Source organism: Cryptomeria japonica, chromosome 6 (genome assembly GCF_030272615.1).
Source record: "Cryptomeria japonica chromosome 6, Sugi_1.0, whole genome shotgun sequence".
NCBI lineage: Eukaryota > Viridiplantae > Streptophyta > Pinopsida > Cupressales > Cupressaceae > Cryptomeria > Cryptomeria japonica.
In genome coordinates this window covers 641410738-641482826 of record NC_081410.1, presented here as the reverse complement: position 1 = coordinate 641482826, position 72089 = coordinate 641410738, and the positions used below count along the sequence as shown (strand labels likewise).

The following is a 72089-nucleotide window of genomic DNA, read 5'->3' as shown; positions in this document are numbered from 1 at the left end:
TACAAATGTGAAAGTATGTGAAGAGTGGAATCAGATTGAACCTAATACTAAAACCGAGGTGGAGATTGTTCCAACAATTATAGAGAAGAAAAGTGATCCGAAGGAGAGCAAGGAGAAAGAAACAAATGAAGAAGAAGAAGACGAAGACACAAAAAAAGTTCCTGCTATGTATATCCAGAAGCATCATTTAGAAAATTGGATAATTGGAGATAAGGCAAAAGGTGTTTGAAGTCAAGAAGGAAAATTGCAAAAGCATGTAAGAACAAGCCAACTACTATTTTCTATCAATGACTAAGCTGAAGAATTATGAGGAAGCAAGTAAAGATGAAAGATGGGTAATTAAAGCAATGGAAGAAGAATTAAACCAGATACAAAAGAACAAGACTTGGGAGATGGTACCCAGACTGGTGAACAAGAATGTCATAGTAACCAAATGGGTATTCAGGAACAAACTAAATGAGCAAGGCCAAATCACAATAAATAAAACAAGATTAGTATGTAAAGGTTATTCATAAGTGGAAGGCATATATTTTGAAGAAACTTTTTCTCTGGTAGCAAGGATGGAAGCTACACGTCTGTTTCTTTCACTTTCTGCTTGCAAGAATTTTAAAGTTTATCAGATGGATGTCAAGTTAGAATTTTTGAATAGAGAACTAGAAGAAGAAGTATACATTGAGCAACCATATGGGTTTAGACTGTCAAAAGATCTGGATATGGTGTGCAGACTGAAGCAAAAATTGTATGGGCTCAAACAAGCATCTAGGGCTTAGTATGCAAGATTAGATAGGTAATTGCTATGACAAAATTTCAGGACAGATACGACATATAGTAATATTTATTTCAAGATTAATGGAGATAAGTTACTAATTGTAATAGTTTATGTTGATGATATTATATTTGGAGGAAATGATCTTATGTAAAGAATTTTCTAAAGAGATTTAGAAAGGGTTTTAAAAGTCAATGATTGGCGAGTTATCTTTCTTTCTTAGATTACAAAATATTCAATCTGAAAATGGAATTTTTCTCACAAAGAAAATATGTGAAAGAAACGTTGAAGAAATTTGAGTTGGATGGCTATAAACCTGTTACGACTCCTTTGACTATTGGATGCAAGTTGAGAAAATATGATGAGTCTCTAGAGGTTGATCAAAAGAAGTACAAATCAATGGCTGGTGGATTACTATATTTGTCAACATCTAGACCAAATATCATGCAGATTGTTTATTTGGTGGCTAGATTTCAGGCTAATCCGAAAGTGACACATGAGCAAGTTGTGAAATACTTTAAAATTTTTGGAAGAAAATGTTATATCGGAAGAGATGAGGATAATCTGGGGAAGTTTGAAACTAGAGACGAAAAAGGGATCTTTCTAGGATATGCTAGAAATAGAAAGCCTTATCAGTGTTTCAACAAAAGGCTTAACATAATAGTAGAAAGTAAAAATATGAAAGTATGCGAAGAGTGGAATTAGATTGAACCTAATACTGAAAGCGAGGCAGATATTGTTCCAACAATTATGTAGAAGAAAAGTGATCCTAAAGAGAGCAAGGAGAAGGAAACAAATGAATAAGAAGAAGATGAAGACACAACAAAAATTCCTACTAAGTATGTTCAGAAGCATCATTTAGAAAAATAGATAATTGGATATAAGACAAAAGGTGTTTGAAGACAAGAAGGAAAATTGCAGAAGTGCAAGAACAAGCCAACTACTGTTTTCTATCAATGACTAAGCCGAAGAATTATGAGGAAGCAAGTAAAGATGAAAGTTGGGTAATTAAAGCAATGGAAGAAGAACTAAACTAGATACATAAGAACAAGACTTGGGAGATGGTACCCAGACTGTTGGACAAGGATGTGATAGGAACCAAATGGGTATTCAGGAACAAACTAAATGAGTAAGGACAAATCACAAGAAATAAATCAAGATTAGTATGTAAAGGTTATTCACAAGTGGAAGGCATATATTTTGAAGAAACGTTTTCTCTAGTAGCAAGGATGGAAGCTACACGTATGTTTCTTTCACTTTTTGCTTATAAGAATTTTAAAGTTTTTCAGATGGATGTCAAGTCAACATTTTTTAATAGAGAACTAGCAGAAGAAGAAGTATACATTGAGCAACCAGATGGGTTCAGACTATCAGAAGATTCAGATATGGTGTGCAGAATGAAGAAAGATTTGTATGAGATCAAACAAGAATCCAAGGCATAGTATGCAAGATTAGACAAGTAATTGCTATGAAAAAATTCAGGAAAGATACGACAGATTGTAATCTTTATTTCAATATTGATAGAGATAAGTTACTGATTGTTATAGTTTATGTTGATGATATTATATTTGGAGGAAATGATAACTTATGTAAAGAATTTTCTAAAGAGATGTAGAAAGGGTTTTAAATTTCAATGATTGGTGAGTTATCTTTCTTTCTTGGATTACAAGTTATTTAATGTAAAAATGGATTTTTTCTCACAAAGAAAATATGTGAAAGAAATGTTGAAGAAATTTGAGTTGGATGGTTGTAAACCTGTTACAAATCCTTTGACTGTTGGATGTAAGTTGAGAAAATATGATGAGTCTCTAGAGGTTGATCAAAAGAAGTACAAATCAATGGTTGGTGGATTACTATATTTAACAACATCTAGACCAAATATCATGCAGATTGTTTACTTGGTGGCTAGATTTCAGGATAATCTGAAAGCATGAGCAGGTTGTGAAAATAATTTTTAGATATTTGAAAGGGATTGTAGATTTAGGAATCTGGTACAAAAACGGAAAAGATTTCATGTTATTTAGGCTTATACTGATGCATCTTGGGCTGGAAGTGTCGATGACTAGAAGAGTACTAGTGTTGGTGCTTTCTTTTTAGGAGACAAATTGGTCTCTTGGTTCAGTAAGAAATAGGATTTAGTTTCTCTATCTATTGTTGAATCATAATACATTTCAATAACATCTTATTGTACTCACGTAATATGGATGAGACAGACACTTAGAGATATCAAAGTAACATATGATAAAGAAATTCCTATTGTGTTTCAATACAAGTGCAATAAACATTTCAAAAAATCTGCTTATGCATTCACGAACAAAACAAATTTCAATTAGATATTATTTCTTAAGGGAGATGGTTGTTGAGAAGGAAGTTCAGTTGGATTATATTTCTACAAAATAATAGGATGTAGATATTTTCATTAAGGCATTGGCAAAGGATACATTTGAGTTTCTTCGGGAGAAGCTTGCAGTTATTGTCCCTCCTTCTAACAAGGTGCATTATGGAGGTGCATCTTTCCAGGGGGAGCCTTCATGACTAGTTGTTTTCTTGGATTGATGTTGTGCCTGCTCTCAGTAGTAGCAGTTGAGTGTGTGTTGGTGTTGTGGCCTTTGTCTTTGATGGAAAAGGGGGAGATAAAGATGAAATTTACTTTAGAGTGAAAGAGAATGCATTTTTTGATAGAGCAGTATGCTTTGCGGTTTGGTCAAGTGTTGCCATCAATGACAAAGGGGGAGATTGTTGGAAGTGTGTGTTGCTATGGTTGTCATTGATGTTAAACTTCTTGTTCTAGATACATGCTGATTTGTAAGTCAATAGTGCAGAGATATCTTACTATTGAAGTTATCCTAATAGTTATTTTGGAAGTGTTCAAGTCTAGAAATTGTTATTGATGTTGTTATCTTCATTGCCCATATTTTGGTATTATGGATATGTGATTTTTGTGGTCCGAAAATATCTTTGTATTCTCTTGATATTGTAGTATGTTTCATTGTCGGATGTGATATATTATATGTTAATCCTACCTTTTGGTCCGAATATGATTTGTGGAAGGTAATTCGATTTGTTATGGGCCTCATTGTAGGGTGTGGAGATCCAGATGAGAGTTATTTGCATCAGAGAATATGTTTTGGCCCATTGATTGTATATATAGATATGTTACATTATGGGTAATATTATGGTGTTTTCAAGTTGATGGATTGGACATAGGAAGATGTGTTTTGGTCCCCTCTTTCTCTTGGAGTGGATCACTGTGTGTGCTTTTGGTCCAGAATAATTATTTTTTTCTTTTGACCAACTTGGTTCAAGCCTTGATGATCTATCTTGTATATAAAAGAATGTGTGTAATTGAGTCGAGGCATGACATAGAGTGTAATGTGGAGATAGTCAATGAAATTTAGTGAAGAGTAGAGAAGCAGAGTTGCGTTCGAATGATTGTTAGGACCCAGAGGCAACTGAGATGGCGGGGGGGGGGGGTTGAATTAGTTGTCTATTAATTTCAACCCAAATATAACGTAATCAAACTTGATGCATAATACCGGTAAACCAAACTTAATGCCGGTTGACAGTTTAACAGTTAATACCAATACCGGTAAAGTTTAATCCATGAAAAATAAAGACAAATAACATCCACAACACATAACACTGATATTTGTACGTGGAAACCATGTAAGGGGAAAAACCATGGTGGGAAACCTTACCCACAATCAGATGATACTACTATAGATAGTATGTGTGTACAAATGGGGTATGCACATGTAGAAAGGCCAACTGCCTAGAGCTCACTGCTCAATCACAAAATTAGAGTCACACTAACTACAATTGGATGGTTAAATCCAATGATAATGTACTGCTCAAAATAACATCTTCATATGTTGGATTCAGTACCAGTTAAGCTCTAATTATCTCCTTCATACCTTCCTTGAATCTTTAAATAATGTATGTGTGTATATCTCTTCTTATATTCGCATATACCGAATATCACAACCTTGTAATACCTTATTACATTCCCTATATCAATCTCACAAATGAGATCTTACATATATACTAAAACATAAGACCAAATGTGTAGGTCGGCTCACTAAGAATTTACAATTAAATCAATTACAAATGAATCAATAAGTGATGCATCATGTCAGCTTAATGCATTTACAATAATAACCAATCAGTAAATCATCTCCATAACATGTCGTGCTGATCTGGAATAGATAACACTTGCCAGTCCATAACTTAGACCAATTTGCCTGTACCAACAAATATGCAAACTCGATTAGAAAAATAACCAAATCACCAAAACCAAGTGTCCAAACTATGTCTTCTACATAACCAAGTGATCTCCAGATGATAACAAGTCATCCTCTGTGCCGGTGAACAATATAACCTGCCAGTGAACCAAATACCGGTGACTTTGCATAAGTCACTGAACATGCCGGTGAGCATAACCAAAGATCTCTAGTGCTGATAAGTGTTGACAAGTGTTGACATCAATGACAAAACCAATGCAACACATCCATAATACCAACAATCTCCCCCTTTGGCATTAATGGCAACACAAGATGGAAAAACCATCTAAGTGCCAAAGCAAAAATACCAATAAACCAAAAACCAACAATCTCCCAAAGTGATCAATTATAAAAAATCAAAATACATAATATCTCTCCTCCAATGAATAATCTCTCCCCAAAAGATAATGTGTCTTTCCATAGATATCTCTCCCCCTTTGACATCAAATGCCAAAGCAATACAAAAACTAGATACAACCAGTTCATAGAACTAATTACAAATACCAATTGTTATAACCAACTACTCCCCTTGAGAAGTAGCTCTCCTTCATCAAAGTCGGAAAAAGATTTCTCTGTTAATTCCCGTCAATCTGATGCCATGCTCCAACTGTCTAAGTCTCTACTGGTGAGGGTATAATCCCAAGCTGCTCTTTGAGATATTCAAAAGTTTCTTTAGGCAAAGGCTTAGTAAAGATATCTGCAATCTTCTCTTTAGTATTCACATAAACCAATTTCACTTCTTTTGCTTCAACATTCTCTTTCAGAAAATTGAATTTGATAGAAACATGTTTAGTTTTAGAGTGAAATACCAAATTCTTGGATATATCTATTTTTGCCATATTATCATAGTAAATGATTATAAGTTCTTTGCATTTTACCTTTATGTCCTTCAACATTTGCTTAATCCATAATACTTGAGTACAATTAGTTGTTGTTGCAGCATATTTTGATTTTGTTGTTGATAATGATGTACAACTTTGTTTTTTGCTCAACCATGAAATCAATCTGCTACCAAGAAAGAATGCTCCACTGGTGGTGCTCTTTCTATCATCTACATCTTCTATCCAATTTGCATCTGTGTATGCACATAAATCAAAATTTTCATCTTTAGGATACCATAAACCAAGATTTGTTGTGCCTTGTAGATACCAGAAAATCCTTTTTACTGTTGATTCATGTTTTTCTTTAGGATTACTCTGAAATATTGAAACAATACATACTGCATTCATAATATCAGTTCTTGTTTGTGTCAAATACAGTAAACCTCCAATCATAGATTTATATCTTGTCGGATTAACTGGTGCTGATTCATCCTTCATTGATAATTTATCAGTTGTAGTCATAGGAGTACTTACCGGTTTAGAGTTTTCTGTACCAAATTTCTTTAGTAGTTCCTTCAAGTACTTAGATTGACATATGAATATACCTTTATTAGTCTGTGAAATCTGCAATCCTAAAAATATTTTTATCTCCCCAATCATAGACATTTCAAATTCTTCCTACATCTTATTAGAAAAGTCTTTACACAATCCATCTTCTCCTCCAAAAATGATATATCAACAAAAACTTCAATAACCAAGATGTCATCATTAGTCACTTTGAAATATAGGTTGTTGTCAGCATTACCGTTAGTGTAACCAAGCTTCAAAAGATATTTGTCCAATCTAGCATACCAAGCTCTAGGAGCTTGCTTCAATCCATATAAAGCTTTCCTTAACCTGCAAACCATATCTTTGCCATTTGTCAAAGAAAATCCGTTAGGTTGGTCAATTTAAACTTCCTCTTCAAGATCACCATTTTGAAATGTGCATTTAACATCCATTTGATATACTTTATAGTTCTTGTGTGCTGCAAATGCTAGAAATAGTCTGACTGCCACAAGTCTAGCTACCGGTGCAAAGGTTTCATTGTAATCAATTCCCTCTTTCTGTGAATATCCCTTACACACTAATCTTGCTTTGTTTCTGATTACCTTACCATCTTCATTAAGTTTATTTCTGAATACCCATTTAGTTCCAATTACATTTTTGTTTGTAGGCCGGGGAACCAATGTCCATGTGTTGTTCTTTTCAATTTCTTCCAGTTCATCTTCCATAGCTTTAATCCAATGTTTATCTTCACATGCCTCATTAATTGATGCTAGTTCAATTTGAGAAATTAGACATACCTCTTCATTTTCAAGTCTTCCTCTAGTCATTACACCTTGATACTTATTCCCAATTATCTGACTTTCAGAGTGATTCAATCTTACATACCTGGGTGTATTCACTTGCTGTTATTCTTCAGTCACTGTGAAATTCTCAGATGATGTCGGTGTGACTGGATCAACATTCTGTACCTATGCATTCTGTATAGGTTCATTTGTGATTATATCAATTGTCGGTTCAGAGTCCATAGACCTTGAATTACCTCTAATCTGATTACCGATTGCAATTTCCAAACCAGTTCTATTCATGATTTTGCATTTACCATTCTTGAATCGTAACTGAAATCCTTTCTCAACTAATTGACCAACACTCAAAAGATTATGCTTCAAACCTTCAACATAATAAACGTTGTCAGTATTATGCTTACCATCAAAAGGTATAGTGCCTTTTCCTATGATCAAACAAGCTTTATCATCCTGAAATCTTACTAGACCTCCATTGTATTCTTGAAAGGTTAAGAATTTACTTTTATCACCAGTCATATGATGTGAACATCTAGAATCAATGATCCATTCATCCTTTTCTTCAATTTTAGCTGCTAGGGCCTGCTCTACCAGTTGTATAGTAGGTTCTGGTTGATCTTCTGTTATTGCAATAAAATCCCATCCATTGTCTGTCGAGTCCTCATCAGAATCATCAGTAATTCCTTCATCAACATAGTAACATGATTTGTCTCTATTATTCTTAAATCCGTATCTCTAATATTCAGGATTAGGCTTATATGTTCTTTTAGCTTCTTCTTTCAATCTTGCATGTCTATCAAGACACCTAGATGCCATATGACCAATTTCATTGTAGTTAAAACACTTAAATGGTGCTTTACCTTCATACTTACTTCCAACTGGACCTTTAGGCATTTTCCTTGCGAATAGTGCTTCAAGCTCTTCCAATTCTTCATTCTCTCTTCTGATGTCTTCAAGTTCTCTTGCATAAAGTGCATTCCAATCAGATTTCTCAAATGATGATGATGGTGTTGTAGATGATGATGCTTTGAAGGCTAAATCTGTCTTAATTTTAGCTACATGACCAAATTCCTCAAGTTCAAAGGCTGAAAGTTTTCCAACCAAGGTATCTCTAGATACTAATGTATTAGGCATTGTTCTCAATTCATTAATAGAAGTTACTTTCATTTTGTATGTCGGTGGAAATGCTCTAAAAACTTTAGAAACAATTTCATTTTCACTTAAGGATCCTCGACAACATTGTATACCCAAAACAATTTCATTAACTCTTTCCATAAAAGTAGAAATTTTTTCATCTTCTTCCATTTTTAGATTTTCATACCTGACCCGAAAGCATTCCAGTTTTGCAATTTTGATAGTGGTATCACCTTCATTCAATGTCTCCAATTTGTCCCAAATAGATTTAGCAGTAGATTGATCTGATAATCCCATGATTTGCTGACCTGACAATGCGCTCAAAAGTGCTTCTCTTGCTTTGCAATCATTCTCCTGATCTTTAGCCAAAGTAGGTGGATTAGGTTGACTCTGTGTAGGACCAACATAGCCATTCTTTGTAACATCCCATATGTCTCTTCCAATACAATTCAGATGTGTCTCCATTCTGATCTTCCATATACTATAGTTAGTTCCATCAAGCTTTGGACTGTCCTTCCTGAAATAGTTAGTTGTCATAGAATCTCCTCAAGCTGTTAAACATTTGCAAAAAGAGGACTTGGCTTTGATACCAATTTTTAGGACCCGGAGGCAACTAAGAGGGGGGGGTGGGGGGGTGAATCAGTTGTCTATTAATTTCAACCCAAATATAACTTAATCAAACTTGATGCATAATACCGATAAACCAAACTTAATGTCAGTTGACAGTTTAACAGTTAATACCAATATCGGTAAAGTTTAATGCATGAAACAGAAAGACAAATAATATCCACAACACATAACACAAATATTTGTACGTGGAAACCTTGTAAATAGCATAAATATGAGACAATATATTGACAAATGAGGTCTAAGTTGTGTGTGTTGATGTTGGTTGCTTAATTCAGAGTTCAAAGACAACTTCATGATCAGGAGATCCTTCTTTTCAAATCAACTTGTTGTATCTTTCCTTGTAGTTAGCATCAGGTTTGCAAGTCATTTTTGTATTTTGCCCCAAGAGCAGTTAGCCTTAGTCAACAAGTCCAGCGTACAGAGCTCTTTCATTGTAATCTGATATACATACTGGATATATTTTGTGAGCAAGTGCTCACCATGGTTTTTCCCTGTTTTGGGTTTTCCACGTACAAAATATTGGTGTTGATGTGTTGATTATGTGTTGTTGTTTAAGTGTTGTGAGTTACAACATTAATTTTGGTTTAGACTAATTCACGCCCCCCCCACCCCCCTTAGTCCTGCCTTAGGTTCAACATCTACAAAGTGGAAACCTTATATGACCCTCCCACTTAGCCAATTTCCTATATAATTGAATTTGGTTAATTGAACAAGGTGAAGGGAAGGGATTTAATGATAGCCCAAAAGTATATTTGGCATGATTACACACATAGTTTTCTTAGATTAGTTGTAAGTAGTAGGTAATATAGGGGGTGCAAAGTGACAACAATAATAAATTATATAATATATTATATCTTATTTGGCTATGGATGAGGTTTCCCATAAGATCATGAGGAAAGTGGAATATTATTGGCATAAAAGGAATTGTGTAGCTTATATCCCCTACAACCAATGTTGATAATAATGAATTGGATACTAAAAGGTGATTAATAGATGAGGATGTCAAATTTCTCAAATTGACATAGGAGGAAGATGACCTATGGGTGTAGAATAAGTGGTGATATTAAGGACACAATAACAATGGGATTTTTAATAAGAGGCTTCTAACATTTTGTAGAATTAGAAGGGATGCAGATCAATAGGAACAGTGGCTTCCATTCCTTCATAGAGGAATGCGACAAACTAATGGTAAGTGGTGATGAAATATTGCATGATTTGGATCTATGGGCGATCAAGGATGGTGTTATAAGGTAAGCCAAGATCAACAACATACTATGTGCACAAGACCTATACATGAGAAGGCATATTATATACATTTTAATTCTCATTCTATGTTACATTAGGCATTGATGGTAATCTTGCTTCATTCTAAAATGTGTATATAATATCCTAATTACTTGGTGAGTTACCTCAATGTGCATGCATTTAAAATAGATCTATTGTCCAAGAGGACTCTTTTGAACTTGCATTAGGTGATGATGACCCCAATATATAGGGCTATATTATGTTATTGGTTGATGGGTGGCATATTATTTGGAATAAAGGCAAGTTGGTAGGAATTTGAAAGTTGACCCACCAAGGATTTGAATTGGATAGGATTGGTGTTATTGGGGACTCACACCTGTTACAATGTGCATTCCAATATTTTCTTATGAGCAATGGATCTTTTGAGAAGATTCAAGATAGATATTTGAGATGGAGCATTCCTAAGATGTTTTAGGAGGCTATAATGGGTTGCTTGTGTGGAGGATGAGGATTCCCATTGAATGGTAACCCTACCATACCTAGTTGTGATGACACAATTAAATTATTTTTATTTTAATAGTGGTGACTCATGTAGGAACTTCTTTGATATGAAAAATAATTGAGTTGTGGGAATTGGATGGTTTATAGAAGTGGACATTGTGGGTGTGGTTATGATGAGAATTACCTTGGTTGGATGGAAAAGTCTAGGATTGGTTGTGCTTAAGAAGGGGATTTTGATATATGCCTGGTTTCTCATTCGACAATAAGTATGAGTCCCCTTCAATTGGCATCTCTCCATGATCAATTAGATGTTATTTATAGTTCTTGAGCTTCTTGTACTTGGAAGTTGAATTCCTTTTGATGCGGTGGCATTCATAAGATCTATTATCTTCATACCATGTAGTTTGGGTCGATGAACTCTCTAAATGGTCTAGTGATATGAAATTTTACCTTATTTTCTTGGATGAGTTTTTGGAAGGCAACCTCCATGGGTACCTCCAAGGAGGTGTACTTTGATTTTTTATTAATGGGTTACTTTGGTTGTCCTTGAGGTTTGGAGACATTATTAGGCTTGTCAATAGTTTGTACTTTTTAGCTTCTTGTTGTTGGAATAGTTGCATGTTTTGGACATGCTTTAATTCAATGATCCATCACTAACTACATTTTTATTCTTTCTCTATAATTTAGGTTTGACATTTGTTTGATTGTCTTTGTCTTTGTTTTTTATTTTAATTAAACCTAATGTCATTAGGGCCACTTCATGGCGATCCCCTTTTTGATTATTTTATCAAATGTTGATACATAGCGGACTTGTAGATGGGAGACCATTTCTTGATTGAGGTTTGTTGTAAAATTATGAATGGTTTTATAAGGGATTGGCCAAAGAAAATGACTTGAGAGGCTCCTTCACTATTGTAGGAAGGTGATAAATATCTTTGAATCTACCATTATTGGCTCATGTTTGATATTGTACAAGTGTGTTAGAAACGTCTCAAAAAAGTAGTAATGAAGCTTGGAGCTAAATGCATGAACAACTCTATGTATTGAGCTCCCAAACTATAGGAGAAAAGTTTTGACAAGTACATGACAGTGCATGTGAGCTCTTGGAAAGCCATGAAAAGGCATTTGATGTGGTTTTAGGTGCCCTCCTTTCCCTTATATTTCTTAAATTTAGGCACTTCAAAATGAATGGGAAAGAGCACCATTGTGATTAGTGTGTAAGTTGAATAAATTAATATAAGGTATTTAGTTTCAGGTTCAACGAAGATATTATTATGACAGATGTAAGAAATTAATTTGTCAAAGTAGTATTTAGAAATTGGAGTTTGTTTGATGACTATTGCACAAATAAAGATTTTATTATAAATTTATGTAGCTTACTTATGTAAATATGGAAATGATCTTTGTGAATATAGATATAACTCTCTATATGAAAATATGACTTAAAATCATAAATATGAACTTCTTATTTTTAACTTGTTCAACATATTTTCATTGTGTCTATGATATATGTATACAGAAAAATGGAATCGACAAATTATAAAATCAAGAATTGCATACTACTCAATTTTCATCTTATATTATGTATTGATTTTGGTTTCCGTTTGCTGAAGATTTGCTTTGGATGCCTGACAGAGTTTCTCCCACGTCTATGGCGTCTTCTGCAGCACGGCTAGAAAGAGCAGTATGAAAAGACACAGATTTTGGACTGCCCCCATTTAACTCGGGTTTTCATTTATTTATTAATTTTTTGCCGGCCAAATAATTGGAATTTTGTACAAGTCACTTCTTGGATTGTCAAGTCAAGTCACATGGTGGAAAACAGCACCAAACATAAATATTTTATTATATCATTAATTTTTATTTCTTATAATCAATTAAATTAAATTAATTTTATTATTTTTTAAAAGGTTGATCGATTTAATCAACTTAATCTTAACCCCCACTCATTATATTATTTAAATCAGATCAATTAAAATTAATTAGTTAATCATCTATTTGTCAATCTCATGTTCTTTCCATGGGATACTCACACATGTGAGCACAAATCACTTTCTTCCCAATGCCACATGTCATTATCTCAAGCCTCTCCCTTGTGACACTTGTCACAAAAATAAGCTCTTCTCTATTTATACAATATTAGTGCTCCATCTTCTAATCCATCTCAACCATCCATTAAAATCACAAAAAATCTATAAATTGGAGTTTTCTCTTTTGCGATCATCCACCAACTTGTCCTAAAGTTATGTTGTCCCATTGCCATAAAAACATCCACTCATATGTTATGATTATGTTGAATTCGAGGGAAATCTACATACATAAGTTGTCATAGTATTCAAAAATTAAAATTTGTTGGATGACTATTGCACAAATGATAATTTTTATTAATTTTAATTATATTGACAAGAACTCCCATCATCTATCTCCCATGAGCACACCACGAGTGAGAACACTATCAGAGCACAGTACCCCCCAATCGCAAAGCATATATGCTTCCTCAAAATTCTTCATGACATGAATAACTACCGGCCCTACACATAGATGCCTAGCGACTCAAAACTGGTAGGGTGATGGCATCTAGAGCAAATTAGTGTATCTATAATCCAAGATGCTATTGTAATGACAATAATATATGGAAGAGAGTAAAAATATAATGATTCAATTACCAAGTATATACAAAGAGATCAACAAAAACTTTAGCCAAAGACCTTTTAGGACTGACTACCGACTAATTTAAAGAAAAGACTTAAACTTCTTTGGAAACTCATCCTTCTCTTTGCTCCATATTCGACACCTGTCTGACACACACATATAATATATACTTTTGAAACCACAACAATGTATAGCCCACAAAATCATACATGAGCATACAAAGTAATGCAAGATCACATAAGTAGATGTCTTGACATACTCACATCTACAAAAATACCCATTGGTTTATAGAGAATCTATCTATGCATGTGTTATTTGATAATAAGGTTCATAGACTATGAAGCCTAGTTCAAGAATTTTGTTCACAAGTAAAGCATGCAAAAGATTAGATAAGCAAACAAGAATATTACGAAAGTGTACAAGGGCATACAAGAGTACACAAGAGCATTCAAGATCATTCAACTTCATAGGTCAATACCTATCCACCTGACAACATAACATAGATTGAAATGCATCTTTAAATCACAACTAAACTAAGAGATCAAAACTATATGTCAAGAGACTATTAGGAAAATATTTCCTATAATGATCTCATTGTTAGTCCACACCTTATTTTCTACATTTTGGAATACAACTATGCCATTCAAAAGGTGTTCAATTATGAAGTTAAAACAAAGGTGATAATATCTTAAAATAAACCTTAAGTCATTAATATGAAAACAATGATCACAAATTAGAACTCTTTAGTTATCAAGGAACTAAGGTCATTTAAGTAGAAGTTTAGATGGATCAAACTTATCATTCCATGATTTCCTTTTTCTATGTTTATCTTACAAGTAATGACTTGCAATAATGCCTATGGAAACCTAATTCTAGCATAATTGTCAATCCACATCTAACATAACATTTATCAAGTTTGGTCCTTGTGTTACGCATTATATGCATTCAAGAAGTTAATTAATTGAAAATTATATTGTTCCAACCTTGTTTGTTTTTCCCATAGTAATGACCAAATGTTATCTATTTAATTTGTAATAAACCAAGTAGATTGATTTATTTACTTAACCAGTCCTACAAAATACTTGCAATACTAATTTAAATTTGTTACCTTTAAAAAAATACAATAAAATAGCATATTTGATAGGATTATAATTTATTACTAAGGATAGCATATTTAATATAGAATTTATTATGTCTATTCAAAATATAAGATTCTTCATTACTTATCCTTCTGTTCTTTCTCACCTAAAGATTATCCCGTTCATAAGTAATTTATTAAAGAAAACATGCTAACTAAAACTAGGGATTATATATGTCTGTCATTTATCTATAATCTGAATACTGTCTTAATAAATAAATGGCTGATTATAAGCTAAATGCTGTGCTGATATTTGGTTGTAACTTTCATTCAGATAACTAACAATAAGATAATATTGGCTGAAATAGTGAGTGAGTACAAGGAAAGCAAAATTCGAAGCTTAGAGGAGGCATAAGATCAGTTAGATATGATGTCTCTAGAGTCATGCACTCAAGGGAATGTGAAGGTAGCTGTATGAAACACCAACGTCCTCAAGATAAGAAGGGGGACCTATAACAGAGATGCGACTGGCACAGGAGATGCATTGTGTGACAAAATGTCTCGAGTGAATTTAAGGTTTGCAAAAATTTTAGAATATGCACAAAATTGATAAATTGATTATCCATTTGCTATTGGTTGGTGCATGTTAAAATTAAGTAATAAAAAAGAACATTACTAATCCATGCAACTATATGCGCAGACAGTTCCAAAGAGGTTTAAGATATAATTCCTAACCATATGGAGAGACTGGTAGGTTATGCCCATTTGAAATGTGTGGCCATTATAGACTCAAGCTTAATAACTAGGTTTACAAACAAATACAAATGACAGGTATAGAACCAAATTCTTTGCCGAAATACATCGATTCAAGGATATGTACAAAATAGTTTGCAGATATTTTTCACCAAAAACCTTTAGATTAAGTTCATAGACATTGAAGCATTCTACAATTAGTGCCTTAAAAATAAAGTATGGACATGTATAGTAGGTAATGGTAAAGTTTCATGAGGAGGGTTTTAGGATCTATTTTTATGAAGTAGGAGGTCTCATGAATCAAAAAATTTATACTGAAGTTTTCAAATCTTTTAATGAAAAATAGAAGCCCCTACATTTTAGGACTGCATATTTCAGCGGATGTAATTGGAGCGGGGCTATAAATTGCCCCACCAATGATGTAGAATAAGTGTTGATATCAAGGACACAATAACAATGGGATTTTCGATAAGAAGCTTCCAACACTTTGTAGCATTAGAAGGGATGGTATCAATAGGAACAATGACTTCCATACCTTCATAGAGGAATGTGATAGATTGATTGTAAGTGGTGATGAAAAATTGCATTATTTGGATCTATGGGCGGTCGATGATGATGTTATAAGGTAAGCCAATATCAACAACATGACATACCATGCGCATAGGACCTAAACATGAGAAGACATATTATACATTTTCATTCTCATTCTATGTTATTTTAGGTGTTGATGGTAATCTTTTGTCATTCTAAAATATGTATAGAATATCCTAATTACTTGGTGATTTATCTCAGTGTGCATGCATTTAAACTAGACCTATCATCCAGGAGGATTCAAGTTTGAACTTGCACAAGGTGATGATGACCCCAATATAGAGGGCTATATTATGGCATTGGTTGATGGGTGGCATATCATTTGGAATAAAGGCAACTTGGTAGGAATGTGAAAGTTGACCCACCAAGGCTTCAAAATGGATAGGATTGATGTAATTGGGGACACAACTATTATAATGTGCATTCCGATATTTTCCTATGAGCAATGGATGTTTTGAGAAGACTCAAGATAGATATTTGAGATGGAGTTTTCCTAAGATGTTTTAGGAGGCAATATTAGGTTTTTTGTGTAGAGGATGAGGATGCCCCTTGAATGGTAACCCTACCACACTTAGTGGTGATGAAACAATTAAATTATTTTGATTTTAATAGTGGTGATTAACACAGGAGCTTCTTTCATATGAAAACTAATTGAGTTGTGGGAATTGGGTGGTTTATATAAGTGGACATTATGGGAGTGGTTATGATGAGAATGACCTTGATTGGATGGACAATTCTGGGATTGATTGTGCTTAGGGATATATGCCTAGTTGCTCATTCGACAAGGGGTATAAGTCCCCTTTAGTTGCATCTCTCCATGATCAAATAGATGCTAGTTATAGTTATTGAGCTTCTTGTATTTGGAAGTTGAATGGATTTTGATGTGGTGGTATTCATAAGATCTATTATCTTCATACCATGTTGTTTGGATCAATGAACTCTCTAAATAGTCTAGTGATAAGAAATTTTACTATATTTTCTTGGATGAGTTTTTGGAAGACAACCTCCATGGGTTCCTCCAAAGAGGTTGACTTTTATTTTATATTAGTGGGTTACTTTGGTTGTCCTTAAGATTTGGAGACATTATTAGGCTTGTCAATAATTTGTAAATTTTAGCTTCTAGTTGTTGGCATGGTTGCATATTTTGGACATGTATTAATTCAATGATCCATCACTAATTACATTTCTATTATTTCCCTATAATTTAGGTTTGTCATTTGGTTGATTATCTTTTTCTTTGTTTTTAATTTTAATTAAACATTTTATTATTAGGGCCTCTTCATGGTGATCCCCTTTTTTAATTATTTTATCAAATGTTGATACAAAGTGGACTTGTAGATGGGAGACCATTACTTATTGAGGTTTGTTGTAAAATTCTGAATGGTTTTATAAGGGATTGGCCAAAGAAAATGACTTGAGAGGCTCCTTCACTATTGTAGGAAGGTGATAAATATCTTCCCATTATGTTTCCTTAGTATTGCACAAATCTACCATTGTTAGCTCATGTTTGATATTGTAGAAGTGTGTTACAATCCTCTCACTAAAAGTATAATGAATCTTGGAGCTAAATGCATGAACTAGTCTATGGATTGAGCTCCCAAAATATAGGAGAAGAGTTTTGACAAGTACATGTCACTACATGTGAGCTCTTGGAAAGCCATGAAAATGTATTTGATGTCATCTTAGGTGTCCCCCTTTCCCTTATATTTCTTAAATTTAGTCATTTCAAAATGAGGAGTAAAGAGCACCATTATGATTTGTGTGTAAGTTAAATAAAATAATACATGGTATTTAGTTTTAGATTCGATGAAGATATTATTATGATATATGTAAGCAATTAAATTATCAAACTAGTATTTAGAAATTAGAGTTTGTTCGATGGCTATTACACAAATAAAGATTTTATTGCAAATTTATTTGGTTCACTTATACGAATATGGAAATGATGCTTGTAAATGTAGATAGCCCGACCGTATTTTTATATTATATCTATGATATATGTATATAGAATCAACAGATTATAAGATAAAAAATTGCATTCTACTCAATTTTCATCTTATATTATGTATAGATTTTGGTTTCCATTCCTTAAAGATTCAACTCATTTCCTTAAGCTTTACACACATGAACAATGGCAACTTTGTATCACCAATACAACCCTAAAAGTTAGAATTCTCAACGTTGACCAATTCATCAAGCCAGTGGTTGCAAAGGGTGCCATCGTAAGCATACGCCGTGCAGGAGCAATTGCTAAGGCAACCACTCCGACAATCTTGTTCCGATGCCGACCAGGCCACAGCGACGGCGTCCGCAGGCAACGAATTGCCACTGACTTTCATGAAGCCGTCCGTGCTCGTCTCACTGCAGTCTAAACTGGTCCGTCTTTTGCACCCGCCAGACCACGCCTGGGCCTTCCAGGCTCTTTCATCTTGCGGCTGCAAAATTGAACACCAAGCCGTGTGCAGCCAAACATTAAGCCATCTACGTGTTCGACTATTTCAACAATGGATTGTTCAAGTATTTCACAGACAGCGTCAAGTCCGGGGTAACTTCTGTGGCCCGTTTGGTCATGTCCGAGTCATTAAGCTCTACGGCCATCTGTACAGTATAGATGTATGGACAATGTACAGATGTATGCTCTCTGTATAGACGGTACACAAAGCTATGTGCAGCCAAACATTAAGCGGTAACTGCTGCGTGGACAGGAACAATGAGCAGTGTAAGCAAAAGCCAGAGACACAGGCAAAGACACAGACACAGACAGAGACTGAGACTCAGCAGCTCTTGTTGAGAAGGATTTTTCAGGCTCAGATGCCATTGACCCAACTGCCACTCAGGTTGGTATTCCAAAACATACTTTCTTTCTCCTTATCACACTTTTCTCTTCTCTTTTCTTCTCTTTTCAATGGTCTATGTCTGTGTCTGTGTCTTTGCCTGTGTCTCTAGCTTTTGCTTACACTGCTCATCGTTCTTGTCCACGCAGCAGTTACCGCTTAATGTTTGGCTGCACATAGCTTTGTGTACCGTCTATACAGAGAGCATACATCTGTACATGGTCCATACATCTATACTGTACAGCTGGCCGTAGAGCTTAATGACTTGGACATGACCAAACGGACCACAGAAGTTACCCCGGGCTTGACGCTGTCTGTGAAATACTTGAACAATCCATTGTTGAAATATTCGAACAGGTACACGAATCTCAGGGACCTTGCTGAAGATTTGGCCGTTCCAGCCCCCGGATTCCCAGTACTTGACGGAATTTCTCCGTCTGGTTGAAGAATTGGGCGTACCAGATGCCTGCGTACCAGTTTGCTGTGCCGTCCAACTGAAATAAACCTAATTTGAAAATGCCGTTTGCTGAAGATTTTGTTTTGAAGCCTGTCAGAGTTTCCCCACGGCTATGGCGTCTTCTGCAGGATGGCTGGATTTTATTTGAGTGGCCCCGAGAAAGAGCAGAGTGAAAAGACACAGATTTTGGACTGCCCCCATTTTTGAGGTTGTGAAATTGAAGTAACCGAACTAGTTCTTTTATTACCTTGGGGTGGAACAGTGAGAATAAGTCATGGCTGGCGCAGACTTTGAATTCTGTTGGCCACTCTTGGTGGATTGCGTGTTTGTGTTTTGTTGATTACGTTTAAGCTTTCATTTAACTCGGGTTTTTATTTACTTATTATTTTTTGGCCGGCCAAACAATTGGAATTTTGTATAAGTCACTTCTTGGATTGGTCGAGTCAAGTCACATGGTGGAAAACAGCACCAAACATAAATATTTTATTATATCATTGATTTTTATTTCTTATAGTCAATCAAATTAAATTAAATTAAATATTTTTTTAAAAGTTGATTAATTTAATTAACTTAACTTTAACTCTCACTCATTAAATTATTAAAATCTGATTAATTAAAATTAAATTAATTAGTTAATCATCTACTTGTCAAATTTATGTTCTACCCATGCTCACACATGTGAGCACAACTTGCTTTCTTCCCCATGCCACATGTCACTATCTCAAGCCTCCACCTTATGACACTTGTCACAAAAATAAGCTTATGTCTCCTTATACAATCCTAGCCCTTCATCTTCTAATCAATCTCAACAATCCATTCAAATCACAAAAATCTATAAATTGGAGCTTTCCTTCCATGATTATCCATCAACTTGTGCTAAACTTAAGTTTGTCCCATTTCCATAAAAAACATCCACTCATATGTTGAATTTGAGGTCAATCTACATACATAAGTTGTCATAGTATTCAAAAATCAAAATTTGTTGGATGACTATTACAAAAATGATAATTTTATTATATTTTTTGTGCTTCACTTATGTGAGTATGGAAATGATCTTCATGAATGCAGATATGACTTTACATGAAACTAAACTTAGAATCATAGATACAAACTTCTAAAACATGTTTTCATTGTGTCTATGATATATGACTCTATAAAAATGGTAGTGACAAACTATAGGGTCAGTTAGCACATACTTCACACTTTTTAACTTACATTATGTATTCATCTTAGTGTTCATTCCTTAGAGATGTTTAGCAAGAATTCATCTCATTTTATTAACTTGAAACTATATCTAGTGAGGTTTACACACATGAACAACAATAATTTTCTATCACCAATTAATCCCGAGAAGTTAGAATTATCAATTCTCAATGACACAAATGCCTCCAAAGGTTAGTATCTAAAAATTAGCACCCCCAACATTGTTGTCCCTATTTAAATTTTATATTTAGCTTCTTCAATCTCTAAAACTTTAAGTGTTGCCCCAATAAAATTTTCAACAAATACACAACCAAAAAACACAATCTCTCCCCCCCCCCCCCCCTCTCTCTCTCTCTCTCTCTCACACACACACACACTTTTTCACTCGTTCTCTTTGGTAGTTTTTCAAATAATTTCTCTAAGGTCTCTCTCTCACACACACTCACTTGTTCGCTCATTCTCTCTAATAGTTTTAGAAATATTTTGTCTAAGTTATTGTACTAAGTTTTTAGATTTCATCTATCTCTCTACTAGCCTAAATTATCATATAATTTATTGTAATTATTCAAACAATTCTAATTCTTAGTTCAGTTAAGGACAAATTAAGGTCATATACCGAGAATGTTTTATGATTTTGGTTCTTGCGAGTCACTGGTCATTCTAGCTCTCCAATATCCTTCTCTCTCAACCTATGATCCTTTATCCTTTATCCAGTCTTGTCACTGATACCACCAAAATGTCTTTCTTGTTTTTTTGAGTCATTTTTAGACCAACTTACATAATAGAAATTCATGAAAAATTTGTGGAACCTCCAAAAATTCCCCGAGCATAGCCCCCCAAGAAGAGTAATTATGATTCCCTTAAAACATCATTGCAAGATGGTATGGTTCCTCAATTACCTCCTCCGATTGTATGGTTGTGTATACATGCGGTTGGTAAGTTTAGTTAAACAAGATTCTTCTATTGTTTTGACTGCCAAAGGGAGAATTTAATTTCTACTTAGAATCCTTATTAATGCCAATAAAAGAGAACAATTAATTCCTTTTATCATGCATTCCCCATTAACATGTTGTAATCGTTATCTTTATGAAAAATCTCATTTTTCATACCTCAAAAACAAGGAAATCTCTTCCTTGTAAATACAATATATATTAATATTTATTTATCCTTTTAAAATAATTAAAATTGTAATTATAATTATTAAATAAGATAAAATTAATTAAATTAAATATAGATATTTAAGGGTCGTGACGTCAATCCTCAAATACACCAATGTCTTCTAAAGTTATTGTCTAAATTGTTGTCCCTACTTAAATTTTAAATTTGACTTTTGAAACTTCAATCAAATTGTCTCAATAAATTTTCCAGTATATATGACATAAAAACACTCTATTTATGTACTTATGATCCCTACTTTTTTTAATTAGAAAAATACATTTATTAATAAAAGAAAAAAAGTACCATAGAATTATCTTTCAGAAAAAACACTTTGAAAAATCAATATAAATTTGACTACATCTTAAATAAAACTTTACAACGAGAAGCATAATAATACAAATGCAATTTTCAATATACAACAACATTAATATCATTTCTCTCTAAAAATATATAGTACATGCTTCTCACTAGAATGTGACGAGTTGGTGAGATTGAGCAATTCACCAAGCCAGTGGTTGCAAAGGGTGCCATCGTAAGCATACGTTGTGTATCAGGGGATTGTAGAGATCTGAGGGGCTCTTCCATGACGTCAGCCCCTGCAAGTCAGTTATCTTCATCCCTGATAACCACGTGTTCTGTGGATAGTCGAAGCTCTGCCAGAATATCTCTGACTTGTTTTGGGCTCCAAATATGGCCAGGTTTCCCCCGTTCGTTATGTTAGTGGTCGAAGCTGGTTTCTTCGCCCCGTTGCTTCTCCATATGACGGAGCTGCCGTATGAAATCACCAGGCTGCTGTTATGTGTGAGGTTTAGGAGGGCTGAACTGTTTTGCAATTGGTGATCTGCGTTGATTAGCCATGCGACCGTCTGGGTAGGGAATTGGGCGTACCAGATGCCTGCGTACAAGTTTGCTGTGCCGTCCAGCTTAAAGAAACCTAATTTAGGAAATATTAGATTGATAGGTATAGTGATACCACTAAATCAAATATAGCGAGGTCACTTCTTTTATTGGTGAGCTGATCAAATTTCTATTATAACAAAAGAAAAAAGAGTCACATGGTGGAAAGCAACACCAAACATAATTTTGTAGGCTAATTAAACTAGCACTTGCATCGAATGAAGGTGCAAGGGTTTTGTCAATAGACAAGTATCTTTAAGTTAAAATATGATGGAAGTATATTCTCTTAGTTTAAATCGAGCAGAGAAATAACATAAAACAATGAAAGAAAAACAAAATTGAAGAATGAGACACGAGACACGATTTACAGTGGTTTGACAAATGCCTACGTCCACTCTCAAGCAAGGAAATCATCTATTAACCAATATCCAATCATACAATATACATGACTGAGCACTCAATCATTTATACAATCATATTCAATTGTGAAATGAATAGTTTGGAGAAGTCGAATGGTCATGTGACCGTTGGGCTTCATATTCACAACAATCTCCCCCATGAAGTCCAACCGGCACAGCCATGCACTGTGGCATCCCCTGCTTCCATTCTGAAATTTACAAAACTAAACCTAGCGAAAATTTTAACTTTGCCAGAGACTGTTCAAGAACACTGCAGATAAGCCATCTCCATAACAGATTCGAGTCAAAAACATCTTCTCGTATGCTCCCCTTCACACTGAATAAAGCATCAAAAAGATCATTAAATGGTTCTAAAATGAACCCTCCATCCAGAAATGAATCTTTAAGCACATACATGACATGATCATCTATGCTCCCCCGTGACAGAACATCGTAAAACCTGTCACCTTTCTTAAACACCAAGAGAGCTACGTCATATTGTAGGAGACTAGAAAGGGCCATATCTGGTGTGAGAATTTGAACACAACAATCTACTGCATATAAATGTGTATCCTCTTAAAGAGCAGAAACTCCAACACCTTCATAAATAAGTATGTATGTCAATTGTTTGAATCTTCCCTCTTCTAGTTTAAATGCCAACACTTCCACCCTCAGACTTGCTACTCTAGATGATAGGGAAACAACCAGACCATTTTGGTTTCCATTGCTCTGAACTTGTGCTGGAGTTCCATGTGAAGATTCCCTGTAGCTATTACCACCGGTTCTTGTGCAAGGCCCACCTCTATAATAGTTTGTTCCGCTAGAAATTTGTGCACCACCAGAGCAGCCATAACCTGCAACAGGATTTGATCCATATCCTATGTATCCCGTTCTAGCCCAAGATATACGTCTAATGTCAGAAAAAACGAGATTCACTTCCTTGCGATCGTACAAGAGCTGTTTCTTAGCAACGACAGATAAAAAATTCAGAACAGACAAGGAAGCATCGGGCTTCACATCTAATTCCATTGCGTTACTTTGGCTATCGCTCTTTGTCGTTAGGGAAAAAGGATTCTCTTTTCCCGCAACCGTGCTATGCGATCTAAATGAGGCTTTACAACTGTCATAGCCGAGAGACCCGTCCAGACGACTCACCCCACCTTCCTGAGTGAGCTTGGCAGGAGACAAGCCCCAATAACTGGACCGCATCAACTCTTTCCCATTTAAATTATCCTCCACGAATCGCTGTAGCAGTGCCTCCATATCATGTCCAAGAGGACACCTACCCACGAGAATCAGAATGGGCATTTCGGTGTTCAAATCAAGTTGTCCACGCATGAGCCCTTCGGTTTCATCTGCAACAGTAATTCTAGAATGATTCCTCTTCCGAATCAACATCTTGTCCAAACCAACTGGCCCCAGAGACGTAATGATTGCAATCACTTGGCATTTCATTACATTTTCACACAGAACCGTTACATTCTCGAAATCCTTATTCGCTTTAGACCCTTCTGCCAACCCAAGGATTACACTACCTTGGGGTTTGGTTAACTCATGATTGGTCTTCGACCACTGGGACACATTCAGAGGTGCAGACTGGTGATACTTGTGTGCAGAGACTGAATACTCGTCATTCAAGCCACGACTTTTCACACCATATGCAAACACCATGCCATTTGAAACAACACCACGACGAGCAACTAGAATGCGACCCCATCTACCATGTTCGTACTCCCTGATGTTCTTATGACTTTCGCTTTTCTCTTTCTACACCTTGAAGGATTTCCTTTGACCTCTAGACTTTTCCCAGCTTTCAAAATCTTTAGCCATGCTGTCAAATGTATCTCGAATTCTACGCTGTTTCTTATCATCCAACTTATTCATATTGATTGCCTTGTTTGTATCCTCATCATCTGCATGCGTTTCTATGGAATCGTTGTGCACAAGCTGTACGAAAAAACTAAAACTGTCTTCCTCTTCATCTTCGTCTGCTTCTTCAGCTTCCTCTACTTCTTCCCCTTCCAGAACGTTGTGCTTCCATTCATCTTTGGTATTGTCTATGTAGGTCTGAGAGTCACGCCTTTGGGACTTTTCCTTCAAGGCTTCTTTAGAGTGTAAAATTTGCGTCTCTGGAACACCAGACAAATAATCCCTAGAACAATCACGAGTACCGTGAATTTGAAGTCCCTCATGAAGCGTACGTGTATCAAAGGACTGACTGAACTCCTGTGTGGGCAAAGAGAGAGGCAGCAGAGATCTCTGCTCCTTACAGGACCCCTCAAAACAATGTGAAGCCTCAACACACGACCCCTGAATACAACAATCACAAACAGTAGTGTTAGTACGCCTTATGTATGGCGGAAATGGGATGCCAAAAACCACTTGGAGCGATGCCCATTGTCCTCCGCTCCTGTCAATGGCCGCTTCTGCTTCAAACCAGAAAACAGTCTTTTATCTTTTACTACGTCATCCAAATCCATAGGCTCATAGTATTCATGGGAGTGCCTCATTATCTTAGTTAAGGTCATCTCATCTGTAGAGCCCTCTTTCCTTGCCCTGCACTCCAATGTGCATCCTCCTCATCCCAGGCGTCAACAACAGATTCAACTTGGGTCTTTGAAGGAATAATTTCTTTCTCCTGAAATATTTTGAGTTCCTCTTCTTCAACAACAACTTCTTTTCTAGCATCTTTATGCCAAGAAATTCCAACTGAGGCAGCATGGGGTTCAACCTTCACCACATGAATGCCAACAACTTTCTGGTCATTAATAGTTTGGCCAATAAGTGCCAAAGTTGGCTCAAGAGAGGAGCAAATAAGAATCCCAACATCCTTCTCTTTTGATGGATTCTCCTCTTCAACTAAGTTCCCCTCTTTCTTCCAGCAATCCCACCAATGTACACGACGCTTGAAGCACAGTTTTACATGGAACGTAAAAATGCCATACAGATTCTGAATTTTACCTCCTTCTTCCTCCATCTTTGCTCAAGCCAACCATGGCTCTGATACCAATTGTTAGTTTAAATCGAGCAAGGAAATAACATATTCTTTATTGTCTATATAATTTTGTAGTCCACCTTTGAGATACATTAAATCAACAATAATTTAATGAATGAAGTTCTAATAAAGATAAAATATTGTACTCATTATTGATGTACCAATGAACTCATTATCTAATTGTTTTTGTAACCTCTTGAGAGATGTAGGAATTTGAGTTCCTGTTTAGTTTTGAAATAAATTGAAATATGAGCTTACCAATATTAAACATTCCTATGTGGTTACAATTTATGCCCTACTCTTTATATGTTAAATTGGTTTAGGTTTCACATTCTTCTTTGAAATATCCCAAACCTATAATTCATACTTGACATGATAATTGAATATTGTATAGGTCTTAGAGATTGATAAATAAGACTCTATGAATACGTGTATTTATCCATGCACCTAGAGTTCATTCAAGATCATGTTCTATAATGTCAAAATGATCTTTGATTGATGATGTGAACTAGACCAATCACCTAATTCGATTTTAGGAAACCAACAACATTTATGGGTGTACTTATGTTAATTTAGAGGTGGAAATGCAATTTGTGAAGGGATTCTACTACTCAAGCTTGTTATATTGTACATTGACATCCACATTTGAGTTCCCTTGAGCATTCTTCTTTTCTTTTGATTTCACTTTAAATTCTTGGATATTCAAAATAATCTATGTTTAGAACAAGGATCATGTGAACTAGACCAATCACCTAATTCAATTTTAGGAAACCAACAACATTTATGGGTGTAATTATGTTAATTTAGAGGTGGCAATGCAAGTTGTGAAGGGATTCTACTACTCAAGCTTGTTATATTGTACATTGACATCCACATTTGAGTTTCCTTAAGCATTCTTCTTTTATTTTGATTTCACTTTAAATTCTTGGATATTCAAAATAATCTATGTTTAGAACTTAATAAAATCTATTATTAGTTCCCATACCTTAGTGTCATCAAATATATGTTTTCTCGGATCACCTACATAGAATTTTGTATGAAAATAAATATTTCAATTCAACTTGATATCCATCCATCACCAGAATTTACTTACTAAACATTTGTTACTGTAGCTAGGTTAATGCCTTACTATCTAACAAGAGCAATCTAGAGACAAATTTCAAGTCAGTTTAATTCAACCATTTTGGCATTAATGGACAAATAGAAAGAATAATCGTTTCCATAGAAAACCTTGACTTAGCTTAGGGCATGCCAGGTTCAACATCCATCAAATGTGCCATAAAATATAGTACAGATGCAACAATTTACACCTCCTTTCAATATAAGTTATTCCAACATCTATTAATTAGCTATCAATCTCATTAAAATGATTGAATGTGGGAAGACAAATTGTTTCATAGTATGCATCCAATATAAAATTACTCCTATGAAATTCTATCTATTTTCTACAAATAAAGATCAAAGCGACCTATGATGCAAATAAATTGTAGATTTCTAAAGAATATTTAAAATATCATCTATGATTTTTGTCAAAGTGCAAAGAAAATAATTGGACTTTTTAAAACTCTTGTGATTTTTCATGTTTGATTTTGGTGTTTGGACTTTTGAAGATGCTTTCCAAAATTGTTCAATATGTTATCAATGATTTTGGTTTGGTACTATGATTGTTTGACTTGTTGAAGACTAAAAACTTTTTATTTGAGTTAAATTTCATCAAAATTTTGGTTTATACATATTATTTCTTCACTCAAAATGTGACCATTTATTGTTTGAATTGTTACATAGGGAGTTGGCGATATTGCTTTCATTGTTTGGTTTTGGTTGGTTGATCTTCAAAGTTTTGTAGTTTGAATTGTTACATCTAGGTTGCAAATGATTTTATTTTGGATGTTTTACTTCAATGTTTATGTGAGTTATTTTTTCCATAATAAGGAGGTGTTCTTTGATTCAACATATAGATTGAATCACCTCATCGCACTATTACAAACTAATATATACATCCTACATCTTTATTGAATAGACATAAGGATGGCCTTATTTAAACTTTAGACTTTTAGGTGTAAGTGTATGGATTAGGAAACTTAAACAAAGTTGATAATCTTTGAAATAAAGGTTGACACACTTCTATATATGCAATAATCATGTAAAAGAAATTTTTGCATTCAAAACAAGAATCACACATGTTGTTTCCAACTTTTCATTTCATGGTCCTCCAACTAACTTCAAATCAAGTCATAAGAGCTTCTTAATTTTGACATACCTATTTGTATTACATTCAAACATAATATGTGCATCTTCTAGGCCAAATGTAACACTATCAAGGAATTTTTTTTTAATATATTTTTATTCAACTACGCATATCATTGTGTGCCACATCCCTTACATTTAAATAACATACGTATCAAAGGATCTCAAAATAGTGGTACTACATTTCCTCTAATCTCAAAATTCACAAAAAAAATGAAAAATAATTGACTACAATGTGATGCCCACTTATATGCATTAAAGACACATGAACAATAACTTATCAAGAATTGACAAAAAATATTAATTAATTACCATTAGATACTAAATATTTGGTGAAATTGTTGATCAAAACCATAAAACCTATTTGGATTATTAGCTATTTAGCATCCATTTTGATATTTATATTCTTCCAACTAACCATTAAAGATAAGTTTAAGGCAACATCTTAAAATTGAAGAAAAGGAGGAATAAATTATTTATATTAGAAAGGGGAATTGAGGTTTGCATTTTTTTTAATTTAACCTAATGAAATATTTTTCTAGTTGTAGAGGTGCAAAGTGACAAAAAGTAACGTGGAGATTGAGATATCTGAAAAGCATATGATAACAAGATTATTTATGCATCTCTAATATAATGGTGTAAGGGCCACCATAATATCAAATTAACATAATTCACAAATTGCATATCAAAAAGCATACGTTAATGTCATGTGTACAAATATACAAGCTAGAGACATGAAATTCCATATTTTGACATAAAGTTAGAGTAAAAAAACAATAACAAGACTAAACAAAGAGAAAAATATATACCTTTACATTAGACCACAAGGTCGAATGCAATAAATGAATAAGGAGCAAATTGTGATGACCATGCTAACAAGAACACCTAGCCTATGCCTCCCTCGTGCACATCATGATATTGTCAGAGCGTGTTTCCACCCTACCACGAAGTAGTTACACTTTCCTGGAATCTTTCATGACATGAAAGATAACTAGTCCAACACAAGGAAGACTAGCAACGTGATATTGGAAAAAGTAATGGAATTTGTGCAAAATGATACATCCACATTATACACTAATGTAACGATATCATAGTAATACAAGATGCATGTAACACAAAAATACAAAGAAACAACATTTTCTTATCAAACTAAAATCATTTTGAGATCTTGAAGCTCCATACCAATCACATATTATGGGAAGTAAACATAATGTAAATACATCTCAAATACAAAGAATACACAAAATGCATATAAAGCACTTCAAAGTAATATTAGCACAAATGAGAACACAAGAGCACATAAGTGCATATAGGTATAATAGTCTAGACATATCCACAATCCACAAAAGCATGCATAGGCTCATATAAGCATGCATCTATATGTTATCATTTGTTAATAAAGTTCATGCATGAAAACCAGTTCAAACACATTGTCCAAAGATAATATTATAGGTAGATGAATTCTAAAAGAGAGCATAACACAATTACTAGCAAGCTTAATGTTTCCTTTTTAATTGCAATTAATAAAAGTCGAACATGATTACAAGCATGAATATATAAATAAAGCCATGAAAAGAGCATAATGGTAACAACATCTCATCATTGTTTTCATTCTCTAATTAATATGTAATATATTAAGGCCAGAACACCTCGTACTCGAGTTACTCCTACTCTAAAAGATAGATCTAAAGATTATATAAGGGTGGGGTCATTATACTATACACCAAATTAATTACTTTCATTTAATTTAAGATTATTTACTTCAAACCCTAACTCATAATACTTCATACACTCTTTTGCCAGACATATAATCATTAGACCAAAATTATATTTGAACTCTAAAAGATTACAAAGTCAAAGAACTATCTTTTCACTTTGATATTGATCCAAGATTCATAGCTCATTTGATACTAACTAAGTAAAATTCAATATTTGATAAAATATCTTATATGCAACACTATAATTTGGGCTTAAGCAATATATTAGTAAGACCATATTAAAATTACTTATTTTGCAATAATCCTAGTAACAATAGAAGGTGAACCCCACAATTTTGATATGCACATAGGGTATCATTATTCCCTACCAACATAAATTAATACTACAATAGCAATGCTAATAAGCATTAATGACTTAAAACCATCTATCACCATTCAACTAACATTACTGCAATAAGAAGCAATGTTTTGATCAGGGAGATGTATGCACAAAGCTAATAGATAATAATGATTTAAGATTCTAACATGCACAAAGATGATTTAAGGATCACACAAGAATGTCGATATAAGTGATATTAGCGAGTTACAAAACAACAACTACCCTTGCAGATTGGGAATAAGGGCATACAATTAATAGGACGACTTTAAGGGATGGTGTTGATATTGCTAAAGATTAATGACAAATTAGATTAAAGTAAAAGGATTGTATCTATTACTAGCTTACATATTATTCACTACTTCTTGAAGAGGAAAGGAAGTCAATTTTGTTAGATCAAATATTGATTGAAGAAAGAAAAATACACACATCGCCAAAACAGTACCTTACAAACCACACCAAGTATAATGTCCTTTCTTGAAAGATTCAATGGCAATAAATTCACAAAAATGGCATTGCCATCATGGTTTGGTAAAAATATATTCACAATAGGATGATACAAATTTTAACTATCCATGACATATAAATCATTCCATAGATAAGCTAAACAACTAGGTTAGTCAAATACAAATTTTAAAAATTACTTATCTCAATGATAGGTAAGTCACTAAATTATTTGAAGACAAACTGGGAGACAAGAGATGATGATGGACAATAATGACGATGCAAGATTGAAAGGATGACCAAGATTCGATTAGGAATTTGGATGATTGAACACAATGAGATAAACCATGCACTGGATAGACGATAGTAATGACATCATATTTTCAATGATGACCAAAGAGACGACTTGCAATTGAGATGATAAAGATGAACATGCAAGTCAAGACCTTGGGAATAAGGGCAAACTTGCAAAAATATGAAGCAAACTCACTAGATAAATTTTGGGAGCATAACAAGACAATAAGGATCAAACCCACTGAAGGAAGAGGCGAAATCAACATAGTAAGGATCAAACCAGCTAGACTTAGGTGTAAACCCTCTATAGAATCAAAGATTGAAATAACATATGAGAATGACAACGAACCTACTGGATCAAGGTGCAAACTCGATAGAACTAGGTTCAAACCTGCAATAGCATAAAAGACTAAAATGATAGGTGAGAATGACAATGAACTTGCTGGATCAGGGTGCAAACCCACTAGAGCTAGGTTCAAACCCACTAGAGTATCAAAGACTGAGAGAATTGGCAAAACAAATAGTGAACTCGTCAGAGTAAAGATCGAACCTGTGAGTTTTCAAAGTAAACCCGTGAGAGTTCGAATGATAGTGACTACACTAAGTATGTCAATCTAGCTCAAAAACATAGATGCTCCTGTTATACTAGGAAGCGAACCTGCTGCAGGACAACAACAACTAGGACCATGTGAAATGCGACATGTTTGATGACTTTGACTGATTTTGACAAAAGATCATTGTGACACAAACACATTAAGCACATACAAATCATGGAATGCAATAAATAATCATGAACTTCCTATGATAGTCAAAGGGCAATACTTGTTGAATCCCCTAGCCTAGAATACCACAACCAACTATATAGATAGAATCTTGGCAAGACTAACTCCTCTCCATGGCACACACTTCTCAAGCATGCCAAGATTCAAATTTCTAAATATCCTAAGATATCAATAAATTTTCTATCTCAAATTGGGGGCTACATGAGGGGTATCTTCGGTATGTGCATATCACAACACCTGAGTCAACAAGTAGAAGGATTGGGGGCACTATAATAATTTTGTTCATTGTGGGGGAACAATCTGGGTTAATCAGGTGGTTATAGATGCGGTGGATAGCTCATTTAAGAGATATCCTAGCTTGTAAAACATAGGTTTCTATGCATCTATCACACAAGCACCACATGATTTTGACTTTTGTCAAGACCACAAAGGTATTTGCATGGCGATACTGAGGAAAACCATCAGTATAACACAACGACACCAATTGATTTATAACTTTCGTTAAAATAATGAATATTTATACAATAGACTGAAATAAAGTACCGCTTTGGTCGTTCTCCCCTCACCTGGCCTTATGTTGGCTACTCGGGGGGACAAGCCCTCTTACCTATAAAAGAAAATTGAGTTTTACTAACACTTTTCTCTTGCACCTTGGACCACGAGAGCCAAGGGAGAGGATATTTTGTGTTTGTAGTAAGACCGTTCTACACATGCACACATGTGCTAATCACAAAAGACATGGGGTTCATTTCCTTTATGAAATTAAAGTGTGCCTAATTAACATAAGACACACATATGCAAATATGAAAGCAATAGAGGAAAATAATTTGTTGAACAACGAAACCTCTCTTTGGTGATCTTGCAAAGAAAATGTCAATGTTTGCAAATTTTGGGGTCTTCTACTTGCTCGATTGGATACACAAATGTTAGCGAGATCACATCAAGACACAAAATCTTAGAAACATTAGTCCAAATCAAATAAAATAACATTTTGGAAATTGACAGTAATTTTTCTTTTTGCAGACTGCAAACCTGCCACTTTAGAATGCAAAGTCGTTCATTCAGACTTCAAACCTATTATGCCATTTTAGAAATCAATCCCGCTACTTCTAACTGCAAACCCGCTAATTGGATGAAAATATCAAAAAACATTTACATAAATCTCAAGAGCAGAATTTTGGAATTTCACCCTCCGTACAATTGCGGAAATGCAAACTTGTTGTTTCAGGTAGTGAACTCACTACTTTTGGAAGCAAAACCACTGTTTCTAAAAATATCAAAATGAATGAAATAGCCCTCCATTGAGGCAAAAATCCACATGTTTTCCCGTGGTTTTGCTTGCAAGTACTGAAAATCTATGTAAAACACACTCAAACAATGATAAGCATTAGAAATGATCCACAAAGTGGGTCCCACCAAGCGTGCCATAAAATGTGTGCAAATACAAAGGACTAAAAAGCAAGCTAATTAATCAAGAAAACACAAGACATCATACACCTCAAGATTAGAACGATAAAATCAAAACGAAAATAAAAATGACAAAGCAATGCAAACCAAAATCCCACTTCGATTTGATAATTCCTCGGATTTATGTGTGCTTGATGACGTCTTTGAATACTCAATTGTACTCCATGATTATTGATCCAATGATGGTTGATGAAAAATGAAGTGTGTGGTGGGTAATGATTTTAGTAACATAATGGGTGTGATTGTATGAAAGTGGATCATTTTGGCATTATGATGATATGATTATATAAAAGCGGATGATTTGCTTGAAAAAGAGGGTGGATTAAATAGGAAAGGGAGGAATAGGAGGGGATTGTGGAATTTCAACACTTGTCCTCAAGGAAGACAATCCAGTAAAAGAGTAGGCAGTACGAACGCTTTGGGGCTCCCTCTAGATAAAATAGTTGAACTATAGTTCTCTAGTTCCACTATATGCAAATTGATCGGCGTAGGATTTCGTCATCGACCTAGTCCAGACTTCCCTTGGGGCAATTCATTCTCATTCATCTCCTTATTCTGTGGTGCGCAGTTACAGGTCCAGATCGAGACTCAGAATTTGTTTATTGGGACGGGCTCTTTAACAGTGCTTCATTTTGACATGGAGGGAGAATACCCCTCGACCTCTCCTTGGGGGGCTAAGTGGTCAATGCTCCCAATGTTGTTCAATGGAGGGGCCCTACCATGGAAATAGGGAACTAGCCTATTCCAGGATTTTTGAGATATAGGATTATCACTTCAAAGGAGGCCATGTGGAAGAAGATTCCACACTTGTTTGGCTCAAGAGAGAAGACAAGTGCCCCAAAGGAGGGACACATGTCTTGGGGAGGAGTAACACAAGTTCTCAAAGACACGTCTTTTTGGGGAATAACCACCCAAAAATAGAATATTTTCCAATATTGGGAAAATAAGGAGGAATGTGCACACATGTGTGAGGAGGTTAGAAGGGATAGGATAAGGTTGGTTAGTGAGGATAGGGTAGTTTGAGCCCAAGGGTAAGGATAGGGGGTAGGTTTGATGGAGGGTTAGGCTAGGTAGTTAAAAGTTAGGAGACATGTGATCATAAAGGAATATTTAAATTTAATTAATTCAAATAAGAGGATAGAAAAAAGAAGGGAATTAATTAATCAAATAGATTGGAAAGGGATAAATTAATTAATTGAATTAATTAATTAAAGGGATTGGAAAAGGGAGATTAATTAATTAATAGATTGATTAATTAATCGACTAATGGGGCATGACTTCATTTAATTAATTTAGCCAAAAGGGATGCTTGATCTTAATTGCATAACATTAATTATTCAACTAATACAATGGACTTAGGAGATTTGATCTGATTAAATTAATCAGCCAAATTTGAGTGTCTACACTCATTAGATTATGTTTCAAACCTGGGACAAAATACACATCTAATATATACTTTTTCTCCCCCTTTTTGTTAGAATATTGACACTTCCTTTACCTATAACTAAAAATTTGTTGTCATTTCCCAATGTTAGATTTGATTTCACACTCTCATCCAAACTCGAAAATATTTCTAAATTCCCAGTCATGTGATTGTTGCAACCTGAGTCTAAAAACCATACATGCGTTTCTCACTTTCTTGTGCAATATTACAAGCTATGAACTTGTTGTCCTGATTTTTATTTTCTCTGGTAAGGTTTGCACTTTATTGCCTAGAATCATATTGTTTCTTTCTACATTCATCTAAGTAATGCCCAAATTTCTTGCAATAATGAAATTGAATTGAGGATTTGTCATACCTTTGTCTTTTACGCTAATTTTGGCTTGAATTATGACTTGGGTTTTTGTTACTACCTCTTCCACTTGAATTTAATGGGCTGCCTCTACTACCTCTATATGAATTTCTTCCTCTACCTCTAAAATTTGTTCTTCCTCTACCTCTACCATGGCTGATTGAGACTTGTGTCTTGCAAGAATGCTCCAAACTTGAATTTGCTTACCTATTCAACCTAGCCTCATGAGAAATGAGTGGTGCATAAAGCTCATCCATAGAAAACTATGAGAGATTCTTTGTCTCTTCAATGACCACCACAATAGATTCAAATCTTTTAGGCAAACTTCTCAAAATCTTTTCAACCACTCTTCTCTCTTCAAGTGTCTCACCATGAAAACCGATTTGATTTACCAGTCCAATGATTTGGGTGAAAAATGATTCTATTCTATCTAATTATTTCATGTAGATAGTCTCAAAATCCCTTCTTAACATTTGCAACTTAGCTATTCTTGCTTTTTCGATTCCTTGATAGGCTATTTCAAGAATGTCCCATGCTTGTTTTGACTTAGTTGTTGCTTGAATCCTTGGAAAAATGCTTTCATTCACTCCTTGAAAGATGAAGAAGAGGGATTTTGAATCCTTCTTTCTATTTTCCTTAAATAAGTCTTTTTCTACTTGAATTAATGCATCATATGTTGTTGCATCAACTAGTTTTGGGTAGCCATTCTCAACATACTCTCATAAGTCTTGAGAATAAAATAATTCCTTCATTGTAATTGCCCAATAGTCATAATTTTTTTCCATTGAACTGAGAAATTTGTGAGTATACCAAACTTGTGCTTGGAGCAGGCATGGTTGGTTGCAAATAACTTGCTTGAAAATGTTGGCATTTTTCTGATTATTATGTTGTGATTGTCATTGATGGACACACACTTGCTATGAGATCACTTTGTGAATGTATGAATTATGCTCAACCGATAATTGTTCCAAACTAGTATTATGTTGTAGTCTTTAGACTATCAATATTATGCAGATAGTGTTTACCGATCTCAAGCAGTATAAAGACCCAAGCGACATAAGGAGATCAAGGGGTTTAAAGATCTCAAGTGGAGCATAGAAAAGGAGCTAAAAGGGCAGCTATCATTTTCCCAGTCTCCAATTTTTTTGTCAACCGGAAAGTTGGACAAACTGGTAATACTCTATGATGAGTTATCAACTAGTATATTTTTGTGATGAGTTACCATCCACCGACACTTTGATGGTGATTTTGTGCCATGTTACCAAATGTGTCTAGATACAAGGAACCTAGGAACTTGCAATGTAATCCTATTGGACCAACATGAAATCAGATTCCTTTTAAGGACATCATGTCAAGGGTTTTAAAAGCGTGAGAGTATATGCAAGTGTAGCTGTAAGGTTTGGTAGTTGTCGAAGTTCTTGTATGAGTGATCTTAACTGAGAACATCAAAGTCTATATGCTGTAACAGAGTGAGGAGTTACTGAAGACTGAAGTAATGCTGAAATGCATTAGTCATGAGCTACAATGGATCTAATCAAGCAGACTGTGCCATTTGCTAGATCATTCACTTGTTGATTACTCACATCTTTGACAAGTTAGAAACCCTTAACCGGGTAGGCCCAAAAAAGCCTTTGTAAATCCTCTAACAAGGTGGTTCACATCTGTGGATCTAAAATCCTCTCATAAGGTAGTCTTTAATCAGACTTATCTCCTAATAGAGATTGAGATTCCTAACAGGAACTGTTCTAGTAAAGAACATTGTATGACCTTAAACAATCTGGTTACTATTCTGCAGATAGTTACTTGTGAGTTTCATCTCACCGTGGTTTTTCCCATTTGGGTTTCCACGTCAAAATATCTTGTGTTATGGTGATTGTGCTTCTATGGGTGAATGCCTTATTTGCTATTTGGTTTGCATGTGTGTTAACCGGTTTGTTTGTTAAATTGTTTTACCAGTTTACTGCTAGACTATTAAAGTGTTTAAGTACAGTATTTTTTGGTATACTAATTCACCCCCCCCCCCTCTTAGTATTCTTCAATTGGTATCAGAGCCAACCTTTCTATAAGTCTAACCACTTGGAAAGAGATATGGGGGAATACACTATGAGGGAACCTACTCATCGGCTCACTCAGACTGAGCAAGCCTATGATGAACTTAAGGTCAAATATAAGGCCTCTCAAGCAAAAAGAAGAGAGCATGCTGAAAAACTGATGGAGCTAACTGAAAAGAGCTCTTCTAATGAAGCGGACATGGAAGCCCTAATACAAGAAGTAGAAAAGCTGAATGAATCCAATTCCAACCCGAGAAAGGAGTTGGAAGGATTGACTATCCGAATGTGTCAAGAGCTTGAGAATCGGAGGAAAACTGAAGATCTGGTAAAAGACAAAGATCATGAGATCTCCAAGCTGAAGCAAGAGATCAATGCACTTACCGATCGTCTTCATGAAAGCAAAATGGAAAAAGAAGAAGTTCAAGCTGAACTAAACATGGCTATTTCTGAGAATGCAACTTTGAAGGAATCCAATGCTTCTATTTCCAAAGAACTCACTGAGTCAAAGGAAATACTTGCCAAATGCAATAAGAGCACTGTCAAACTAGAGTAGAAGCTTGAATTAGCTAAACCGGTAAAGAAAACCAATGGACTTGGTTTCTCTGATTATGAGGAAGGTGAGACCTTTGGAACAAAAGATGGAGCATCAAAGAAACAACCAACATCAAAGGAGAAAGGTAAGCAAAAGTTCAAACCTGTTTGCTTTAATTGTCTCAAGGAAGGACACACTGCTAATGTATGTAGAAGTAAGGCTTACAATAACTTTCCTTATTTTCTAAACGATAAGCCTAGACCCAATAGATTCAATGGTAATTGTTATGCATGCAACAAGTTTGGGCATAGAGCATTTGAATGCAGGTCTGTCATGTACAATACTAGAAGGTATCCTCAAAGGAGTCAAGGAGTTTTTCCTGAACCCTCTAGGAACCAGAATCCAAATTGGTTTCATACCTATAGTTATCAATCAGGTAGTGGTGGCTATCAAGCGGCAATCAGATGGAGAACAATTTGTGTGATTTGTCATAGTCATGGTCACACTACTGCAACATGCAGAAGGAAGAATGGAAACATGAATAATGGACCTTGGAGAGCACCTGGAATGGTTTGCTATCATTGCAACAAACTGGGTCATTCAGCAAAATTTTGCAGAACTAGAAAGAACATATCAGATGATATACCGGTCACTCCGGAAGGAAATATTGATTTTGAAATTGTTCAAGCAAATATGAAGAAAACCTGGAAGAAGAAGCCAGAAGAAGTGATTCAAGTAGAACCAGTTTTTGCATCTAGTGTGGAAGTCACTGAACCAACAAACTAAGCATCAGAAAAGCTTAGGGGGAGCAAACTGTGAAATATCATGAACACCCGGTTGATACCAGTAAAAGACCTTAACTGGTATGTGATACCTGTCAGATTGGCAGAAGACCGAAAATGGTATTTAAAAGGCAAATTAGGGTTTACGCCCTAATAGTGTAGCATTTATTATGGTAGGTGAAGAATCTATTTAAAAGGAATTTTCAAATCATTTCTCACTTATCATTTTTTGAGCGAAGAAGTTTTCAAGTGCAGAGCAAACACAAGCGATTTACATTGCGATTCAAAGAATTTATCAAAATCCTGAAGAAGAATCTGAAGCAAACATCTGTTGGAGAACTGTAGAACACAAAGCGGTATTTCAGCAACCGAAGGAGTGTGTAACAAAGTTCAAATTGCGAAGCCCTAAATTTTGATTTACGAAGGTATTTTTCAAAATTCTCTGTTTATCATGTCCTCCGCATCACATGCTATCTCTAGTGCACCTGTTGATTCTGTAGACTTCATTCAACGGAAGGCAAAATACAATGCCCTATCTCAAATACCCGCTGGTGTTATAGTGGAAGAAGACATTTCAAATTACATTGACTACAAGATTGAAGACCTAGGATCTCTGATGATCCATTCCTAGTTGAGTTTGGTCTGTGGGAAGGATAAGAAGATTAAACCAGAATTCAACATTCTGGAAAAGAAGAAACTTCACAACGTAGTCTATTTTCTTGAAGAATTTTCAGATGATCACATTTACAATATTATGAGCAGAGTACACGGTGATAAGATGTACTTAGAGCAGACACATGATATCACACCGGAAGCGATTCATGCCATCACCGATTTCTGCAACGTCAGTGAAGTGCCAACCCTAAGGAAGATCAGCAAAATGGAAATGACCAAGATCACCAGTTTTGTGAGCGATTCACGGGGAATGATTGTCAATTCCATCAAGGACGATCTTGTCAAATATGCATGTATGGTGATAGGATACCGGATGTTCCATGCCAGCAAAATCAACTCTATCTCTGTTGCAGTGGTAAATACCACCTATAGGATGATCAAGGAAGATGCATCGTTTGATCTGTGCACTTGTATGCAAAGACAACTTTTGTTGAATCTCAAGTCGATCAAACAGGACAATGCGTTGAGATTTAAGTTTGAACAACTATTGGCTGGGTTGTTCTTCTACTTCCAAGGCTACTTTCTAGGAGTAGGTGATAATCAATGGTCTGCTGACCAACCAGTGACAAAGAAAATCAAGGAAAGCCTACAAGCGGTTGGAACTGGCTATCGAGAAGTGCTGAACAAATAATTTGATGAGTTCAAGACCCAAGTGGTATAAAGACCAAGTGGCATAAGGAGATCAAGCGGTTTAAAGATCTCAAGCGGAGCGGAGCAAAGGAGCTAGAAGCGGCAGTTATCATTTTCCCAGTCTTCAATTTTTTTGTCAACCAGAAAGTTGGACAAACTGGTAATACTCTGTGATGAGTTACCAACCGGTATATTTTGGTGATGAGTTACCATCCACCAACACTTTGACGGTGATTTTGTGCCATGTTACCAAATGTGTCTAGATACAATGAACCTAGGAACTTTCAATGTAATCCTATTGGACTGACATGAAATCAGATTCCTTTTAAGGACATCATGTCTAGGGTTTTAAAAGCACGAGAGTATATGCAAGTGTAGTTGTAAGGTTTGGTAGTTGTCGAAGTTCTTATATGAGCGATCTTAACTGAGAAGATCAAAGTCTGTGTGTTGTAACAGAGTGAGGAGTTACTGAAGACTGAAGTAATGCTAAAATGCATTAGTCATGAACTACAATGGATCTAATCAAGCAAACTGTGCCATTTGCTAGATCATTCACTTGTTGATTACTCACATTTTTGACAAGTTAGAAACCCTTAACCAGGTAGGCCCAGAAAAGCCTTTGTAAATCCTCTAACAAGGTGGTTCGCATCTGTGGATTTGAAATCCTCTCACAAGGTAGTCTTTAGTCGGACTTATCTCCTAACATAGATTGAGATTCCTAACAGGATCTGTTTTGGTAAAGAACATTGTATGACCTTAACCGATCTAGTTACTATTCTACAAATAGTTACTTGTGAGTTTCATCTCATGGTGGTTTTTCCCATTTGGGTTTCCACGTCAAAATATCTTGTGTTATGGTGATTGTGCTTCTGTGGGTGAATGCCTTATTTTCTATTTGGTTTGCATGTGTCTTAACCAGTTTGTTTGTTAAACAGTTTTACCAGTTTACTGCTATACTGTTAAAGTGTTTAAGTACAGTATGTTTTGGTATACTAATTCACCCCCTCCTCTTAGTATTCATCAGAAAAACCCTTGTAACTCTTTGAAAAAACTTAAATAAACTTCAATACCACTAACTTTAAGCTCTGATACCACTAATCAAGAGAGGCGGGGGACAGAAAAACATAAGAATAACAGAAACTAAATAATGACGCATTCACACTTTTATGTATTCACATATATTTCAACAAAAATACAATGTTTGATTCCATAAAAAGAGTTGGTACTATCTAATTATCCACACATAGAAAATATAATCTTAAACTCTGTTACATATTAAGAACTGCTCTGTGTTTTCCTATAAAACTTTTACTAACTCAGTAAACACTTCTAGAGACTTCTTTTGTATTTTATATATTTCATTTAAAACTGTTTTCATTCCTATATGCATGCCCAACTACACTAAGGATAGCAGAAAGCTCAAAAACATTACATTTTCTTTCATTTCAAAGCTGACATGTTTGAGTAAATAGAAAAGCACAATGAGGAAGAGTGAGGGACTCTCTACAAATTAGGTGGCAAGGAGGTAGTTGGTGAGTAAATAGAAAAGCACGATGAGAAAGATACGAAAGCTTTCTTAATAAAGCCTCTTTATTTCCTTTTTATTAATAAGATATGAATAAAGTGAGTTTTCATTAAATTTTAGAATTACTACTTTTGATATAATAATATATGAATTAATTAATTTATTATTATTTATTTTAAAATGTAATTTTTAATATTTATTGATAAAATTATTTTAACAAATATTTAATATATAATAATAAAGATCTTTATAATAATATTAATTTAAATAATTTTTTTATTTTATCGTTTTTAGAATTTAAAGAAAAATCATTAATTAAATAAATATAATTTATTTTGTAATTTACGAAATAGGACCGTGACAAATAGAGTAAATCAAGTAAAATATGAAGTAGGCTAAATAATGGAAAAGCAAAAATGTAATCAGTTCTAAGAGATTTCCACAATCCATCATAAACAAGAGTGTAGTTTCTAGATTTGATTGTATGTAAGAATTTTTTGACTCTCTTCATCCTGATGATGGATCACAGAGTGTGATCTGAAACGTTGATGCAAAAATCTTACACACAATCGAATCTAGAAACTACACTCTTGCAAAGATGTAATGTTTAAGAATATAATGGTATTTCATTTAAGCACTCTCAAAGTTGAGAGGAAATTGGTGACTCAATTCCAATAACTTGTTTATTTGGTGTCATTTAGATGGATTTTGTTTGAATAATGTAGTAGCCACTATTTGGTTATAGGTGTTGTATTTGTGAAGGATATTGCGGTTCAGGGCCGAGGAATCCATTGTCAATCAAACAAAGATTTTTGACATGCATGTCTATATATTAGATTACATACAAATATGGTGAATATTGATAATAATAGCTAAAAGTTCTCTAAACCCTTCACGAAATTCTATGAAAAAAGAACTTTAACTTAGCAGCTAAAATCTCCAAGACAAATTGTAGAGAATACATAATCTTTTCTATGCCAATGTAAAATATATAAAATATAATTATACAAAGGGCAATGGGCAACTGAGAAGAGGTGGTGCAATTGAGGCACCTAGACAACATTTAATGATCAATAGTATTAGGTTTCCACAATCTATGCTAATATTATTCATAGTTTTAAATTTGATTGTGAGTAATTTTTAACCATCAACAATTTGGATCACACTCTCTAATTGATCATCAAGATCACACTCCTTAATCCATAAACAACATTTAATGATATTTATTGTAATTAAAAATTCAAATATCCTCTATATTAATTGTTATTAAAACTATATACTGGTTTTTAGTATGTGGGGCGCGAGGCACGTCCGAGGCGCTCAATCGTACAAACAGTGAAGTGGATGAGGATGGCGAGTTGGTCAAATTCAACAATTCACCAAGCCAATGGTTGCAAAGGGTGCCATTGTAAGCATACGCCGTACAGGAGCAATCGCTAAGGCAATCACTCCGACAATCTTCTTCCGATGCCGACTTAGCCACAGCGACGGCGTCCGCAGGCAACGAATTGCCAGTGAATTCCACGAAGCCGTCCGTGCTCGTCTCACCGCATTCTACACTGATCCGTCTTTTGCACCCGCCGGACCACGCCTGGGCCGCCCAGGCTATTTCATCTCTTGGTGTGAAACCCGTCAAGCAGCTGCAAAACTGATCATTGTTCCTAGTACAGTAAACAGCACATACTAAGCTTTGACTGCTTAGATGGCTGTGGGCCCATTCCTTCCCCTTAGCATTCACTCTTGTTTGTTTCCGTTAACATTCGGTCAGCCTTAAACAGCACACACTAAGCTTTGACTGCTTAGATGGCTGTGGGCCCATTCCTTCCCCTTAGCATTCACTCTTGTTTGTTTCCGTTCCAAAAACAATCTCCGTTAACATTCAAATTAGATAAACAGTGTTCCCGCTTGTTTCATTTCATAGTACAAAGGGGATGGGTGAGAGTACTCATCTACCTTGCAGCTGTCATTTAATACCTCGCAACTTAGATGTTTTCACAACCTTCCCTGCTTGAATGTCTTTACCATTCATTTGTTAAATTTTCATATGAAACATCATTTTTTGAATTTTCATATGAAACATATGTTAATTACCATTGATTTTTGCTACTTTCCCTGTTTGGATATTACAAGGAGAAATAATTTTCTATGCAGTGCTGTTTTTTCCCAATTCAACAGTTTGAGAGTGGAGGTTTGCTAGGATGGGCTAAAACTGTTTTCTGAGTTTTTACCAGTCATTGCATGCAGTAAAATTCAAACACATAAACATTGGTATAATACAATTACCATAGAAGGGTATCTTGCATCAAAATTGTCCACATTAACACAGCAACCATATTAATTAAAATTGCAATAGTGTTCTCTTTTAAAAGTCTCGAGGAAAAAATTATGTTTCACTTAGCTTTCACATCTTGGGCAATATAATTTAATTACAAGCTTTTATTAGTTTTGTTTTTATTTTAACTATATTTCAATTTGTTATTTATTTTTTAAAAAAAAATTAATTTTTTAAGTTGGTTATTTTTATTTATATTTATATGTATAATTAATCATGATAATATTATTTAGATTTCATGTAAATGTATATGAAAGAAATTACAATGATAACATAATTCTACTTACTTATATTAATATTTTAAAATAAACATAAAACATCACATTCAACATAATAGATATGTAAATATTTTAATATTGTGTCCTCTTGAGTTTGGTTGATTGTGCTTAAGAAGTGAAAAACAAACACAAGTTGTGGTGTAGAGTTTGGTGTGATTTGTTCTTGACACACTGGTTTAGAGGGAAGAGATGTTTCATGTGACTTGTGACCTTTGATCTGGGTGCAAGTTGCAATGGCAGCGTAGGAGTGATGATGTTAGCAATTGGCGAACTGATTAGATGATGATGCTTGGTTTGAGGTGTTACGTGTGGAGTAATTATTTCTTGGTGTGGCACTGGCTATTTTAGGGCCTATTCTCTTTGTTTTCTGGCACTTCGCAGTGGTTGGTTTTGGTTTTGTTTGTGAGTGCAGGTATCGGACGAGAGAGTGGGGAAGGATGGAAGCCAATTTATTTGGGAGCTTGGTTTTGGACCTTATAAGATATATCTCTAGGTTCTACCAACCTAAGAAGCCTATGAACTTTAAATAATATGTGTACCTAAGTTTGAATTTACTAACAAACAACTTCCAATCCTCAATTATCTATTAACACATGTATTTAAAGATTCACTCTAGTAGATTATTGGATATATATTCAACTAGGGCATCAACAGTTAGAAAATCCATGAGTACTTGCCACAAATGTGGGGACTTAAAAATTTATTAAACATGTGTAGGCTCTTAGTTCCAAAAATAGTATGAAATTATGAAAAAATAGTATACCATCATAGACATAAGAATTTAATTTTAAATTACTAGAGTGCTCAATTTCAATCTTGACCCTTCTTTATTGTGAAAACTCCTAATGAATGTCAAATACACTACCCATCCAAAACTATTGCATCAAATACACAATAGACCTTTTTTAAAAAAGACTAAAGAAAATAAATAAAATTCTATGTCATTGAGACATTCTACATAAGGGTCATTTCAAAGCTTTGTTGTGCATGTAATTGCAACCTACTTCTCCTATGAGGAACTTAAGAAGGTCAAGATTGTAAAGCCTTTTCAACAAACCCTTCTACTAATATCCAATAATGAGGGTGCTCCATTAGAAGAGTGTACTTTAAGACATTCTATCAAATAGTTCTCAATGCATTTTTTTAAACAATTCACATGCCTTGTTTATGCTTACACATTTTACATACATGCTTCTAAGGGCAGCAAAATTCTTCTATTATTCATTTATATACAAAAAACTCTATAATGTCAAATAATAATTAACTAATTTAAATTAATAAATCATAAATATTAATCAATTAAATAAATTGACTGATATATATTGAGTGGGTTGTACTATAAAATTATACTTAATATTAATTATAATTATTAAAATTATTTGAATTAAAAGATTAATTATTTGAATTAAATTATTAAAATTATTTGTTGGATTGAAAAGATTTAAAAATAGTAATGGTAGGGAACTATTTTTGACAAGAAGAAAAAAAGAAGTTGAAGTATGGCATTGAAATGATTTAAGAGCAAAATATGCATATTGTAGTGCTATGGAGTTCATACTTATATGTAAAATAAAGTAAGAAATGTTAGAAAAAGGAAATGAGCGATCTGAGAGCAAAATGTTTTTTTTGTTTTGCCTTGTCTGAGATAAAATCTAGCAAACCACAAGAACAGATAGACAACAAAAATAGATGGGCTATGCAAAGGAAGGGAACTGACTTTCAACTTTAATTGAACAGATCTTTCTTCTATTCATTTGCAGCTGGGCTTGTCTAAAATAAAATCTAGCAAGCTGCGCAGAGGAAGAGGGCAATCTTTCAACTCCAACTGAGCACATCTTATTTCTGTTAATTTGTAAGAAGGCTATTCTAGTCTTGCAGCGGCACAAAAATTCTTAGTCCTTACACAAGTGTTGTCCAATACCTATCTTGAATGCAATCTTGTTCAGTGTAGGGTTTTGGATTCTACTGATCTCTTGAGCGCCAGACCAGTAAAGTGTTTCTTTAAGATCATGTTCCATGACTAAATGATAAAAACTTTTATAGATGTTCATACCTTTTCAACAAATCCATTTTGCGTATATCCTGCAATCATGGCATTCCATGAAACCGCGTTTATTTGAGGCATTCGGTCAAAATCGTTCACACACCTTGCCTATGCTTCCACATTTTGCATACATGTTTATCAGAGCGTTTCTAACTATGACATCTGAGAAAATTCCTCTATCCTTTATGCTTCTATGGATACCTATACCCTATTCCAAAGCTTCAATTTCAGCACAGGCTGGAAGTAGGCTGGCAAATGTAAACTGATCCGGTTGGAAACCTGTTTGTTGCATATGGTGACACAGTGCAACTGCCTCCTGAAGAGCCCATGCCTTCCGTTTGCTGCCCCCATTTTTGCACGGGCTGAGAGGATGCTGGCGGAAGTTGCGGACTTTAGCTTTACACCTGCGAATCGCGTTTGTATGAAAGTTTCTAAGTCCTTTGAACAAACACACATTGTGCATATCCTGCAATAATAGTAGTCAATGAGACCGAATTTCTTTGATCAAACAGTTCACATAGCCTGTCAATGCGTCCACATTTTTGCATACATGTTTACCAGAGCATTTGCGACTATAAAAAATCTGGCAATAATCGCTTCAACGAATTTCCATGTCCTATCCCAAAGCTCCCATTTTCGCAGAAGCTGGGAGTACCTGCACAAATGAAAACTGTTTGGTCAGAAACTTGCTTATGGAGATGTTACAGGCGGGAAAACGGTTCAAAAAATAAAGTGCGCGCGGAAGTAATAGCGAACGGAGTAACGGAAAGGGGAACGGCAAACGGGACGACTTGAGGGGCCCACACCAACTACCTAAGCAGTCAAAGCTTAGTGTGTGCTGTTTAAGCCGGCCGTCCCATAGGGCCCACAGAAAGCATAAACCTGGCACGGATCTCGAGGTTGAGCCCAAAACATGGTCCATACATTTGTATTGTCCAGCTGGGCGTAGAGGTTAATGGAACCGGACTCGGACATGATCAAACGGGTCGGACCAGTTACCCCGGTCTTGAGGCTGTAAGTGAAATACTTGTCCGTTCCATTTTTGATATAGTCGAACAGGTACACGAAATCCCGGGTCATCTCGGGGACCTTGCTGAAGATTTGGCCGTTCCAGCCCCCGGATTCCCAGTACTTGACGGAATTCCTCCCCTGCAGAATGAACTGATCATTAGGCGCATCCAACAGGAGACTGTAGAGCCCCGGGGTCGGATCCCAGGGGCTCTTCCACGACGTCAGCCGCTGCTTCTCGCTAATCTTCATTCCTGGTATGAACGCGTTCTGCGGATAGTCGAAGCTCTGCCAGAGTATCTCGGACCTTTCGTGGGCTCCATATACGACCAGGTTTCCCTCGTTCGTTATGTTGGCTGTGGAAGCGGGTTTTGACGTCCCGTTGCTCGCCCATATGACCGAGTAGTCGGGGAGCTGTAGGGTGCCATTTGAGAGCACCAGGCTGCCGTTTTCTGTGAGATTCAGGACAGCCGAATTGTCCTGCAACGGGCGATCCACGTTGATTAGCCATACGGCCGTCGGGGTGTTCATTTGGGCGTACCAGATGCCTGGGTACCAGTTTGTTGTGCCGTACAACGGAAAGAAACCTAACCTGTAGATGCCGTTTGCTGAAGATTTGCTTTGGATGCCTGACAGAGTTTCTCCCACGTCTATGGCGTCTTCTTCAGCACGGCTGGATTTTATTAGGGCGGCTATGGCCCCGAGAAACAGCAGTATGAAAAGACACGGATTTTGGACTGCCCCCATTTTTGAGGTTGTGAAATTGAAGTAACCAAACTGGTTATTTTATTGCCTTCGGGTGGAACGGTGAGAATAAGTCATGGCGCAGAGTTTGAATTCTGTTTGCCAGTCTTGCCGGATTGTGTGTTTGTTTTTTCAATGGCGATTACGTTTAACCTTTCATTTAACTCGGGTTTTTATTTATTTATTAATTTTTTGTCGGCCAAACAATTGGAATTTTGTGTAAGTCACTTCTTGGATTGCTCGAGTCAAGTCACATGGTGGAAAACATCATCAAACATAAATATTTTATTATATCATTAACTTTTATTTCTTATAATCAATTAAATTAAATTAATTTTATTATTTTTTTAACAAGTTGATCAATTTAATTAACTTTACTTTAACTTCCATTCATCAAATTATTTAAATCTGATCAATTAAAATTGATTAGTTAGTCATCTATTTGTCAAACTCATGTTTCTTCCCTTGGGATACTCACACATGTGAGCACAACTCGCTTTCTTCCCCATGCCACATGTCACTATCTCAAGCCTCTGCCATGTGACACTTGTCACGAAAATAAGCTCCTATCTCCTTATACAATACAAGAGCTCCATCTTCTAATCCATCTTCAAATCACAAAAAATCTATAAATTGGAGTTTTCTCTTTTGTGATCGTCCATCAACTTGTCCTAAACTTATTTTGTCCCATTGCCATAAAAACATCTACTCATATGTTATGATTATGTTGAATTTGAGGGTAATCTACATACATAAGTTGTCATAGTATTCAAAAATTAAAATTTGTTGGATGACTATTGCATAAATGATATTTTTTATTAATTCTAATTATATTGACAAGAAATCCCATCATCTATCTCCCATGAGCACACCACGAGTGAGAACACTGTCAGAGCACAATACCTCCCAATCACAAAGCATTTATACTTCCTCAAAATTCTTCATGACACGAATAAATGTCGACCCTACATGCAGATGCCTAGTGACTATAAGGTGATGGCATCTAGAGCAAATTAGTGTATCTATAATATGAGATGCTATTGTAACGACACTAATATATGGAAGATAGTAAAAATATAATGATTCAATTAGCAAGTATATACAAAGAGATCAACAACAACTTTGGCCAAAGATCTTTTAGGACTGACTACCAATAGGAGTTAAAGAAAAGACTTAAACTTCTTTGGAAACTCACCCTTCTCTTTGCTCCATATTCGACACCTATTCGACACACACATATAATATATACTTTTGAAACCACAACAGTGCATAGCCCACAAAATCATACATGAGCATACAAAGTAATGCAAGATCACATAAGTAGATGCCTTGACATACTCACATCTACAAAAATACCCATTGGTTTATAGAGAATCTATCTATGCATTTGTTATTTGATAATAAGGTTCATAGACTATGAAGCCTAGTTCAAGAATTTTCCAATTCTTGCACTAAAATGCACAAAAATCTTATGAACTCACAAGTAAGCATGCAAGAGATTAGATAAGCAAAAAAGAATATTACGAAAGTGTACAAGGGCATACAAGAGTACATAAGAGCATTCAAGATCATTCAAATTCATAGGTCGATACCTATCCACCTGACAACATAACATAGATTAAAATACATCTTTAAATCACAACTACACTAAGAGATCAAAACTATATGTAAAGAGACTATTAGGAAAATATTTCCTATAATGATCTCATTGTTAGTCCACACCTTATTTTCTACATTTCAGAATACAACTATGCCATTCAAAAGGTGTTCAATTATGAAATTAAAACAAAAGGTGATAATATCTTAAAATAAACCTCAAGTCATTAACATAAAAACAATCATCACAAATTAAATCTCTTTAGTTATCAAAGAACTAAGGTCATTTAAGAAGAAGTTTAGATGAATCAAACTTATCATTCCATGATTTTCTTTTTCTATGTTTATCTTACAAGTAATGACTTGCAATAATGTTTATGGAAACCGAATTCTAGCATAATTGTCAATCCACATCTAACATAACATTTTTCAAGGTTGGTCCTTGTGTTACGCATTATATACATTCAAGAAGTTAATTAATTGAAAATTATATTGTTCCAGCCTTGTTTGTTTTTCCCATAGTAATGGCCAAATGTTATCTATTTACTTTGTAATAAACCAAGTAGATTGATTTATTTACTTTTCCAGTCCTACAAAATACTTACAATACATAAATTAAATTTGTCGATATGGCTATAGTAGATTCTCTATGCCACTCAATTTTCCAAGAATAAATATAACTTACTCAAATCTTTTTTGTTTTTGTTTTTTACTCTAGATTAATTTTAAGATTAGTTTCATCTAAAATATGATCTTTCCCTCATAAAATAATTACTATGAACTACTCATTCCTAAGCACATATACTTCTTCTCATCTTGTCATGTTGAAGCTGATAACTTGTGTTAAGAAGCCTCACATGATAATTATTGTTGCAAAATCCCAATCGAAAGTCAACCAAGTTTTTATATTATAAATACACAAATAATAACTCATTAATGTGCAAGATCTTGTAGTATTGATGTCTATAAGAATTAACCAAATCATAATATTGCTTATTTTGTTACATTTAAAAGAGTACAATAAAATACCATATTGGATAGGAGGATAGGATTATAATTTATTACTAAGGATAGCATATTTAATATAGAACTTATTATGTCGATTCAAAATATAAGATTCTTCATTACTTATCCTTCTGTTCTTTCTCACCTAAAGATTATCCCGTTCATAAGTAATTTATTGAAGAAAACTATGGATCAAATATGTCTGTCATTTATCTATAATCTGAATAATGTCTTAATAAATAAAGGGTTGATTATAAGCTAAATGCTGTGCTGATATTTGGTTGCAACTTTCATTCAGATAACTAACTCTAAGATAGTATTGGCTGAAATTGTGAGTGAGTAAAAGGAAAGCAAAATTCGAAGCTTAGAGGAGGCATAAGATCAGTTAGATATGATGCCTCTAGAGTCACGCACTCAAGGGAATGTGAAGGTAGCTGTATGAAACACCAACGTCCTCAAGGTAAGAAGTGAGACCTATAACAGAGATGCGACTGGCACAGGAGATGCATTCTGTGACAAAATGTCTCGAGTGAATTTATGGTTTGCAAAAATTTTAGAATATGCACAAAATTGACAAATTGACTATCCATTTGCTATCGGTTGGTGCATGTTAAAATTAAGTAATAAAAAAGAACATTACTAATCCATGCAACTATATGCGCAGACAGTTCCAAAGAGGTTTCAAGATATAATTCCTAACTATATGGAGAGACTGGTAGGTTATGTCCATTTGAAATGTTGTGGCCATTATAGACTCGAGCTTAATAAATAGGTTTACAAACAAATGCAATTGACAGGTATAAAACCAAATTCTTTGCCGAAATACATCGATTGGATATGTAGAAAATAGTTTGCAGATATTTTTCACCAAAAAGCTTTAGATTAAGCTCACAGACATGGAAGCATTCTACATTCTACAATTAGTACCTTAAAAATAAAGTATGGCCATGTATAGTAGGTAATGGTAACTTTTTATGAGGAGGGTTTTAGGATTTATTTTTATGAAGTAGGAGGTCTCGTGAATCAAAAAATTTATACTGATGTTTTAAAAAATTTTAATGAAAAATAGAAGCCCCTACATTTTAGGACTGCATATTTTAGTGGGGCTATAAATTGCCCCACCAATGGTGTAGAATAAGTATTGATATCAAGGACACAATAACAATGAGATTTTCTATAAGAAGCTTCCAACACTTTGTAGTATTAGAAGGGATGATATCAATAGGAACAATGACTTCCATACCTTCATACAGGAATGTGATAGATTGATGGTAAGTGGTGATGAGAAATTGCATTATTTGGATCTATGGGCGGTCGATGATGATGTTATAAGGTAAGCCAATATCAACAACATGACATACCGTGCGCACAAGACCTAAACATGAGAAGACATATTATACATTTTAATTCTCATTCTATGGTATTTTAGGTGTTGATGGTAATCTTGTGTCATTCTAAAATATGTATAGAATATCCTAATTACGTGGTGATTTACCTCAATGTGCATGCATTTAAACTAGATCTATCATCCAGGAGGATTCAAGTTTGAACTTGCACAAGCTGATGATGACCCCAATATAGAGGGCTATATTATTGTATTGGTTGATGGGTGGCATATCATTTGGAATAAAGACAACTTGGTAGGTATGTGAAAGTTGACCCACCAAGGCTTTGAAATGGATAGGATTGATGTTATTGTGGACACAACTTTTATAACATGCATTCCAATATTTTCCTATGAGCAATGGATCTTTTGAGAAGACTCAAGATAGATTTTTGAGATGTAGTTTTCCTAAGATGTTTTAGGAGGCAATATTAGGTTTCTTGTGTAGAGGATGAGGATGCCTCTTGACTGGTAACCCTAACACACTTAGTGGTGATGAAACAATTACATTATTTTTATTTAAATAGTGGTGATAAACACATGTGCTTCTTTGATATGAAAACTAATTGAGTTGTGGGAATTGGGTGGTTTTATATAAGTGGACATTATGGGTGTGGTTATGATGAGAATGACCTTGATTGGATGGACAATTCTGGGATTGATTGTTCTTAGGAAGGGGATTTCGATATATGCCTAGTTGCTTATTCGACAAGGAGTATGAGTCCCCTTTAGTTGCATCTCTCCATGGTCAATTAGATGTTAGTTATAGTTCTTGAGTTTCTTGTATTTGGAAGTTGAATGGATTTTGATGTGGTGGTATTCATAAGATCTATTATCTTCATACCATGTTGTTTGTATTAATGAACTCTCTAAATAGTCTAGTGATAGGAAATTTTATCATATTTTCTTGGATGAGTTTTTGGAAGACAACCTCCATGGGTTCAATTGTTCTAAAAAATGAGTAACCCAAGTTAACCTACAATCTATCTATCAAATAGCTAATTTCAATCTATGAAATACTTTAGGGCTTGGGACAACATAACAAGGATAAAAATCCTCCTACTGTTCAGGCTCTGCAAAACCTAGGTGGGTACCTTTGATGCATAAGATTAGACCCTCTATATAGAGGATATAAAGCATCAACAAAAGAAGATAGATCTCATTAAAGGTTCAAAAATAAGGAGGGTACTGTAAATAGGCTAAATATACATTGAAAACTCAACAGGTTTGAAAATGAGATAAGTGGAACATTTCCACAAAACATAAAAGAAAGATATTTTGATTTGATTTTTAAAGTGCTACAAGTAACCTCTAGCTATAACAGATCAACTCCTCAATCCGAGCATAAAGTCAATACAAATAACCACAAATGAAATCCAAGCTGCAAATCAAATCTACTGAAAGATATCCCTGTATTAATGCCTGACATTAATACATTCTGAACTTGAAAACAAAAGATCATACAAATCCAAACATTAATTCAGAATTCACAATTTCTGCTCATCGAATTTAAATCCTTTCTGTAAAGGAAACCTAAGAACAAGAATTACACTCTTCCGTGGGAGTTTAAACCCAAACTCCCTTGAAGACTGGATTTATTGAAATTGAAAAATCTCTGAAGACAATCCAATGGAACTGCTTATATGCCTTACATATATGTGACCCGCAACTAAACATTTATAGCTAAATGTATCTATTCAATGACAAAAGAATGGGAACATCAACAATTACAACCAAGAAAATTAAATGCATAAGACTGGAACCCCTCTTGGAAATCTCCCTTAGAGAATTTCTCAAAAATTGGAACCCTTACAAATGAGAAGAAATGAGAATATAAAGGAGGAAATGATTAGATCTGCATCACAAATTGCCTTGTATCCTCTATCCCCAATTGACAATATTTCCTTGCACCCTTCCCTCGGAAACTGCTCTCAAAAAATTTGACATTTATTGAAACTGATAGCAAAAACCAATTTGTCATTCTGAGAGATTTCTAATGGTATATAATACCTGCATATTTGGGCCAAAAAAAAACGCTCAACCATTAATCTCTCGCATGCACAATAGTCATTTAAATTTTTGAATTTTTACACTAGTTGGAACTATATATGTAATTTTAATTTTTCCTTTGCTATGCATCATCTGTGCCACGTGTCACAATTTGATTCGCTCGTGGGTACACATGGGTGCCACCTAGCCTGCCACCTCACCTTGAGCCGAACTTGCCACTGGACCTGGGCCTACCTTGTCAACAAGTCACAATGATTAACCAGCGTGCAACTTCCCATTGCGGTATAATGACGATTGTTGGATCTTCTCGAACTTGCTCGATCTTTAACACACCTGAGCTGCTCCTTTGTCGGGCCCACCATTTTAGTTGCTGAGTTGCGAAGGTTAAACGTCGAGCACTTTCGCATTGCGGTATAGCGACGACCATTAGATCATCTGCAACTTGCTCTCTTGTTAATTTGCCTTTTTGTCACAAAATTTGGGCACCTCTAGGTGTGTGCACGCATGTGGGGACCACTGGGTCGCCAAGCCTCCACTTGCCAAAAGCCTTTATGCTTTATACATTATACATACTTGTGAGTTTGTATTTAATTACAAAAAGAATCCTCTCCACAACCAATGTGGGATAAACATTTTGCATTTGCTTGAAAATTTCAATGGTGCTTCTCACACGTTACCCCTGGATTTGGTTTTACATATGCTTATTGCTGGTGCATAGAGTCTTCAAAGGGCCACGCCATACACACAACAGAGAAGATGTTGAATGGAGAGGCACGCGAGGGGAGAAGCACACCTACAGGTTGCATTTGCTAAAAGTTGTATTCCCTTGTCTGCCACGCCATCTGAATTGAAAGGCTTCTACCTCATGCATGGGAGGGTTAGGCTATAAGCCTGAATACATTGCATCAATTGCATTTTCTTCAGTTTCTAAAATGCACTCCCCAGACGCCACCGTACCACGCAGCAGGGAGGATTTGGCTTCAGGCCTGCCAATTGCATTTGTTTGAGTTTCATTACCCTCCACTTTCCTTTCACGACAGGGAGGACTGACTTTACACCTGCTAAATGCATTCATTGAAAGTTTTATGGCATTGAATTTCCAGTAGGGGATTTGGCATTACACCTGCCAATTTGCATTTGGTTTGAAAGTAATTGTTGTTTTCCCCAGTTAACCACTTCAAAAATCACGTGGAATTTGGTTTACACCTGCCATTGCATTGCTTGGATTTTTCTAATGCCTTTTTTAACATACCACGCAGAGAAGGGAGGAGCTGATTCTATACCTGCCCATCACATTTTCTTGAGGGCTTCAAACGCCTTCTAAAACCACATATAAGAATTGGGTCTAACGCCTCTAGGTATGATGTCGTGGGTTATACACTTGCCAATGCACTTGTTGAGAGTTTGATGTTTCAATGGCCTTTTCCTTAGCCACGTTGAATTTGGTTAAACGCCATCTGCACTTCAAAGTCCATTCGACCCATTTCATTTTCTTGGAAATTTCTCAGGCCTTTACCAGCAGCCACGCAGAGGACAGGATTTGGCTTCATGCCAATTGCATTTACTTAGAAGCTTCTAAGCCTCCTTCTACGCCAAATTTGGGAAACTCTAGTAATACCACTGCTAATGAATTTGCTTGAAATTTATAAAACCTCCTGCATCGGTATGCCTGCAGATTGCATTTGTTTGAAAGTTTCATCACCCATTGGAAACTCCACTTCAAAATGGCCCACACAATAACCTCTCAGTTATATGCCCACATAATGAAACAAAATCATCTCTAAATGGACGAAGTTGCCAATATGGGTCGAGTCGGTATTGATATGCATTGTTGTGAATTAAGACATTCTGCCATAAAATCAACACTGCAAGGGCATGACCCAGATTGGGCCCCAAAGTGGGCCCGACTAAAAAAAATTCATTTTCATTCAACTGACCCTCGAAATGCCTCAGGCACCTTGAACATACCTCTGGAGTTGATCCACACAATTTTCTGATCATTAAAACTCAATCTGCAACTTTCAGACAAATGTGTCACGTTTTCACATTTAAACCCAAAGATGAATTTCAAAAACTGGCCAGAACACCTTTTTGGACTTCACAAATTGATAGACGTATTGTATGATATACTGGCATTCACTCTGCAAAACCATTTCTGAAGATGAATCCTGGGTGAAGAAACATTAATGGTCAAAAATGACCATTTGGCTCTATCAGCACTTGAATCTGATAAAATCAATGTGCAGGGACCACAAAGTGCACACATTAAAAATATCAAATGGTCTCCATGGATCCCCAGATCTGGGGCATAGATACTTTTAAGTAAAGGGAAGACCATGGAATGCTCAGTTTGACTGGGAAGCTGATATGGTATAAATGGTGAGCTCATGAAAATGACAACTTTAACAGATGCAACAACGAAAGTGCATAAAACTGAATAAAATGGCTCAAGAAACCCTCTTGGCAAACTGATCAAACGGATTGGTAGGAGATTCAAACTGGAAACATAACTTGTCCTTCATACTAGAAGTACCCCAGAATAAACATCTTGACATGACACTCACCAGGGCATCTTTTACACATGTGCAAATTAGGGCTATGACTAGCTGTTGAATCAGGGACTTATGCAGACAATACAAACTGCAAATGGATTAAGCTTACCAAACTAAGCAAATGGATTCACAAGGACTTGAAATTTGGCATGTGGACTCACTTATATGCATACAATTCAAGGGTATATTCCTTTTAACATGACAGTCAACTACTCATGAAATGAAAAGCCTCAAAGTAGGCCACTTGGTAAAATCTGCATTTGCACCTATGATGCACTTTCAGCTCACCCCTTGAAATGGGTATTTGATAAACTAATCCAAACTGAAATTTAAAAGTTGTTGAGCACTGCATAGGCTAAATGAAAGGTTTAGGACCCATTTCCCAAGCCTCACCCCTTGACAATCAACTGGCTCCATTTTACATGCCCCAAAATAGGCTTCTCAGGTGGATTCACTAAGTAATCATTTGAAAGTGCGGATGCAAAATTTTGAAATGGGCCTCTCAAAATACTCAAATTTTTATGAGTCCCAACACCTCCAAGGAGGTGTACTTTAATTTTATATTAGTGGGTTACTTTGATTGTCCTTGAGATTTGGAGACATTATTAGGCTTGTCAATAATTTGCAATTTTTAGCTTCTAGTTGTTGGCATGGTTGCATGTTTTGGACATGCATTAATGCAATGACCCATCACTAACTAAGTTTCTATTATTTCTCTATAATTTAGGTTTGTCATTTGGTTGATTATCTTTTTCTTTGTTTTTAATTTTAGTTAAACATTTTATTATTAGGGCCTCTTCATGGTGATCCCCTTTTTGATTATTTTATCAAATGTTGATACACAGTGGACTTGTAGATGGGAGACCATTACTTGATTGAGGTTTGTTGTAAAATTATGAATGGTTTTATAAGGGATTGGCCAAAGAAAATGACTTGAGAGGCTCCTTCACTATTGTAGAAAGGTGATAAATATCCCCCCATTATGTTTCCTTAGTATTGCGTGAATCTACCATTGTTAGCTCATGTTTGATATTGGAGAAGTGTGTTACAATCCTCTCAAAAAAAGTAGTAATGAATCTTGGAGCTAAATGCATGAACCAATCTATGGATTGAGCTCCCAAACTATAGGAGAAGAGTTTTGACAAGTACATGTCACTACATGTGAGCTCTTGGAAAGCCATGAAAAGGTATTTGATGTCATCTTAGCTGTCCCCCTTTCCCTTATATTTCTTAAATTTAGTCATTTCAAAATAAGGAATAAAGAGCACCATTATGATTTGTGTGTAAGTTAAATAAAATAATACATGGTATTTAGGTTTAGATTCGATGAAGATGTTATTATGATATACGTAAGCAATTAAATTGTCAAACTAGTATTTAGAAATTAGAGTGTTTGATGGCTATTACACAAATAAAGATTTTATTGTAAATTTATATTGTTCACTTATGCAAATATGGAAATGATGTTTGTAAATGTAGATATAACTCTCTATATCAAACTAAACTTAAAATCATAAATATAAACATTTTTAACTTGTGCAATGTATTTTTATATTGTATCTATGATATATGTATATAGAATCAACAGATTATAAGATCAAGAATTGCATACTACTCAATTTTCATCTTATATTATGTATTGATTTTGGTTTCCATTCCTTAAAAGATTAACTCATTTCCTTAAGCTTTACACACATGAACAATGGCAAATTTTGTATCACCAATAGAACCCTAAAAGTTAGAATTCTCAATCCTCAACGTTGACCAATTCACCAAGCCAGTGGTTGCAAAGGGTGCCATCGTAAGCATACGTTGTGCAAGGCATTGCCACTGACTTTCATGAAGCCGTCCGTGCTCGTCTCTAAACTGGTCCGTCGTTTGCACCCGCCGGACCACGCCTGGGCCGCCCAGGCTATTTCATCTTGCGGCGCGAAACACGTCAAGCAGCTGCAAAACTGAACGCTGTTCCCACTACAAAACATAAAGCCATGTGCAGACAAACTTTAAGCGGTAGCTGCTGCGTGGACAGGAACGATGAGCAATCTAAGCAAAAGCCAGAGACACGGACAGAGACTGAGACTGAGACTGAACAGCTCTTCATCTCCGTGTTTGTTGAGAAGGATTTCTCTGGCTCAGATGCCATTGACGTCTACCGTTGCCCAACTGCCACTCAGATCGGTATTCCAAAACATGGTTTCTTTCTACTTATCACACTTTTCTCTTCTCTTTTCTTCTCCTTCAATTTTAGTGCCTTAAAATAGCCCCGATGGTAGTAACGGGGTTGCTGCAGTATTCTCGGGCCATAATATCAATGCTGTCATTGGGCGCTTGGGGGAAACAGGGCTCGCAGGGGGGTCACTTATAACATAACAAGAGTATTCTTTCCATATTGAGCCACTGGATCAACGTGGGCACTACCAATCCCCACCGTATGCCCCAGCAATCCCCACCGTATGCCTGTCCGCAGATGGGCTCCATTCCCAACGCCAGTACGGAAATAACAGAATACCCAGTTATGTTAGCAAACCCTATTGCTGCGAGCTCTGTTTCCCCCAAGCGCCCCAGAAACAGCATTGATATTGTGGCCCGAGAATACTGCAGCAACCCCGTTACTACCGTTGGGGCTATTTTAAGGCACTAAAATTGTTGTGGCAGATGCGTAAAGGAGAAGAAAAGACAAGAGAAAAGTGTGACGAGGAGAAAGAAAATTGTATTTTGGAATACCAACCTGAGTGGCAGTTGGGCAACGGTAGAGGTCAATGGCATCTGAGCCTGAGAAATCCTTCTCCACAAACACGGAGACGAAGAGCTGCTCAGTCTCAGTTTCTTTGCCTTTGCCTGTGTCTCTGGCTTTTGCTTAGATTGCTCATCGTTCCTGTCCACGCAACAGCTACCGCTTAAAGTTTGTCTGCACATAGCTTTGTGTACTGTCTTTACAGAGAGCATAAACCTGGTGCTGATCCATACATCTGTACTGTACAGCTGGCCGTAGAGCTTAATGACTCGGACATGACCAAACGGGCCACAGAAGATACCCCGGGCTTGAGGCTGTATGTGAAATACTTGAACGATCCATTGTTGAAATAGCCGAACAGGTACACGAAACCCTGGGTCATCTCAGGGACCTTGCTGAAGATTTGGCCGTCTGGTTGAAGAATTGGGCCTACCAGTTTGCTAAGCCGTCCAACTGAAATAAACCTAAACTGAAAATGCCGTTTGCTGAAGATTTGGTTTTGAAGCCTGTCAGAATTTCTCCCACTGCTATGGCGTCTTCTGCAGGACGGCTGGATTTTGCTTGAGTGGCTATGGCCCCGAGAAAGAGCAGTGTGAAAAGACACAGATTTTGGAGTGCCCCCATTTTTGAGTTTGTGAAACTGAAGTAACCAAACTGGTTCTTTTATTACCTTCGGGTGGAACAGTGAGAATAAGTCATGGCCTTGCACGGACTTTGAATTCTGTTTGCCAGTCATGGCGGATTGCGTGTTTGTTTTTTGTTGATGACGTTTAAGCTTTCATTTAACTAGGGTTTTTATTTACTTATTATTTTTTGGCCGGCCAAACAATTGGAATTTTGTATGTCACTTCGTGGATTGGTCGAGTCAAGTCACATTGTGGAAAACAGCACCAAACATAATATTTTTATTATGTCATTGATTTTTATTTCTTATTGTCAATCAAATTAAATTAAATTAATTGTTTTTTTAAAAGTTGATTAATTTAATTAACTTAACTTTAACCCCACTCATTAAATTATTTATTTTGGTGTAGAAAAATGGAATCAACAAATTATAAGATCAATATTTTTTACATATTACTCAATTTTCAACTTATATTATATGTAATGATTTAGGTGTCCATTCATTAGAGATGTTTAGCTCATATTCAACCCATTTCCTTAAGCTTTGCACATTAAACAATAGTAATTTCGTATCACCAATACAACCTTAAACATTAGAATTCTCAATTGTAAGGACCTTAGTATAATTAAAATAATAAAATACATAAATTACAAATAATTAATCATTAATTAATACAACTTGCTCAATATACACTCAATAGATACAAGAAGTTACAATTTGACATGAGGTTTAAATACATGAGCTAAGAGATTAGAAAAACATAGGAATTTATTTTAGTTACAGAAGACCATAAGATCGATTACAATGAATATATAAAATATATCTGATAATCATCTTGACAAGAGCTCCCAACATCTATTTCCCATGAGCATACCAAGAACACTGTCAGATGACTTTACTGCCCAACTATGAAGCATTTATTGTTCCTCGATATTCTTCATGACACGAAGAATCACCGATCCTACACGAGGATGACTAGTGACTCGAAAATGGCTAGGGTGATGGATTTCGATGCAACTTAGTGTATCTACAATCTAAGATGCTATTGTAAAAACACTAATATATGGAAGAGAGTGAAAATATAATGACTCAATTAGCAAGCATATACTAAGAGATCAAAGAAAATTTGGCCAAAGATCTTTTAGGACCCACTACCAACAAAGAGTTAAATCATAGACTTGAACTTCTCTAGAAACTCACCCTTCTCTTTGCTCCATATTTGACATACATTTGACACACACATATAATACACTTTTGAAACCACAACAATGCATATAGAAGCCCACAAAATCATACATGAGCATACAAAATAATGCAAGAGCACATAAGTACATCCAAGTGCAACAATCTTGACATACACACATCTACAAAAATACCCATTGGTTTATAGAGCATCTATCTATACATGTGTTATTTGATAATAAGTTATGTAGCCTAGTTCAAGACTTTTGTTACATAAGTTCAACCATTCACAATGATTTCCAATTCTCCCACTAAAATGCGTAAAAATATGATGAACTCTCACAAGTAAGCATGCAAAAGATTAGATAAGAAAACAAGTATATTACATAAGTGTATAAGGGCATACAAGAGTACATGCTTGAGCATTCAAGATCAATAATTCAAAATTCGATACCTATCCACTTGACAACATAACATAGATTGAGGAACCGCCTTGATAGTTTGGGGGCAAATGGGAAAATTTAGAGGTTGAAATAGAAAATCAAAGAGATCAATAGTAGGATGGTTTCTAGAGATAAACACCTTGTCAGCATTAATAAATTCTACATCCGAGTCATGCACAACTCTGGGTTGACGCTCTCCCTCCTTCATGATAGGACTACTAAAGATTAAGCTGACAAACAAACCACCAAGGAACTCTACAGGTTCCTTTCTGATGATTGGGAAAAGGTCATAGATATGACTGGGGTCCGCAAATCAGCCCCTTAGGTCTTAGGCTATTGGTCTATTGTTATTTTTGTTATATGGACTTACAGGGTAATTCCCCTGATGTGTTATGATGCTAAACTCTCGTTGGTAACTCTGTTTTTTATGTTGTTTTTGTGCCTTTGGCTATGTTAAGGGTCAACGTCCTAGTTAACACTGTTTTTTTAATAAAAACATAACATTGATTAAAATACATCTTTAAATCACAACTACACCAAGAAGATCATAACTACATGTCAAGAGACTACTGGGAACATATTTTCTATAATGATCTTATTGTTAGTCCACACCTTATTTTCTACATTTTAGAATACAATTATACCATTCAAAAGGTGTTCAATTATGAAGTTAAAACAAAAGGCGATAATATCTTAAATTAAACATTAAGTCATTATTATGAAAACAATCATCATAAACTAAATTATATATTTAGTTATCAAGGACCTAAGGTCATTTAAGTAGAAGTCTAGATGAGTCAAAATTATCATTCCATGATTTCCTTTTTCTATGTTATCTTACAAGTAATGACTCACAATAATGCCTATGTTAACCTAATTCTAGCATATTGTCAATCCATGTCTAACATAACATTTTTCAAGTTTGGTTCTCATGTTATGCATTATATTCATTCAAGAAGTTAATTAATTGAAAAGTATATTGTTCCAACCTTGTTTGTTTTTTATAAAGGAAAAAGCAGGTTTTATAGGGACCCAAAAACACAAAGTTTACAAACCATTAAAATATTCAAATAAAGTTCACTAAAACAGAAAAGCTACCTAATAGAAGACAACAATGACGAACCAAAAGATAGAAAAAATCCGAAGCAAGACTAACCAAACACAACTAACCTAAAGACTTTATAGTTTCAAAAAATTTAGCTTCAAGGTTGTTCATCTCTTGAGCCACCTTCTTCAAATCTTGAATCTCCTACATTGAGGAATCCACTTTTCTCTTCAAGTTGGCTCCTATCCTCTTTGAGGGGCATGAATCCTCTTTCTGACTTTTGTCCTTATCAGCTTCGAGATCCACGAACAGAGTTCCCTACTGGGTTTTTCCCAGCTTATCTACCGAGGTGCTTATAGAAGTGGCAAAATTCTTCACAATTTTGTGGTTTTGCTTCATGATAGTGTTCATTGTACCCCAGATTTTGCCAATTTCCCCTTCCAGATGCTTTACCTTATTCTCATTTTCCTTATTCATCTTGTTCCAACCTTGTTTTTTTTTTCCCATAGTAATAACCAAATTTTATCTATTTAATTTGTATTAAATCAAGTAGTATAATTTATTTACTTAGCTAGTCCTACAAAATACTTACAATACATAAATTAAATTTGGCGACATGACTATAGTACTTTCTCTATGCCACTCGATTTTCCAAGAATAAATATAACTAACTCAAATCTTTATTTTTTTTACTCTAGATTAATTTTAAGATTAATTTCATCTAAAATATGGTCTTTCCCTCATAAAATAAGCACTATGAGCTACTTATTCGTAGACACATATACTTTTGTCATCTTGAAGCTATAGCTCTGTGTTAAGAATCCTAACATGGTAAGGAGATAATTGACATAGTTATTGTTGCATAATCTCAGTCAAAAGCAAATCAAGTTTTTATATTATAAAAACACAAATAAAAACTCATTAATATATAAATTTTGCAGCATTGATGTCTATAAGAATGAACCAAATAATAATATTGTCTATTTTATTATGTTTAAAAGAGTAAAATAAAATACCATATTTGATAAGAATATAATTAATTACTAAGAATAGCATATTTAATATAGAACTTATTATCTCTATTCAAAATATAAGATTCTTCATTATTTATCCTTCTGTTCTTTCTCACCTGAAGATTATCCCGTTCATAAGTAATTTATTGAAGAAAACATGCTAACTAAACTAGGGATTAAGTAAATGGTTGATTATAAGCTAAATTCTGTGCTGATATTTGGCTTTAACTTTCATTCTTATAACTAACTCTAAAGTAGTATTGGCTGAAATTTTGAGTAAGTACAGGAAAGCGAAATGCGGTGCTTAGAGGAGGTATAAGATCAGTTAGATATGATGCCTCTAGAGTCGTGCACTCAAGGGAATGTGAAGGTAGCTGTATGAACCACTAACGTCCTCAAGATAAGAATGGACATAAAGCTTTGATTTATAAGTTTTAAAAGTGTTCAATTGACTGACATTTTTTAGATTTAATATGTTGTTTAGTATGTAATTTAAGGATGAGAGATCTAAATCAGAAATGTGAACTGATATGAGAGATGCATTATTTCACAAAATGTCTCCAATGAATTTGAGAGACTGGTAGGTTATGCTCATTTGAAATGTGTGGCCATTATAGGCTCGAAACTTAATAACTAGGTATACCAATCTTTATAGCGATTGCAAGATATGCACAATGAATTCGGTAAAAAGCCTTTTCAGAATTTTCAAACAAATGCAATTGACAGGTATAAAACCGAATTCTTTGCCGAAATGCATCGATTCAAGGATATATACAAAATAGTTTGCAGATATTCTTCAGCAAAAAGATTTAGATTAAGTTCATTCCACAATCAGTGCCTAAAATTGAAGCATGGACATGTACAGTGGCTAAGAACCCGGATTGTGTAGGTGGGGCTTTCTTTAAAGGAAAATTCATAGAAATGTCTTGTTGTAATTCGATATCAAGGGTCAAAAGTATGATCGATGCTAAAGTCTTAAGATTATGATCTAAGAACTGCAAACCGATTTCATAACTAAGGAGGGGGTAATATACTTGCAGTGGCATGCAGGTGTGAGGAGTTCTCTAGCACAGTGACGTGTAAGGGCGAATTTACTCATAAAGCAATTCAAAGATTGATATATGAATGATTCTTGTTGATGTGGGGATATCAACAGGTAATCACAACACAAAATGCTAAAGTAAAAAGCAGCATAATGCTTAAGATATAGGATGACAGGAAATACTTTTTAGAATAAGATTTTTGTTGAAAGGACTCTAAACTTTTAACAAATGCGACTGGCAAATTCTTTGTCTGCGTCCTTCCTTCTTGTGCCAAAACATGGAACTGTCAAGTAATATGGTTGGAAATGTTATGGTAGACGTTTATGTAAAATTTGAAAGCACAAACAAGACAGAAGAATTGTTTGACAGAACGCCTCAAGATAAAATGCGAATTCAAGGAATACCATTTCATCCATTCTATGAGTCGAATCATAAAGAAGGAAAGCTAGTCTTAAATCTCTCACACAGTAATATATTAAGTCTAAAGAATGTCAGTCAATTTTGAGTGTTTAACATTTTTAAGTCTAAAAGTCAAAGTTGTAGGAGTACAATAAGCACTGAGAGGGGGGTGAATCAGTGCTTATGAAAAATAAAATTCAAAAGAACTTAAATGCAAATTACTTTAATAGCAATCTGTCAATATAAACTGTAAAGCACACACATAGATTCAGAACACAAAGTTGTCCTGAGTGGAAACCCTCTGGGTAAAAAAACTACTCGCTAAATACCTCACTGGCTTATTAAAAATGCTTTGTACAAATATCTCACTGACTGAAATGAATGTCTCACTGACAATGCTACCTCACTAGTAGTCTTTTGTACATGCCTCACCGACTTAAACAATATTCTCAAAGTAGTTCCAATACATACAAAGATTTAGCTTTGTTTCATTTCATAACTTCTTCTAAACTCATAAGAGTTTGAAGCAACTGATCTAAAAAATCCCAAATACAACAAGAAAGATTATACATCATAATATTATGTAGAGAACAACAAAAATTGTTCACATACACAATATCATTATGCACAAACTTTATACAAATGTGTTACAGTGAACTGAGTAAAAGATATGATCATATAAATATAACTTTTTTTTTTTTTTAATAACAAATGATAAACATACTGAAAACCATTGAATCATTCCTTAATCACTTTAGTTTATTTCTTAAATAATCTATGATAAGGACCATCAAATAACAGAAGAAGAAGCAATAGATACACCTGAAGATTTGGAAGAAAGATGTCAAAAATCCATGCCATCAAACTGAGATTAACTGCCATTAAATCTGCACAGGTAAACCGTTGCACCTGCTTCTATTTTTCATGCAGATGAAACCCCAAATGTGAAGACCAAGCACTGAAAGAATGAATGAAATATGAGCGCTTTAGCAAATATGCATAGTTATATTCAAGAAGCCCTAAAACCACTGACAGATATAATATAATGCAAAGTATTTGTCATGTAATAGTTTCACCGTGGGGAGGGCCAAAAATACAACTTGGTGCCTAGAGAACATCATAAGGCCAAGTTACTTTTAAACATCAATGCAAGCATATAAGTCATATTAAGTGACTTAACAACATGTTATCTTTCACTTTAAACATATAGTCACCACAACACACTTTTGACACGAATGCCAACAAAATGGCATGGAGAGGAACAAACTCCCCCTTTGGCATTGGTGTCAAAATGAGAAAATTCCAAACTATCATCCTTGCACAAAACTGTTTGTCAAAATACTGTAACTGTCATTCACTGTCATGACTATTGGTCAAAATACTGTAATTGTCATTGATCCCTGCTCAAAAACTGTCTCAAGTATTTAAAAACTGTCTCAAGTGTGTAAAAAAAAACTGTCACAAGTGTTCTCAAGTATTTAAAAACTGTCACAAGTGTTTACTGAGTTTATTGCTCTGCTCTTCTCTATTCTCCCCCTTTTGACAGCAATGCCAAAGGAGAAGGAAAGAAAACAAATGCTCACAAACACATATGGTGCATATAAGAATATCACAGATACAAGAATGTAACATAAGTATATGAGTGAGAACCAAAAGTGTTGAAAATGATCGTGAAGCATACCTATAGAACATAAGAATAGCTGAGATACAATAATGCATCAACATGTATGTGAGAGATCAAGAAATGCCACAAAATGCCATGGGAAAAAAAAGTCATCATAAAAAAACTCCCCCTTGCTCCATGAAGGAGACATCACGATTACTGAAGAAAACTGAGAGGAAAAATACCAAGTTTTCCCCTGAGAAATTCAAAAGTGGCTTTTGTTAAAGCTTTGGTAAAGATGTCAGCCACGTGATTAGTTGAGGACACATACTATAAAGTCACATCATTGGCAAAAACCCTTTCACGAAGAAAATGATATTGTATGTCACTATGCTTAGTTCTAGAATGTTGAACAAGATTTTTGGAAATATCTATAGCGCTGGAATTGTCACAGAAAATGGATACTAGTTTAAGCACATCAATATAGATATCTTGTAATGTTTGAATCATCCTGAGTACCTGAGTACAACAAGTTGTTGTAGAAATGTATTCTGCCTCAGCAGTGGATAAGGAAACTGAATTTTGTTTCTTACTGTGCCAAGTAACTAATCTTCTGCCAAGAAAGAAGGCACCCCCAAAAGTTCTTTTTCAGTCATCAAGACAACCAGCCCAGTCAGCATTAGTATAGGCTGTTAAGGTAAAATCATTATACCTTGGATACAACAAACCAAAATCAAGAGTTCCAGAAATATGCTTCATGATTCTTTTAACAACATTTAGATGAGATATTTTAGGTGCTCATTGAAACTTGGAGACTAAAAAAACCGAATGCATTATATCAGGTCTTGTAGTAGTCAAATATAAAAGACTTCCAATCATGGACCGATACATTGTATGATCTACATCAGGTTGATTAACTTCTTGCTGAAGTTTACAACAAGTTTCCATAGGAGTACCCACTAGTTTACAATCATTCATTTGAAATTTTACTAACATCTATTTTGCATATTTAGTCTGAGAAATAAATATGCCTTTTTCAAGTTGACTAACCTGCAATCCCAGAAAGAATGAAAGTTTGCCTAACATAGACATTTCCAATTTGGACTTCATTATCTTTGGGAAGTTAGAGCAGAAATCATCATTATCACTGCCAAAAATAATATCATCAACATAGACTACAACAATCAGAATATTGTCATCTTTCTTCTTGTAATACAAATTTTTGTCTACTGCACCTTTTGAGAATCCTTGTTCCTGCAAATGCTTTTATATCTTTGCATACCAGGCTCGTGGAGCCTGTTTTAAACCATATAAAGCTTTTCTTAACCTATAGACATAGGTTTCTTTACCTGCACAAACAAATTCTTCAAGTTGTTCCATATATACTTCCTCCTCTAGATAACCATTCAAAAAGGTTGTTTTGACATCCATTTTAAACACTTTAAAAATTTTATAAACAGAAAAAGCTAGAAAAATTCTAATAGCTTCAAGCCTAGCCACTGGGGCAAAGGTTTCTTCATAGTCAATACCTTCAATTTGAGAATACCCTTTGCATACAAGTCGAGCTTTTTTTCTCACAATATTTCCTTTATCATCCAACTTATTTCGAAAAACCCATTTGGCTCCAATAATAATTTTATCTGTAGGCCTTGGAACAAGCTCCCAGGTCTTGTTCTTTTCAATCTGATCAAGTTCCTTATTCATAGCTTTAATCCAAAAACTATCTTTACCAGCATTTGTATAATTTTTTGGCTTAACCTGAGACAATAAAAATAAGTAAACCTGGTTATTGGTGTTTACAGCCTTTCTTCTGGTTATCATTCCAGAAGATGTATCCCCAATTATTTGTTCTTGAGGATGATTTTTAAACAGCAACTTTGTTGATCTAATTGGTGTAAAGGGCAGATTTTTCAGCATTACCATTTGACTGATCTTGTTCATGATTTTCATCAATCTTTGTTTCATTTGCTTGTTGATGTTCATTTTTAGTTTTATGTTCATAGTTAGATGGAATTTCAACTATGTTTTCATCAGATCTTTGATCAAGAGTATGATCACTTTCATCAACTTTTACATTAGCACTTTCATCAACTTTTACATTAGCACTTTCAATAACTCTTTTGAGCCTTTTAGTATAACATTTGTAAGCCTTGCTATGAGTGGAATATCCTAAGAATATACCCTCATCACATCTTGATTCAAAACTACTCATGCTATCATTGTCTCTCTTAATATAACATTTACTGTCAAAAATCTTGAAATAACCCACATTAGTTGTCCTACCATACCATAGTTCATAGGGAGTGTATTTGGTATTTAATCTCAATTGAACTCGGTTCAGAATATAGACAACTGTGTGAACTGCCTCTTTCCAGTAGATATTTGAGAAACCTGCATCTTGCAACATAGTTCGTGCCATCTCCTATACACTCTTGTTTTTCCTTTCAGCAACACCATTTTGCTGAGGTGTTCTGGAAGCTGAGTATTGCCTTTTTAAACCATGTTCTTCACAATACTCAATAAATTCCTGCGAAGTATATTCTCCCCCTTTGTCTGACCTAAGACATTTTATATTTAAATCTGATTCATTTTCAACCATTTTCTTAAACACTTTGAACCTACTAAAAGCTTCTGCCTTGTGTTTCAGAAATGTCACCCCAAGTCATCCTTGTGTAATCATCTATAAACAACATAAAATATTTTTCATTGTTCAAAGATTTTGTCCTTGTAGGTCCACATAAATCAGTATGAATTAATTGCAAAGGTTTGGTAGATGAATATTCCTTAGGTTTGTGACTCACTCTTGTTTGTTTTCCTTCTTGACACTCTTTGCAAATAATATTGTCTGGTTTTGAAAGGAAAGGCAGCTCTCTGACATTCTGATTTTTACTGATCTTAATCAAATTGTCATAATTTATGTGTCCTAACCTTCTATGCCAAAGTTTGACTTCATCAATTTGACTCATAAAACATGCATTTGATTCTTTACGGCTAGTATGTTCATGAAGATTGTATATGTTTCCACTATTTCTAAACCCAGCTGCAATAGTTTTACCTGATTTCTTTTTTATTTCACAACCATTAGTATCAAAAATTACATTAAATCCATTATCACAGATTTGACTTACACTGAGAAGATTGTGAGCCAAACCTTCTAGATAATATACATCATGCAAAGGAGTATCATTATCCAACAAAATAGTTCCTTTGCCTATAACAGGAATACAATGATCATTCCCAAACCTGACAAATCCTCCTAAATAGTTTTCAAAAACAACAAACTTGCTTTTGTCTCCGGTCATATGATGTGAACACCCACTGTCCACAACCCAATGATTCTTTTTGATAGAGTGTAAAGCAGTTTGAACAACTAAAGCTTGTATCTTCTTTTTGGGTTTCCAAATCATCCTGGACTTATCTAGTTGGACAGATTTACGAACTTGTTGAAAAGCACCTGAGTTACAAAAGGCTACAATGTGTCCCATGTTTTTACAGTGATAACATCTGATAGTGCTAAGAAAGTTGTATAAACTTTGATTTACAAAATTGGACCTTCTTATAGACGTAACTCTAGAAGTATTTGCTTTATGCCCATATTGCTGACAGTTAAAACAATATCCAAAGAAATGAAAGCCATGTGTCAAAAACTTACTAGTGCTTTCAGTAGTCTTGTTGATAGAAACATTACTTGAGGATTCTCCTTCAGCAGCTTGACGGATGCCTTTTCCTTTGCAATCATTAACATTGTTCGTTGGGACAGAATAATTCCCATTGCTTGCACTTTGTTTCAACTTTTCTTGAAGAAAGACAACCTTTTCTTCTAAAGAAAGACATTATTTTTCCTTATCACTCAATTTCCCTCGAGTAACACACATATATTGAGAACACAAATTTGTCCTGAGTGGAAACCCTCTAGGGTAAAAAAACCACTCGCTAAATGCCTCACTGGCTTATTAAAATTGCTTTGTACAAATGTCTCACTGACTGAAATGAATGTCTCACTGATAATGCTACCTCACTGGTAGTCTTTTGTACATGTCTCACCGACTTAAACAATATTCTCAAAGTAGTTCCAATACATACAAAGATTTCGCTTTGTTTCATTTCATAACTTCTTCTAAACTCATAAGAGTTTGAAGCAACTGATCTAAAAAATCCCAAATACAACAAGAAAGATTATACATCATAATATTATGTAGAGAACAACAAAAATTGTTCACATACACAATATCATTATGCACAAACTTTATACAAATGTGTTACAGCGAACTGAGTAAAAGATATGCTCATATAAATATAACTCTTTTTTTTAATAACAAATGATAAACATACTGAAAACCACTGAATCATTCCTTAATCACTTTAGTTTGTTTCTTAAATAATTTATGATAAGGACCATCAAATAATAGAAGAAGAAGAAGGAATAGATACACCTGAAGATTTGGAAGAAAGATGTCAAAAATCCATGCCATCAAACTGAGATTAACTGCCATTAAATCTGCACAGGTAAACCGTTGCAACTGCCTCTGTTTTTCATGCAGATGAAACCCCAAATGTGAAGACCAAGAACTAAAAGAATGAATGAAATATGAGCGCTTTAGCAAATATGCATCAATATATTCAAGAAGCCCTAAAACCACTAACGGATATAATATAATGCAAAGTATTTGTCATGTAATAGTTTCACCGTGGGGAGGGCCAAAAACACAACTTGGTGCCTAGAGAACATCATAAGGCCAAGTTACTTTTAAACAACAATGCGAGCATATAAGTCATATTAAGTGACTTAACAACATGTTATCTGTCACTTTAAACATATAGTCACCACAACACACTTTTGACACGAATGCCAACAAAATGCCACAAAGAGGAACAAAAGCTTAGTGTGTGTAATTTAAGACGTCAAATGATTGCTTCTGGACATTCAGCCTATTCCTGACCCTCGTACGCTAATGAGCATAGTTAGGGGGTCGATGGTGGTAGATATCTAGTCAGTTGGATTGGAGAAATAAGGGAGATAATAATTAATTTAATACTATATAGAGTTACCTCATTATTTTATATCTTAAAGATGACTTTATATTTTATTAAATTAATAAAGTGACTAAATAAAATAAATAATCTGAGAGTCACTTAAATAATTAAATAATATTTTAATAATATTTCTAGAAGCTTCTTGAAGATGGATTCAAAAAATATAAAAGAAGATCAAGCCAAGCTTCTTGGCCATCCAAGATTTGATACTGATTTAAAGTTTTTATATGGAGAAGGAACTAATCTGGGTTTCTGTCATTATTGAGCCTTTGGGAACAGAAAATCTGCTTAAGGCAATTTGGAGTTCAGAGTTGTTCATTCCTAGCTTGATGATTGCATCGATTCATTCATTTGAGAGCCTTGGGAGACTTGCAGAAGTCAAATATAATATCAGAATTCATTATTAGCATTTTGGGGGCCCACGAATTATCTAGGGAGGATACGTTTTGATTCAGGCAGATTCATATACCCCACAATTTGATTCTCTAGTTGGAGTGCTCAATCTATGAGGGTAGTGTGATGATGTTTGATGTTTGATTGGAGACGCAGAGACTGTTATTTTTTTTTTATGCCATTCGTGATCAGAAAAAGGGCAACCAAAGGTGTACTCTGAAAATCATTGTTGGAGACTCATTAAAGCATTTATTACTCATGGGTATCTTATCAATCTTCTCCCCTCATCTCGGTGATTGATTCAAGGGTAGTTTGGAGAAATCAAGTTGCAACATTTATTTATTGGAGTGGGCTTCAGGCTAGGGCAAAGGTGGAACTACTTGGAGGAGGCGATTTGTAGCAAGGAGGCTAAAACAATTCAATAAAAATCAGTTCTTGCTACTGTCACATTTGCAGATTTATTCCAGACAATTTTTAACAGATTCCCCTCTTGTTTCAGTATATATTTGTATGCAAAGTCTAAAGTCAAAGTCTGAATTTAGGAGGCAGCCATTGGATACATTA

The 72089-nt window shown here is 35.0% G+C and overlaps 2 protein-coding genes across 2 annotated transcripts; both read right to left on the bottom strand.

The window, feature by feature from the left end:
• Positions 1-42298: 42298 nt before the first annotated feature.
• Positions 42299-45738, bottom strand: LOC131876766 (S-locus-specific glycoprotein S6-like). The gene is made up of 2 exons (XM_059222241.1): positions 45722-45738; positions 42299-42797 (listed from the first exon to the last, which is right to left on the bottom strand). Exons 1-2 carry the CDS (start codon positions 45736-45738, stop codon positions 42299-42301), a joined length of 516 nt encoding a protein of 171 aa, XP_059078224.1.
• Positions 45739-46540: 802 nt separating this feature from the next.
• LOC131068639 (G-type lectin S-receptor-like serine/threonine-protein kinase At2g19130) lies at positions 46541-47467 on the bottom strand. The gene has a single exon (XM_058003870.1). The coding sequence runs from the start codon at positions 47465-47467 to the stop codon at positions 46541-46543; it is 927 nt and encodes a 308-aa protein (XP_057859853.1).
• Positions 47468-72089: the final 24622 nt, after the last annotated feature.

Bases quoted from the DNA above. Each gene is read 5' to 3' on its own strand.
- LOC131068639 (XM_058003870.1), bottom strand. From the start codon at position 47,467: ATGGGGGCAGTCCAAAATCCGTGTCTTTTCATACTGCTGTTTCTCGGG.